Here is a 72,089-nt window from a genome sequence, read left to right as displayed (position 1 = left end):
GAAGCACACAATATTTCTTAGTTATGGCGTTCAGTTCTTTGCGAGTATGTTATCACTCTTTAGATGGAAAAGAAAGAAACGAACAAGCCTAATAATGTTGTCCACCGGTAAAAATTGTTGCCTAATATGGACAGAAGACGCACGTGGCCCAGTCGTCTCATCGATCAACCCTCTACAAGAACATTTTATGACTTGCGTGCTATAAGTTTTCTGCATCGCCTTCCTGCTTGTACTGCGGGGTAACAGCACACGCCTTTGCACTGGTCACAGGGCAAAGGTAGTGCCCCCTACGGATGGTAATACTATTTTCTTAGCCAAATACTACAAAGTTGATAAATTGAACTGTAAAATGATATTAATAGGAAACCTACACTAAGAACAGAAATGTGTGACAGTTTATGTATTCTATTGTATTCTAAAAGAAGCAAGGAACTGGGGCTATAGATATTGGCTGTATCTATTTGCAACTACAAATTTTGACAAATTTACAGTACCTTAAAACTCACATAATAATTTTAATAACATAGATGTTTTTCATTAACAGACGACGCTCTGAATAAGCAGCTACTGGGCTCAAAGTACAATGTGCGTAGGCCCTAAATAAAGAAGTGTTTATGACTGAAGACTGCATACATTTGTAACACACAGCCTGTAGGCAGCGTTTTGAATCCGTCTGCACTTGTTTTTCATATTACGTGTTGTTGTTGTTGTTGTGGTCTTCAGTCCTGAGACTGGTTTGATGCAGCTCTCCATGCTACTCTATCCTGTGCAAGCTTTTTCATCTCCCAGTACCTACTGCAACCTACATCCTTCTGAATCTGCTTAGTGTATTCATCTCTTGGTCTCCCCCTACGATTTTTACCCTCCTCGCTGCCCTCCAATACTAAATTGGTGATCCCTTGATGCCTCAGAACATATCCTACCAACCGATCCCTTCTTCTGGTCAAGTTGTGCCACAAACTTCTCTTCTCCCCAGTCCTATTCAATACTTCCTCATTAGTTATGTGATCTACCCATCTAATCTTCAGCATTCTTCTGTAGCACCACATTTCGAAAGCATCTATTCTCTTCTTGTCCAAACTATTTATCGTCCATGTTTCACTTCCATACATGGCTACACTCCATACGAATACTTTCAGAAATGACTTCCTGACATTTAAATCAATACTGGATGTTAACAAATTTCTCTTCTTCAGAAACGCTTTCTTTGCCATTGCCAGCCTACATTTTATATCCTCTCTACTTCGACCATCATCAGTTATTTTGCTCCCCAAACAGCAAAACTCCTTTACCACTTTAAGTGCCTCATTTCCTAATGTAATTCCCTCAGCATCACCCGACTTAATTAGACTACATTCCATTATCCTTGTTTTGCTTTTGTTGATGTTCAACTTATATCCTCCTTTCAAGACACTGTCCATTCCATTCAACTGCTCTTCCAAGTCCTTTGCTGTCTCTGACAGAATTACAATGTCATCGGCGAACCTCAAAGTTTTTATTTCTTCTCCATGAATTTTAATACCTACTCCGAATTTTTCTTTTGTTTCCTTTACTGCTTGCTCAATATATAGATTGAACAACATCGGGGACAGGCTACAACCCTGTCTTACTCCCTTCCCAACCACTGCTTCCCTTTCATGTCCCTCGACTCTTATAACTGCCATCTGGTTTCTGTACAAATTGTAAATAGCCTTTCGCTCCCTGTATTTTACCCCTGCCACCTTTAGAATTTGAAAGAGAGTATTCCAGTCAACATTGTCAAAAGCTTTCTCTAAGTCTACAAATGCTAGAAACGTAGGTTTGCCTTTCCTTAATCTTTCTTCTAAGATAAGTCGTAAGGTCAGTATTGCCTCACGTGTTCCAGTGTTTCTACGGAATCCAAACTGATCTTCCCCGAGGTTGGCTTCTACTAGTTTTTCCATTCGTCTGTAAAGAATTCGTGTTAGTATTTTGCAGCTGTGACTTATTAAGCTGATAGTTCGGTAATTTTCACATCTGTCAACACCTGCTTTCTTTGGAATTGGAATTATTATATTCTTCTTGAAGTCTGAGGGTATTTCGCCTGTTTCATACATCTTGCTCACCAGATGGTAGAGTTTTGTCAGGACTGGCTCTCCCACGGCCGTCAGTAGTTCCAATGGGATATTGTCTACTCCGGGGTTCTTCTTTCGACTCAGGTCTTTCAGTGCTCTGTCAAACTCTTCACGCAGTATCGTATCTCCCATTTCATCTTCATCTACATCCTCTTCCATTTCCATAATATTGTCCTCAAGTACATCGCCCTTGTATAGACCCTCTACATACTCCTTACACCTTTCTGCTTTCCCTTCTTTGCTTAGAACTGGGTTTCCATCTGAGCTCTTGATATTCATACAAGTCGTTCTCTTATCTCCAAAGGTCTCTTTAATTTTCCTGTAGGCAGTATCTATCTTACCCCTAGTGAGACAAGCCTCTACATCCTTACATTTGTCCTCTAGCCATCCCTGCTTAGCCATTTTGCACTTCCTGTCGATCTCATTTTTGAGACGCTTGTATTCCTTTTTGCCTGCTTTATTTACTGCATTTTTATATTTTCTCCTTTCATCGATTAAATTCAATATTTCTTCTGTTACGCAAGGATTTCTACTAGCCCTCATCTTTTTACCTACTTGATCCTCTGCTGCCTTCACTACTTCATCCCTCAAAGCTACCCATTCTTCTTCTACTGTATTTATTTCCCCCATTCCTGTCAATTGCTCCCTTATGCTCTCCCTGAATCTCTGTACAACCTCTGGTTCTTTTAGTTTATCCAGGTCCCATCTCCTTAAATTTTATGTGTATTTATGTGTATTTTATGTGTATTGCGTCTATTCCAGTTGACCGCGAGCGGCACCATCGATTGACGACTGACGTCATCTGTCGACGAGCACTCCTGCGAATAGGACAATAGCCGATGGCAGGAGGCAGCAGACACAGCTGTGTCGCTTCGTGCAGAGCTTTCATGTTTATGGGTTTCCTCGTTGCAGGAGCCTTTGCTGTACACATGCCATGGTTAAGTAAATGTTGTGTGTCTGTATTTATTGCTTCCTCGATAGCGGCAGGGAAATTCCTTATAATCTGTGAAACTACTCATCATGGTATACTTCTGTTTCACTTTCTAATTATATAAATAAGTGTATTGAAGGTTTCTCTAACAAAACTGGTCGATTAATGTCATAATGAAATCATTTTCCTTGTTAATGTTCTAGTTTCTCCATCATCTATCAGCCTTTCCTTCCATATCTGAATTACTGAATAGGCTGTGAAGTGAATAAAAAGGCTGTCTATAATGTAAGTTACGTAATTCTGGGGTAAAAGGAAAAAGTTTTAAATGCAATTTCGCACCTTCAGTACCCCTGTAACCTGCTTTATCTCATAAAACTGACCTAGATATTAATGTTAGAACATGAGTGACGTCAGTGGCTCATGTTAATCTTCCTCCCGAGCCTACATGTATATGTTCCCTTGACTCTCATACAGGCAGCAACAGCTGTGTTTGTGGTTGCGAAACCGCCGGGGTGGCCGAGCGGTTCGAGGCACTACAGTCCTGAACTGCGCGACCGCTACGGTCGCAGGTTCGAATCCTGCCTCTGGCATGAGTGTGTGTGATGTCCTTAGGTTAGTTAGGTTTAGGTAGTTCTAAGTTCTAGGGGACTGATGACCTCAGATGTAAAGTGCTGAGAGCCATTTGAACCATTTTCAACCATTCTTTGGTAAGCAATGCCTTCCAGTGAATTTGTTGGACTCCACCTGTGAAAGAAGATTCCCTTTCGTACCAGGCAGAACACCCAAATAGATATTTCTTCCCTGTCTCACTATCTATCCTTCAGTCGTTGCAGTGCGATGTCTTGTCCTTTTCTATAGCTATGTCTTGCTGAGTTACCGTTAAGCAGTTTTCAAAGACCCCATTCCTTATATAGTACAGGCTAAAATGGTGAGTTTAGATTATCTCTAACACTTTGTGTGTCCTCTCTTCTGGCGAATATGACAGTGCAATTGCAATAATACTTATTTCTAATGGCACATATATAATAGAGAAATCTAATTCCTGTAAATAGGTTACCCAATGGGTTAACATATTACAGGTGAGTCTGGCTGTGAGAAGGAATTCTAATATGTGAATAGCCTCATCTTTCATCCAAACAAGGAGTACCTGAGTTTTTGAAACTGCCAAACACGTCTGAGGACACGAACTTGGTCATGGGAGAATTGTTCAAAATGGCTCTGAGCACTATGGGACTTAACTACTGTGGTCATCAGTCCCCTAGAACTTAGAACTACTTAAACCTAACTAACCTAAGGACATTACACACATCCATGCCCGAGGCAGGATTCGAACCTGCGACCGTAGCAGACGCGCGGTTCCGTACTGCGCGCCTAGAATCGAGAATTGTTCTCACTTTTCATCAGTACTGTACCTCATAAAGTAAACATCAGCCTACAGGTCAGATGTGCTAATACTGGTGCATTTATTAGTGCCCCTGACTGTGCTTGAAACTCATTCTCAGCTAGTTCGTCCCAAATTCACGGCGTCTGTTTTCTTGTCAGTGCATAGAGTCTTAGCGCTGCTAACGAGTCTATCTTTATGAATTTCTTGCAAAAATTGACGACATCAAGGAACCCTGTAAAACCCTTCCGTGTCTGAGGCGTAGGAAACTGGGCAGCGGGTTGTAATTTCTCTGGGGTAGTTTTGTTAATTTCTGCAATTGCAAAGTATGTGTTGCAAAAGCTCTACTTCTATTGCGCCGAAAAATGACTTTTCCAGGTTGACAAGTACTCCATGATTTTTCAATGCACTGAGTAACACATTCAAGGGTCCTTCCAAGTTCCCTTAGGGATTAAGAGGCCATCGACGTAGCATGTGATATCTCCCATCTCACGTTACGACCTCGTCAAGAAGACCAACCAGTGTGTGGACGAATTATGCCTAAAATATTTTTACGCCAAAGGCTAACCGGCGAATTTGTAGCTGTGGAGTGAGATTATGACGCCATGTTCTTCAGGATAGGTGTAACTCACGTTGCCAGAAACTTTACTGAAGGTCTATTGACGAAAAAACCTTAATCTATGGAACGTCTGTAACAGTTCTTCCGGCGTTTTGGGGTCTGTCTATTTACAAAGTTATTATTGAATTGGTTTGTCTGGAATCCAGCACTAAGTTGACCAATCCATCTTCTCAACGACTCGTAACGGACTACTATACGTAGACACTGCATATTCAATGATCACTTCTCGTGACATTTCCGATATTTTCTGATGCCCTTTTGCTCAGTGAGCTAATAGGATAGCGTACAGAGTTACAAAGAATGTTTAATGTTCTTTGGCTCTCTTTAACACGTACTGAAAGTTGTCGGTTGCGCATGTCTTCGGCACGAACATATCGCGATTTTCATGCAGGATTGTGCGTAGTTTTTCTTCTGTCTTCTGCTCCTATGTTCATAATCCGACTTACTCGTTCCTGGATGGTAAGCTCAGTTTCTCTTTTCATTTATTGTTCCTCCGTCCTCGATTCGTCATCCTCTGATTTCTACCCATAACTATACTCAGACAGTCTTTTATGACAGTCAACACACTGATGCAAACAACCTTGCAGACTCTGTGACCGAATAGCTTGTTCCTCAAATTACAATTGTACCTTTCCTGCACTTTGCATGGTAACTTCGCCACAGCCCAGGTCAGGTAATTCAGCATAGTCACTCAAGGTGTCCATTACTTTTGTAAAATCAGCTGCCACTTTACAAACCACGAAGAAATTTCCTATCAACATGTGTCCTTCATACATTGATTCAAGCCTTACTTGCTTAAGCTCATCAGTGACTTTTTTTCCAGTGATAGAACCTCAAATTTTAACTTATCTCAGCGATAACGCGAGCCACCTATGATTTGTTTTACATATATTAAATGCCATTCCTGCAATTGCAAATATTGGGATGCCACCATCCAAAATTCTGTATAGTTCCACATAGTTCCACATTGCGTGTTGTCACCTTCAATATAGGATGTACGTCCCTTGTCGTATTTAATTCCGTCTCCTTGGGTAAGACTCCGACGTGTCATTGTACTGGATTTCGTCGAGGAGACTGCGTCTGGTTAATGATGTGGGTGTTGAATTTGCCTTCACCACGCTCTCCAGACGTCAGTTTCTAGGAGGGATCTAATCACATTGATGGTATTTTGGGTTCAGTCCTTGTAATTAGACGATGTTTTCTATGTTATGGTCCGACACACTACTTCCGTTTTTACCTTCAAAAAGTTCTCCACATTCATTATTCTCCAGTCTGCGCCATATGCTGTTTTACAGTGCTCTCCAAGGTTCTCTGATTATTCTAATCTCTATTGTTTCTTTTTCCACAATGCCCGTCTCCATTATTTTTCCCATGATTGTTCCCGTAACCTTCACTTATCTAATGGTTTCCATTTACTGAATATCTGTTTCTGTAATTATAAATATATTCCCTCCACTAACATTATCGTTTGCGAAAGTGTCCTTCATAATCGTGCCTCCATGTGCAGCTGTGCTGAGCGTTAAAGGCAAATTCAGGTTCACGTAGCATGTTACAGAAAGCATTTATGTCAACACTGCATCTGCCAGTTGAATTTGTTGGTAATGAAGCGGAAGTGTGGCATAGAAGTGCTTGATTACTCCCCTAGTTCGCATGGCATATCCAGAAACATATTTGTAGATCGTGAATTCTAAGAATTTTACTGGGCTCTTGAATCCTGATGCTACATAGTCTTACACTGCCCTGTGTCGTTGATTCCATGTATATATTTGAAACTGCTTCCTGACTATCCTTGTCAGTTAGTTTAATAGTTGTAAACGTTTCATTCACTACACTTTTTGCTTCGTCTGCTTTGTTTGCGGCCTGATTCACGTTTTCCTGAGATTCCTCTATAATTTGCTGGATGTTTTTGGTTTCTATCCTTATCTTTCGAATACAGTTCCTTAGACTGTCTTCCTTCTGTTTATTTTTATTTCTGACCTTTTCCACCATGTCTTTAATTTCTTCTCCACCACATTTTTATCCTTTTTCTCTGGTCTTTCAGCTGTTCTCTCTTTTGTTTTAAAAAGTCTTTTAAGTCGAACTGATAACCTCCTTCCTTCTACTCCTATCTGTTGAATGTGGCGAGTCAATGTCAATTGCACCAAGTTTCAGTTCCTGTTACTCCGTCGGATTACGTTTGATTATCGCTGCTTGGACGTATAACAGTACAGCATTTTTCGTAACCTCTTGCATATTCTTATCATATTGTACTCATCTGTTCTACGTATAACAATTCTCCTCCAAAGTTTCAATGCTGGCTTGCAAATGGGTGAATCCTCAGATGTGGGACAGAACCCACTAGAGCTTTATCAGAACCTACAGGAAAGAAAAATACAAATTGTTAAAAGGCGCCAGCTTGGACTATGCACGACAAATGCTCAAAATTTTGTTGCCTCTTCTTTTAGTCACCAACGTGTGTGTAAAATTTATACAACTGAAATCCTAAGTGCCCACAAATTACGATACCACTCTGATCTCTGAAGCTGAATACTTACCTCACAGCCGAAGATCAGTCTTATGCCTTGCCAAACAGCATGAACTGCGCAATTAACATACCTGTCTGCTTCCCAGAGACCCCTAAACTCAGTCCTGGCACAGAAACGCCAATTTTATTCAAAACTCTGCTATAAGGAATTTCCTTAACCGTAACTGCGGGCAGACCACTTCCTTAAGAAATTACCTATAAATACTTGTGCACACAGTTAAACGCCGGCCGGAGTGTCCGAGCGGGTCTAGGCGCTACAGTCAGGAACCGCGCGACCGCTACGGTTGCAGGTTCGAATCCTGCCTCGGGCATGGATGTGTGTGATGTTCTTAGGTTAGTTAAGTTTAAGTAGTTCTAAGTTCTAGGGGACAGATGACCTCAGAAGTTAAGTCCCATAGTGCTCAGAGCCATTTGAACCATTTGAACAGTTAAACGGATAACACGAAAATTCTGAGCTGATAGCGAATACCTTCCATGGTACAGCCCTAGGCTTAGCTCTTAATGTGGATAATTTACAAAACTAACATCTCACTGTGACAAACACCATGTGAGTGGAGTAACACGTTAGTACAGTTACTGAACTGATTGCGAATACCTTGCAGGATACACTGTAGTAACCTACAGAAACAGAAACTATGATTAAAACCAATATTCACCTTTATTCCTAATCACTTTTATGAGGTCAGCATATAAACGGATTATCAAAACCTGCGATAATTAACTAAAATGAAATCTATGTAGAGGTTAATTGGAAAGCAGTGTCACTACCCCATCAATTATTACTACAACACCTCCAAAGAATTTATTGTCTTCTGGTGTTCAGTGATAACTGACGACTATTCAATCACATTCTGGTTGATTGGAACAGTGACTGACATTAAAAATCCAGAAAACCACACAGTCATTACCAGAGCAAAGGAGATGAGAGATTACCTCCAACAGGAAATCCTGCCAAAAATAGATCTTCTTAGCCAGCCTCCAATGAAAACATAAAGCTCTCCTTGACTACCAAAAAATATTCATTTCAACACCGTGATCTTACGTCACACATATTTAAACAAACCACATATTCTCCCACCAATGCCCATAGCTCCGCAGATGGATTTAAGAAACTGAGAAGCTAGAGTTTGTTTGCTGTGTCAGTGGTAGATGTGTTCGGAGCTAGGTATGTGTAGGGGGTTCGAGGTGCGGGAGTATGAAAAGCAAAGATAAACTACCAAAGAAACGAGGACCTGGTGATGATCCAGAAACTTTAACTTACGCAAAGACTTCATTCCAGTTTCAGACCGCTTTTCGTAGCGAGTTCTTCTTCATGTATAGGGAGTAGTGCAGGTCGCTACGTTTGCTCAAGTACTGTTTCAGTGTTTTCAATGGTACTGTGTTGCCATCCAGCGCCTAATAATCACTTCACAGATGCGCTCTGTGACACATCATGAGTAACAGCTTATACCAAGAATGTGATCGACCCGTCTTGTACAGCAAGGACACTGACCAAGGTACTGTTACAGCGGCAGTTGCCAGTATGCTTTACTCTGTGAACAGCCATTATGAGGATGTACCTAATGTGGAAGTACTGGTTGAAAATAGGGAACGAGCCAGGGGGGTAGACAATCAGCCCGTTGTTGAGAGAGTGGTGGCTACGGAAAGTAGAATCACAAGAATCTTAGCGGAATATGTTTCCACTCAAAAGACCTCTACACAATCTGATGAGAAAATTTGATAATGCTGCTGTCAGTATATAACACTAAGCTTCTATTAATATAGTAATATGCCGATAGTGTTACCGCTGTGAAGGGATTTTTATTTTGTGACCGTGACGGTGTGTCATGATAGGGTTCCCCTTTACGTGAAAGGAAACGCCAGCCTAATTAGTCAAAGTTATACCCAGTACTATCACGGTTCAGAAAGAAAGTTAACTATTGGGCTTGACTTTACTTGACACTGAACTCCTGTTTTGCTGGTAAGATACAAGACAGTAGCACAATTTAGAAAATAATGTACCAGTGATTTGACATAAACTACAAATGAGTATTAAAAAGTTTAGGCAACAACTGACTCTTAAAACACTTCCTATCTGTACATTACAGTAGGAAGATAATGTTAATTATAGGAAAATGGTTCCTAATTTTTTGCGCACTACAGACTTGAAGAAGACATTCTTTTCCCAATTTAATTATACGAAATTATCGCTTTTTAAATAGCTACGAAGTAATGGTATCTACAGATTATTGTTTGCATTATCAAGGAACATTCACTTCCTTATATTATTTAGCACAAGTGGAAGGTGTAACACATGGATCTAGTATAGTTTGAATATTTCTAACTCCTTGCTTATTCTTAATTGCTGTTGTTGTAACATCACATTTGAATCTGGCTCAACTATTAGCATGAGGACCCAGAAAATAAACTGTCGGTAGACTCAGATAGGTGCTGAACACTTTAGTAACAAAACAGAATTGAGAACAGTGTTAACCACATAACACGTGAAATTGTAGACACTATTATTCTAAAAGAAGTCCTTGAACTCAATACTTAAAGTCTTGTCTTAGTAACTACACTTCGATGAAACTCTGACTATTCATTTATGCAAGCTAAGTGGAGTATTTCAACACGTTTGCTCACTATATAATCAAACAATCTCTAACTTCCGTTAAACAAGATAATTGCTTTTTAGTTCAGTAAAATAATATACTTGACTTTATCGTAGTACTTGGAACAGAACCCAGTCTAGGTAAATAACTACACAGTGTTATAATAACTAAATAACTAAAAACACAGTGGCTCAAACAGAGTTTACAAAACACAAAATTATTATTGAAAACGAAACCACAAAGCTAGTCCACTCCCTTACACAGTACTCAACTGGTAATTTGAAATGAGGACTGCAGTGGCGTCGATCTACTCTATTATTCAAAAAAGGACGTGACTGTATCTATGGCTCCTCCTGTGCAAAAAGCTCTGATAATTCTCTTCTTAGCGTCGGATTTTCATTGTACAGAGCTAACCAGAGAATGCCGTCAATAATAAGCCCCATTACTCCCGCATCCAAGACGGTATTACATAATCATGCTGTCCTTCTCACCCCTTTCAGTCCACAAGATCACTGCTTACCAGCCCCCGACTTACTCGTGCCACGCACGAGCCTTGCAGTTCGACCACCAGATCCACCTTTCCTTTCCCGCATTCCCAGTTCCGTTGCAGAGGGACTCCACTCCAAGTTTTACATGATTACAAACCTATTTTCCCCATGCATGAACCAATATTACAAGAGCAGTTTTAACTTTTACGTTTTTTACAGCACACTACCTTTGAATATATATTCATAAATCAATTACAATGACATAAATTATCAGAAATAATAAATAAAATATTTACACGGATGTCAAATCAAAGAGTATTGTTATTCAGAAGCCGCATTAAGTAAAGACAGACACAGAAGTTAGTTAAGTCCTTTATATGTAATATCGATAATTATGTTTTAAGCACAGCTGCTAATGAAAGAGATGTTCTAGTTGTTGCAAACACGATAAACTAAATTTCTGTGGCCCTTAGGATGGGGCAAATAAAAGTGACCCAGATAAGTGGATAAGATTCTAAGTGAATGTATGCATATAACCACAGCTCGTGACGCGCTCACCACATGTACGTTCGACACGTTATCCACACCGGGTCAGAGCGTAGTGCGGTCTGAGTCAATGTGAATGGAACAGTACGAAGTGGGCAATGGTGATTGCAGTAGAGCAGCGGGAAGCCGTTGTGGAAAGTTACCTGACAACAAGTTGTGGAAACGGTTTGGCCAGCTGTTTGCTGAGAAGTTTAATGGTGTCAAAAGGACAGCAAAGAATGCCATGCAACGATTCGTCGCAAAATGGCGTCTGACAGTATCTGTTTCGAACAAGTCAAAAAACATTCCCAAACGTGCGCACACACCATAAATTGAGGCTGCGTTCACCAGAAAATTCTTCAGAGTCCTACCAAATCAACTATTTTCCTTTTCCCTGCTTTGTTTCTTGGTACCTTGGAACTTTGTTTTCCGGCCACTTTTATTTGTCCCGCCCTGCAAGTACTGAAAGAGAAACAGTGTTAGTAAGATTATATCCAATGCCTGTTGGGAAATAAGTGTACTTGTCTCATACTGAAACAAAAGGCAGTTTTATTAAATTTCGTAACATTTTACGACTGCATTAGTTATGAAACAGGACACTTTGTACTTAATTTGATATGTAACATAACATTGGAGATGTAATAATTATAATTAACTAATGCATAAACTAAAACTTGTCTTGCTTTGAATAAAATTTGAAGTAGTAACATTTACGACGATTCAGTAGCGATGTAGATTATTCCTCACTTTAGGGTTCTAAGGTAAATATTAGTTCTGCCAGTAACATCAGGATCGAAGTGGAAGGAATGAAGGCAAAACATTTAATATAATCAGATTTATTTGGAAACCATAATTTTGTGGAATTCGCCTCTACTTACGTTGGGCGTTAGCAGAGTGTTATTCGAGGAGTCATTCTGTAATTTGTCGAACAGGAAATACTTTTTGAAATCGAACCATCTATTAAAGTGATTGGCGAGAAAATATTCTCCAAGAAAATAATTAGTGAAGGGGATTCAGGTACTGCTCGAAGTGAAACACATGGCCTGACTTTTAATTTACAGATTCTTCCCAAATATGTTTATCTCCCAGAGACTAGGTGTGAATTACATCCTTATCTTACGCCTGTTCTTTAATATTACAAATGCCTAATGCTCGGACGTATCAGGAGGCAAGACCGTAGTCTCGACACATGTAGTAAATGTGGCAGATCAACTGACTGTACAGCTACTAATTTAAAGTGCTTGTATTGTTTTGGAGGCCACCTGGCTACATGTGAGAACTGTCTTGTTTTATGCTGGTAGCACACGTAAAGAGAGTTTGTTACACTCAGAAACATTTCTTTCAAATAAGCTGAAATCAGATTCTGTGAAAATTATATGCCACTGTCACAGGAGAATTAGTGATTGACAGTAAATATTGGCATATATTCAATTCCCAAGTGTGAGTTAACATTTTTAGTATACAGGATTATGGTCCCTTCCATCCTTTTCATTGGCCTGTTCATGAGCAAACAGGTTTCTCTTCTACCATAGATCCCTCAACTCCTTACTCTGACATACATGCACACGAAGCGTTTACCAGTAAATCGACAGTTTAGAGGACGTGATGGATTCCAGAGGATTCTAGACCCAGGAAGGTTGATTGCTGTCTTTCGACTGGAGAGGATGTGTTGGATATCCTATGATGTTTAACCCCTGTGCCATCCCTCAGACACTGGAACAGTTAAAGGTAGTAATCAACCTACAGACTACACCTACACCTTAATATTGTGTGACACTCTCTATCAGGGTTGAGCTAGACATCAAATATTTCCTTATAGGAATTAAAAGCATTATTTCGAATCGTGGTTTCCAGGATCGCGCAGTGGAATGTTCTGTCAGCCATTCAGCCATAGCCAATACACAGAGCCTGCTAAGAGAACCTCAAACAAAGCTTGCATTTCCGAAACGTGGGCCACACTATATCGACATATCAACTTAGAAGATACTCTGGTATTAGGTAATATAAACCAGACGGGAAAGGAAGAGTTGCTATTCTGCTACGGAAAGAAGTTATGTTTTCTGAAATATGGATCAACTCCCTTATCACAGTGCTGACCACAGACGTACGAATTAAATGAAGTTCTGTATCGTTCACTATTTTATTGGGGTGTTGCTCACCGAGTAGCTAGATAAGCGATGCAGTCCCAGTTCTCTGTGGGGATTTCAACGCCCAAACCACGAGTTGAAGGAATTCGTACACAAAAACTTCGCGTACGTAATATAAGATAATCAGTTTCTAGTCCTAAATTATGGTTCTCTTACTCTAGTGTCTCTTCCGTGCAAAAGTGGCTCTGTTGTAGATCTCACATAACGCTCGCCAGTAATCTTCAGGGTTTCCACTTGATCGATACGGGATAACACATTAGAATCAATTCTTTCCGTGTTATTCTGACGATAGAAGTATCAGTAAGAGACGTGGCATTCTTTCCTAACTCTCACTGGAAATTTGAGAAAACATGCTGGCGGTCATACACAAAAGCAGTAGAGAATATGACTGCCAAAGTACCAGAAACGGGCACGCCGCACGTTACCTACTACACATTCTTAAAAATACTAAATGGGGTGGCAGATCTCTCTATTCCCAAAACGACATCCTAATCCGTTAGAGTTTAGAAACTTCGTGATGTGATGAAATACGAGGGTTATTCGGAAAGTAAGGAACGATCGGTCGCGAAATGGAAACCACAGTGAAAATCTGACGAAGTTTTTTACGGGTGTGTTGGCAGTGGCTCTAGTATGCCCGTCGATAGCGTTAAGTTGTTCTTTTTAGTTCTGACACATAGGGAGCACATTAGGATACCTAGAAAAATATTGTCTCCCGCCAATTACGAGGGCCTGGGAAAAAATTTCGCCTGAAGCTATGCAGCCAACAATACATAACTGTTGTGTGTTATCTTCTTCAAGACAATTCTCAGCCGCATTCTGCAGGGGCAATGAAGATGCTCCTGCATCGTTTTTCGTTGGAAATGTTTGATTACCCACAATACAGCCTGTAATTGTCTCCCTCTGATTTTCATCTCTGCTCATATGAACCGCTGGTTATGAAGACATTTTGGCACAGACAACGAGCTGTAGGCCAGCGTAGAGAATTGGCGGAAAGCACTGGCGGCTGCCTTCTATAACGAGGGTATTGGAAAGTTGGTACAACGCTACGACAAACGTCTAAATCTAATCGGTGACGATGGAGATAAGTAGCTGGAAGGTGTAGCTAATTGCTTCAAATAAAACAGTTTTAATTTTCACTGTGGCTTCCATTTTGCGACCTTTCGTTTGTTACTTTCCGAGTAGCCTTCGTACGAGAATTTCTCGAGTAATTGCCCAACTTCGGTTAGTACTTAAGTAGTACAATATATCATCATCTTGGTAAGATTATCTGCAATACCAGGAGATAGACGCTCAATCTTAGAGCCATTTTAAAAAGTGAAAATTTATAAGTGGATAAGTTATTGTGAGAAAGTGAATAGAGATACTAATATGTCAGATATATGGAGCACAATAAGGAAGCTCAGAAACTGTAACTGGAACCTCGACCAAAGCGAAATGAATGGCAGCTGGTTGGAAGATGTTCCTGTCAACTTGGCTACTCCTTATGTCTTCCGTCCTGCTACTTCCTCAGCAGCCATAGTACTCGACCATTTCCTGTACTGATGGTTTCAGTTAAGAGAGTTAAGGACAGTACGGATGTCATCGACGAATTATGCCCATAGAATCGATTATCTTCACTACGATACGTTCACGAACGTGCCAGGTTATGCACTGAATACACTTCTATGAATGTTCAACAACTTATAGGTAAAACGTCTCTCCAGGAAACAGATAGAAAACAATCCACAGCTGTCTGCAGCATCCGTTCTGCCCCTCTCTGAGTCCAGCATCAGAGTCCGACGCAAACCAACGGTAATTGGAACGGTTCTTCTGTTGAACTGCCCTTGCTTATGTGCGATGTAACAGCACACAGAAATCGCTTTAGCCCATAGCCAATGCATGCTGTGAAATGTCTAAAAGAGTCTGGATGGAAGAAAAGGAAATCGATTTGATCTGAGATGTAATTGATTTAATGTCAAATTGACACAAATTTGCATGTAAAAATATGGGTAATTTGAATAATAACGTACGCAAGAATGAAAAGAAACGGGGCATTTTGCTTCGGTGCTTTTCACATGTCCTGATCACATATATCATTTCATGTAGTCAAGAAAACAGAAAAAAACATTAACGCAATGAGATCTGGAACTCGGTGGGGCGCAGACGCATACACTCCCTTCATTACGCCCAACGTCTTTGTCCGCTTAGTTGACGATTTTGGATGTTCCTCACATCAAACTCTGCTAAACGAGCACTTCATAAACTGCACCTCGTATAAGTCAGATGCCTACGGACATGCCCTGGAGCAATGAGATCGACTTCGGCTAATACCTTACTAGTAGCAGCCGCTGAACCTCCTCTATACCTTCGACGTCAGTACCCGGCTGGAAATCTATTTGCCAAAGGAGTGAGCAGTGCAGTAGTAAATTAATCTGACTCCCACGATTAATGAAAGACGATCTTCCACTCATAGGGTCTGAATCGAAATACGGAAATCTTTGTCCTGTTCTGTGGACAGCAGGAGACTCAGCCTCTGCCATCGAGCATTGGACTGAAAAAGAGAGCAAATTAGACCCATTTGGAATTCCTTTCAGATAATTGTTGGAAAACTCGATATTCACTTTCAAGTTTTATGAAAAATTGGTTTGGCACGGTCATTTCAAGTTTAAGTGCTTACATTGATCTTTATTGCATCCACTGTGTTCATGTGTATACTCATAGCTCAAGATATCAAGAGACTTCAGCAGTAATTTGACCACTTAGTGAAATTAATATTCAAATACTAACTGTCTTTCGAGAACCATTGCTAAAGAAACGAAGGGGTGTGACAATTCACTTTCTACAATCCCCAGCTGGGGTGGCATTGGTTTACAATGATCAGAGTGACTAGGTGGCAAAGAAAGCCTGTATTTTTTGTCCTGTCATGTACATTAGTCTGCCAACTTCATATTTCATGCTATAGATGCGGAAACTGACCGAGGAAGCATGAGAAGACGACTGGCGCCTATAAATCTGCTACAGACATGGATACTACACTGCGGTCCTACTAGTAATATGAAGGTCCTCTCGTGTTTCAGTGATTTTAGGGGACCAGTAAGTTTAAAACTACCTATCTACAGATGCATAGTTACTATAGTTTAAGTTGTTACTACTTTTGTCCGATAGGCTCAACACATTCTGCGGCTATCAGAAGACAGGAGATATAAACCTCTTCCTGTTTTTCTGCAGTTTCTTGTAAGGACAACAAATCCGTTTATCCAAAAACATTATCAAATTTGAAGTGTCCCTTTCAAAAAGCGCTCCTGTATTATTGTGTCATGAAGATGCTTAAATATGTGGATAGTCCTTTTCATAGGAGATAGGAATGTGTGTATCTGAAATTTGGTGTTCTTTCTTTAACTGCATAAACCCTCTAACTTGCAGGTGTAACCTTCACAGTCTCTATTAAGTTCTCGTGTTTCTATTCTATTTTGTCTGTGGTGGAAGTGTCAACATTACTTAGCTATAGATATTGAACATATGTATGTAGCTGATGCATCGATTTTTCATAGCTTTAAGTAATGAACCTGTATGGAGATTATAAAACGATCTTTAAACCTTTTTGAACAGACTGTTTATGTAGTTATTTCTCTGTATATATGATTTTTTATTAGCTGTATGGTTCAACAAAACTAATCTCAAAGTTCGTCATTCCTTTCTCATGTGGCTGATCATCACATATTTTAACAAACTGTTCCTCCCTCCTTACAATAGTTCGTCATATTCGGTGTACTTGGTACACTACAGCTTCTTACATGTCCTGTGCAATATATGTATACATGCTGTCTGTAGTCATACTCACATCTATGACATAAATCTATGAGTGTATGACTCAATGTTAATCGACACTACTTTAAGAAAATTATAATTCACAATTTTTTCCTTCTCATTTATGACTCATGAGTTCTGTTCTAAGTACTGATTGGTTGGTTGATTTGGGGGAAGGAACCAAACAGGAAGATCATCGGTCCCATTGGATTAGGTAAGGATGGGAAAGGAATTCGACCGTATCCTTTAAAAGGAAGCTACCCGGCATTTGCCTGAAGCGATTTAGGGACATGGCGGAAAACCTAATTCAGGATGGCCGGACTCGAGATTGGAAAGTCGTCCTCTCGAAGGCGACTCTAGTGTGCTAACCACTGCACACCCTCACTCGGTTGTATGTAGCGTAATAAACCATAGTTAATGCTGTGATATTTTCCTTTACCTGTTATCCCACACCAATTAGTATTGTTTGCATATTCTATGATACAACTATAACACTGTTATGTGCTAGGATTTGATGATGATTACAAATCATATATGATTTCGTCTAAATTATATGTTCAGCATTTAATGATTTGGCTTTCTCTCTCCGGGAGCAGATCGTGAACAGATACAGTCATTTTTGTTTCAGTCCCAAGACAAAGATATCAGTAAATATTAAACTGAGAACTGCTTCAGTGTTCATATTTATATCTCCATTAGACGAGATATAGTGTCGAATGATGAACCTGTGCGTGATAAAGGTAAAAAATAGTGTGTCTATAATAAGCAGTTCACACGTTGTATATTAACCATTTGCATCATAACGATAGTACTGAGACTAATGTTTAGAAGTTCTTTACGCGTAATGAAGTTAGTATATGTACTAGGTTCAGTCTTCTGTATCAGGTGGATGGAACTTGGTTTCATAGCTGTATCTACGGTTATACAGGGTGTTACCAAAAGGTACGGCCAAACTTTCAGGAAACATTCCTCAGACACAAAGAAAGAAAATATGTTATGTGGACATGTGTCCGGAAACGCTTACTTTCAATGTTAGAGCTCATTTTATTACTTCTCTTCAAATCACATTAATCATGGAATGGAAACACACAGCAACAGAACGTACCAGCGTAACTTCAAACACTTTGTTACAGGAAATGTTCAAAATGTCCTCCGTTAGTGAGGATACATGCATCCACCCTCCGTCGCATGGAATCCCTCATGCGCTGATGCAGCCCTGGAGAATGGCGTATTGTATCATAGCCGTCCACAATACGAGCACGAAGAGTCTCTACATTTGGTATCGGGGTTGCGCAGACAAGAGCTTTCAAATGCCCCCATAAATGAAAGTCTAGAGGGTTATGGGCAGGATAGCGTGGAGGCCATGGAATTGGTCCGCCTCTACCAATCCATCGGTCACCGAATCTGTTGTTGAGAAGCGTAAGAACTCTTCGACTGAAATGTGCAGGAGCTCCATCGTGCATAACCACATGTTGTGTCGTACTTGTAAAGAAACATGTTCTAGCAGCACAGGTAGAGTATCCCGTATGAAATCATGGCGGTGAATCGAGGAAGTACAGTACATACTGACGAAACTAAAAAGAGCTCTAACATGGAAATTAAGCGTTTCCGTGCACATGTCCACATAACATATTTTCTTTATTTGTGTGTGAGGAATGTTTCCTGAAAGTTTGGCCGTACCTTTTTGTAACACCCTGTGTATGATAAAGTACGTTGTATTAACAAACGTATATTATCATATAATTCTACTGTCTATTGAGATCAAATTTTATAATGATTTGTACTGAATTTCTTACAATATTGCCTGGTTTTAAATTCGGTATTTTGAACCATACAAAGGCTTTACCTGGGAAATATCTGATGCCACGGTACATTTATGATTAATGTCACACGTTTCCTCTTAGTATGATACTCATCTTGTGTTGGTGATTGACTGTACTGTACATTTAATTGGAGATGAACTTACATCCTGTGTTCCTCATGTGTTTCGACAGTAGTTCACATATATCATTCAGCATCGTTAGGCTCCAGTTACTCAGTATGAATCTTGCTTGTGTAAATCTTTTATCATATTTGTGGCATATAATTTTCTGTTACAGTTCCAAATTACATACTTAGTTGCTGCATCGTGATGCACAAGATATTGAATAACAACATCATAAAAAATACTGTGATGGCTGGTCACTTAATATCAACCAAAAAAAGTTAAAAAAATACCATGTTGAACTCTAAACAATATTACCCACTCAAAAACGCCACACGTCTTGATTTTATTGAAAATTACTTCGAATAATTGTGTTTTAGCTTTGTCACTTTCGCAGATCATGTCCCACAGTGTGAAAGCAACTTTCTTCAAATATTTGCAACTTTGTTAACGAGTCTCGAATACTGTTTATACAATTCCACATAAACTACAGGATAATTGAATATGAAAATCTAGCTGCTTGTCGTACTGCAGATGCTGCTGACTAATGACGAAGTCCTGTCATGGCAACTTCTTCTTAAACCCAGTTACTCAGTAAATGAGTTTGCTGGATGTCCTGTATTGTTCATTTCCATTGGAATTCATTATTGAATAGAATATTTCACTGGGCAAGTAAGTAACATTCCCTTTAGCCCCTGTGTCATAATATGTTGCTTAATAACACAAGAGTCTCCTGTTGCTACTGTACCGCTTCATTAAGAAAGAAAGCGCACTAATGACTATATATTTGGGGTTGTTTTCCTAACCCATTTATCAGTATTCGGGTTGCCTGCACACCCTTCCCTGGTGCTGGCATTAAAGACATTCTACTTCCTCATAATATATTATTCCTCATATAATTCAACACAGTAGGCAAGTTAATTCCCACAATGATTTTTCGAGGCCTATGGCTGAATTAGCGACCGGGGGCACAGGGCAACAGCTAGGCGCAGGAGGTGGCGCACCGACCGCTGGCGCTCCTCACATTAATAAAAATAATGCATACACAAGACACCTTTATACGAAAATATTTCGTGTAACTGCTATGAACGGAGTTTTTCGAGTAATTCAGTAGTTCACTTACAAACAGTACATAAATAACTACACTGGAAGTACAATAGTACAACGAATAAATGAACAAAAAAACGATAGCTGCAAGCGGAATTAAATAACTCTAAACAAATTTATTATTTTTATCTGTCATAAGCACTAAGGCATTCAACAAGGCTACAGGCTTCAGCGTCACTGAAGAAACCACAATTCATGTGCACTTTCCTCCTGATACAGTTGCGTTTTAGTAACAGTTTCAAATAGAAGCAATGGGAAACTACAGATCTCTTTAAAACGATACTTTCAGATTAACAGTAACTATCTATAGTTCATCTGCGATGTCCTTGAACTATGAGAATGTCAAAGAACAACTGCTGTATCGCGCCCAGCCTTCGATTACTAGTCTAGTTATTTGAAGCTCTTTTGCCTCTCTTAGTTCATCTACAGGATATAAGATGACGTAGAACCGCTGTTTCAACGTGAGCGTGCGTCTGCTCATTAAGTTCTCCCTAATAACATTGTTTATGCGTCTCCACACGTCACTTTCATTGTTTGGGTCTTTCCCATTAATTTCATTTAGCTGAAAATAATTATTTTCTGTAAGTACAAAGCATTCAAAACTTGGAAAAACAAGTCGGAAAAGGTCTGTTAAAATATTTGCGTTTTCAAAAAACTACGATTGGTTCAAGAATGGTTCAAATGGCTCTGTGCACTATGGGACTTAACATCTGAGGTCATCAGTCCCGTAGACTTAGAACTAATTAAACCGAACTAACCTAAGGACATCACACACATCCATGCCCGAAGCAGGATTCGAAGCTGCGGCCGTAGCAGCAGCGCGGTTCCGGACTGAAGCGCCTAGAAGCGCTCGGCCACATCCGCCGGTCTACGTTTGGTTTAATTTAGTGGTTGCGCATTTTATTCAGGTGTCTTCCCTAAAAGCCATCAGCGGGTGTGTCGGCTGATAATTGCAATTTCGTATCTGCAACGTGCAGCTGGTGTCAGCCCAAACAAACACTGATCATCACATGTTTCATGGGACGCCCATCGTCGACAGAATGTGCTTATTTGTTTCCCGTTTTACTGTCATTGTTAACACATATCGGTGAAGTGAACATCGCACTAGACCAAATTGGGACTGCTCTGTTCAACGGCCACGTTGAATTCCACTTCAGAAATTATTTTGTTTCTAACGGGAAACACAATAACGCGTCGCATCAAAGAGGTGAAACTATGTGATCAAAAGTATCCGGACACCTTCCTGAAAATGACTTACAAGTTCGTGGGGCCCTCCATCGGTAGTGCTGGAATTCAGTATGGTGTGGCCGCACCCTTAGCCTTGATCACAGCTTCCACTGTACCAGAAATACGTTCAATCAGGTGCTGGAAGGTTTCTTGGAGAATGGCAGCCCATTCTTCACGGTGTGCTGCAATGAGGAGAGGTATCGGTGTCGATCGGTGAGGACTGGCACGAAGTCGGCGATCCAAGACATCCCAAAGGTGTTCTGTACCATTCAGGTCAGGCCTCCATGCAGGCTAGTCAATTACAGGGACGTTATTGCCATGTGACCACGCCGCCACAAGCCGTGCATTATGAACAGGCGATCGATCGTGATGAAAGATGCAGTCGCCATCCACGACCTGCTCTTCAACAGTGTGAAGCAAGTTGGCGCTTAAAATATATCAAAGTATGCCAATGCTGTGATAGTGGCACGCAAAACAACGAAGGGTGGAAGCCCACTCCATGAAAAACACAACCACAACATAACACCACCGCCTCCGAATTTTATTGTTGGCGCTACACACGCTGGCAGATGACGTTAACCCGGCATTCGCCATACCCACACCCTGCCATGGCACCCCCACATTGTGTACCGTGATTCGTCATTCCACCAACGTTTTTCCACTGTTCAATCCTCCAGCGTTTACGCTAGTTAATGCAAGCGAGGCGTCGTTAGGCATTTACCGGCGAAATTTGTGTCTTATCACCAGCCGCTCGACCAAGGAGTCCAAGTTTTCTCACGTTTTGAGTTTTCTCAAGTTTTGAAGATTGTTTTTTCGCTGGTATTGATTCCTTGAACTGGTTCAAATGGCTCTGAGCACTATGGGACTTAACATCTATGGGCATCAGTCCCCTAGAACTTAGAACTACTTAAACCTAACTAACCTAAGGACATCACACACAGCCATGCACTAGGCAGGATTCGAACCTGCGACCGTAGCAGTCGTGCGGTTCCGGGCTGAGCGCCTAGAACCGCTCGGCCACCGCGGCCGGCTCCTTGAACTGGAATGTTGGCTTGAAGAAGAAATGTCTTACTTATGCTAGATTAAATTATGGGATAAATTCCTAGTATATCAAGGTTTGCGAATATGACTCTGGAGGACACCATTGAATTTACATTACAAATAATTCATATTTTACGCTTTTGAGTCCAGAACACTTTAGCCTAGATTGATGAGACACATCAAAATATAACATCGTATGAGATTATGGAGCTAAAGAAAAGAAAGTTAGCCAGCCTCTTCATTGTGACATTATGCATCCCTAACAACTTTAGTAACTGCAAACCAAGACCTGTTTAGGCGTTGCTCCACACACCTGAGGTTACTACCAAGTTCCTCTCTCAAGAATCTGTTACTATCAAACTCTGCTACCTACGTTTTAGTTATTTAGTTAGTTTAATGTCCCATGGATCAATTGCATGATTAATCGTAAAGATATGAATCTAGTGAATTATTTAAAATTTTGTGGTGGTGAATTGTCTAGAATCCATTTATTAACATCCATAAAAACTTCACAAGCACCTGTTTCTGGATGTATAGTCGAGTTGCTAGTTATTGTAATGTTCATATCGTTTGGGAACTGAAAAAACATAGCTTCTACATCGGAAGAACGAATACTTAAATCTTTCGTTGTGGACTCAGATTTCTCCTTTTTTGTGATGATCTTTTCTCCCTAGGTAGGTGAGAGTGGACAAAATAATTTCACATACTGAGGAAAAAGTTGGTGATCGACATTTCATGAGGAGATCCTACTGCTACAAAAAGTGCCTCTGTTATTATGATTACCACTCCAATTCGTGTATAGTATCTCTCTCATATAATACAAAACGGGCTCCCCTTCTCTGAACATATCTCATGTCCTCCAACAATCTTTCCTGAAGCAGATCCCACACCCACACCAATACGCGAGAAGAATGCGGACTAGTGTAGCGTAAGCATCTCCTTACTAAACCTGTCGCATTTTCTAAGCGTTCTGCCAGTAAATCGCCCTCTCTGTATTGTTTTCCCTACAACATTATCTATGAGATCGTTTCAATTTAAGTTATTTATAATTGTGATCCCTAAGTATTTAATTGAAGTCACACGCTTCAGATTTGTGTGATTTATTGTGTAACCGAAATTTAGCGGATTTCTGTTAGTACTCATGTGGATGAGTTCCAATCTTTCACTATTTATACTCAGTTGCCAGCTTTTCGCTCTACAAATATCTTTTATATATCATTTTGCAACTGGTTCTGATCATCTGATGACTTTATAAGACGGTAAGTGACAGCATCATCTAGAAAGAGTCAAAGAGGGCAGCTCAGATTGTCTCCTAAATCGTTTATGTAGACCAGGAAAAGCAGAGGGCCTGTAACACTGCCCTGGACAACGCCAGATATCACTTCTTTTTTACTAAATGACTTTCCTTAAATTCTTATGAACTTTTACCTTCCCGAAAGGAAATCACTAAACCAGTCACGCAACTCAGACGATACCTCATAGGCATGTAATTTGATTCCATGTCCCATATGACGAACAGTGACAAAAGCCTTCCCGAAATCTAAAAATGTGGAATCAATTTGACATCCTCTGTCGGTAGTAGTCTCTATTTAGTGAGAGTAAAAAGCTACTTGTGTTTCACAAGCACTATGTTTTCTGATAAGGTTAATTTCCAATGGTTATTAATACAATCAAGAAAAAGTAAGACTCGTACGAGGGACTCGATTAGAACACCACATGTAACTAGTTCCTGATTGGATGAAGACTGATAACTTCACGCAAGACTCTTTCCTATTGACACCTCTTGATTCCTGGGAGACAGACATAAGATGAATCAGCCCACAGAGTTTACAGCGACATTATAACATACTGACTTACTTAAAAGGACGTAAACTAAGCAGTCAAATGGGTTTGGAATACATCATTTATTTTATTGTCAAGTGAAGTAATTGTGTTCTCAGTACATGTGTCAGTAGCCTTCTCATTATCAGAAACCTTTATAAATCCAAACTGTGACTTCAACCTTATGTTATTTGAAGTCATATAATTAAGAAGCCGCCTATGCATAAAGTTTTCTACAATTCTTAACAATGGTGGCAAAAGAGAAACTGACTGGAAGTTACATGGCTTTGTTTATCCCCCTGCTTGTGCAGTGGTTTTTCTTCAGCTTATTTCAGCCAATTAGGAAATGTTCCTCTGGTAAATGAGACTTTACAGATATAACATATCTGCATAGTTTAGTTTCACACTTTCTTTAGCATGAACAGGGACTGAGATTGTTTTGTGCCGATGCGAGCCGAATTGGTGAACGTCGCTCTCATCTTCTCGCTGTGATGCTTTCGGTTACACGGTTTGAGGTTGTAGTGGATGGGCACCACTGTTGTGGGCCGGCCGTGGGGATCCAACGGACGCACAGGGCGTCCGGGTCCTGCGATCGGTCCTCAGCGGTGTCCAGCCCTGTTACTGCTCGCACTGAGGTTGTCCCCTCACCTGTGGTCGAGTGGAGGTCACCCCGGGGCGTATCAGGCAGCGAAAGACTTCCCAGGCGGCCGCACTTAAGGCCTCCCCGGTTTGTCTGACAAACTGGTTCCAGGTGCTGTCTGTGGCTGACACTGTCGCTGAGCCAGATGCTGTCACCTGTATTGTTTCAGAGTAAACCTCTCAGCCTGCAAGATCAGGACTAACACAGAGGGTGGGATTACTGATAGTTGAGAGCTCCAACGTTAGGAGCGTTATGGAACCCCTTAGGGACATGGCTGCGAAGAAGGGAAAGAAAACCAATGTACATTCATTGTGCATACCGGATGGAGCCATTCCAGATGTGGAACGGGTTCTACCGGAGGCCGTGAAGAACACAGGTTGCAGCCAGCTATAGGTGGTTGCTCACGTCGGTGCAAAAGACGTGTGTCACTTCGGATCAGATGAGATTTTAATTGGTTTTGAGCGACTAACAGAAGTGGTAAAGGCTGCCAGCTTTGCTCGCGAGATGAAAGCAGAGCTGACCATTTGCAGCGTAGTCGAAGAGACCGATTAAACACCTCTGGTAAAGAGCCGAGTGGAGCGTCTGATCCAGAGGCTGCAGATTCCTCGACTTGTGCCAAAGAGTGGTTGGGTTTCAGGTTCAGCTGAATAGGTCTCGTGGCCACTAAAGGCAGGAGGCGGCTACACGGGTAGCAGGGGTTGTGTGACGTGGACTGGGCGGTTTTTTAGGTTACGGGGTCTTGGGAAAACGCAAGAAGGTCTTAGTCACGACACAAAATGGTTCCAATGGCTCTGAGCACTATGGGACTCAACATCTGAGGTCATCAGTCCCCTAGAACTTAGAACTACTTAAACCTAACTAACCTAAGGACATCACACACATCCATGCCCGAGGCATGATTCGAACCTGCGACCGTAGCAGTAGTGCGGTTCCCGACTAGAACGCCTAGAACCGCTCGGCCAACGCGGCCGGCCTACGACACAAACATGCCAAATTTAAACAGACGCAAAATCCCAAAGATTGGTGATCTTTTACTGAAGCTCGAAATTTAGAGCGGACTTCAGCGCGAGATGCTTATAACAGTTGCCACAAAGCTATTGTCTAGAAACCTGCAGGAAATCCAAAGATATTACGGTCGTATGTGAAGTATGTTAGCGGCAAGAAACAATCAATGCCTTCTCCGGGCGATAGCAATGGAAATACTATCAAAGACAGCAGAGTTACTGAACACAGCCCTCCGAAATGCCTTCACAAAAAAGACAATGTAAAAATTCCACAATTCAAATCAAGAACAGCTGCCAACATGAGTGACGTAGAAGTAAATATCCTCGGAGCAGTGAAGCAACTTAAATCTCTTAATAAAAGCAAGTCTTCTGGCCCAGACTGTATACCGATTAGGATCCTTTCAGAGTATGCTGATGCATTAGCTCAATACTTAAGAATCACCTACAACCGTTCGTTCGACGAAAGGTCCGTACCCAAATACTGGAAAGTAGCGCAAGTCACACCAGTATTCAAGAAAGGTAGTAGGAGTAACACCCTTAATTACAGGCCCAAGTCGTTAACGTCGATATGCGGCAGGATTTTGGAACATATATTGTGTTCGAATATTATGAACTACCTCGAATAAAACGGTCTACTAACACAAAGTCAACATGGGTTTAGAAAACATCGTTCTTGTGAAACACAGCTAGGACTTTATTCGCATTAAGTGTTGAGTGCTGTAGACAAGGGATTTCAGATCAACTCCGTATTTCTGGATTTTCGGAAAGCTTTTGACACGGTACCACACAAGCGGCCTGTAGTGAAATTGTGTGCTTCTGGATTATCGTCTCAGTTATGTGACTGGATTTGTAATTTCCTGTCAGAGAGGGTCATAGTTCGTAGCAATTGACGGAAAGTTATCGAGTACAACAGAAGAGATTTCTGGCGTTCTGCAAGATAGTGCTACAGGCCCTGTGCTGTTTCTTATCTACATGAACGATTTGGGAGACAACATGAGCAGCCGTTTTTGGTTGTTTTCAGGTGACAGTGTGGTTTATCGACTAATAAAGTCGCCGGCCGCGGTGGCCGTGCGGTTCTGGCGCTGCAGTCCGGAACCGCGGGACTGCTACGGTCGCAGGTTCGAATCCTGCCTCGGGCATGGGTGTGTGTGATGTCCTTAGGTTAGTTAGGTTTAAGTAGTTCTACGTTCTATGGGACTTATGACCTAAGATGTTGAGTCCCATAGTGCTCAGAGCCATTTGACTAATAAAGTCATCGGATGATCAAAACAAACTACAAAACGATTTATAAAAGATAACTGAATGTTGCGAAAATTGGCAGTTGACCCTAAATAATGAAAAGAAATTAGTTAAACTTCGGTTACACGATGTATCAGTCTAATCCAAAGGCCGTAAATTCAAATAAATACCTAGGAATTACAATTACTTTAAAATTAAATTAGAAAGAAGACATAGAAAAATTTGCTGTGAAGGCAAACCCAAGACGGCGTTTTATTGGCATGACACTTATAAAATGTAGCAGATCTACTAAGAGACTGCCTGCACTACGCTTGTTCATCTTCTTTTTGGAGTACTGCTGCGCGGTGTGGGATCCTTACCAGACAGGACTCACTAAGTACATCGAAAAAGTTCAAAGAAGTGCGGCACGTTTGTATTAGGGCGAAATATGTGAGAGAGTGTCACTGAAATAATACAGACTTTGGCTGGACATCATTAAAAGAAAGACGTTTTCGCTGCGACGGGATCTCCTCACGAAATCCCAATCACCAACTTTCTCCTCCAAATGCGAAAATATTTTGTTGACACCAACCTACATAGAGAGAAACGATCATCACAACAAAATAAGGGAAATCAGAGCTCGTACGGAAAGATATAGGCGTTCGTTCTTTTCGCGCGCTATGCAGGACTGGAGTAACAGAGAATTGTGAAGGTGGTTCGGTGAACCCTCTGCCTGACTCTCAGATGTGATTTGCAGAGTATTGATGTGGATGTAGATGTAGATGTAGAACTTAAGATTATGCTGTACCCAGAAGAACACCCTTTCGGTAACTTTGTTGATGTTTAACATAATCACTATAATTTCCTGAAGAATTTATGATAGACATTGCGTTTTCTCTTGTAGTGGGAGTCACATTCGCGTTACTGAAGTAATTTATAATGGCTGGTGTCGGGTATTTCAAGACGGTATAACAATTCTAAAAAACCCATGTTATTGACTTAAGTGAGTGTTTTTCGACACTACACACATGTGTTACAATGTTACTAATCATCTACTCTTAACGCCACATGCCCTTCTTATTCTCAAGTTTTAACTCTCTCCTCCTTCACACTATTCTGATGTCTTTAGTTTTTCTTGAAAGTGGCTACCCTTTTCTGATAACCCATTATCTTTGATATGTGCTGGCCGAAGTGGCCGATCGCTTCTAGGCGCTACAGTGTGGAACCGTGCGACCGCAACGGTCACAGATTCGAATTCTGCCTCGGGCATGGTTGTGTGTGATGTCCTTAGATTAGTTAGGTTTAAGTATTTCTAAGTTCTAGGGGACTGATGCCCTCAGCAGCTGAGTCCCATAGTGCTCAGAGCCATTTGAACCATTTGTGATATCTGGCGCACATCCTTCAATAATATTCAGAATGCCTTGTAATGACTGCAGTGTCAACATCAGAGCTCATCTTAAAGGTAGATCTTTGTCCGCGTCACCTAAGATGGAAATTTAATTGCTTATTGTTTCGCCATAACACCTCTAAAAATGGTTCAAATGGCTCTAAACACTAAGGAACTTAACATCTGAGGTCATCAGCCCTTAGACTTAGAACTGATTAAACCTAACTAACGTAAGGACAACACACACATCCATGCCCGTGGCAGGATTCGAACCTGTGACCGTAGCAGTAGCGTGGTTTCGTACTCATGCGCCTAGAACCGCTCGGCCACAACGGCCGGCGTATGCCAAGCCTAAAGTTGAAATAACAAGGCATAAATTTTTCTGTTGGACGGGGAGTCGAATACAGCACTTGTTAACTAAGCATAATCAATTGATTAGAATTCGTAATTTTTCACCAATAACGAGCTGACTGAAACTGAAACGACGAGACGAAAAAGTTTTCACCTACGGGGATTCGAACACAGTAGATATCTTCATTAACTTCTACTGACGAATGGACATTAAAAATCAGTTTACTTCACCAGTACCAAGATGTGCACTGACCCAATTAGAAATAATATGACGTAAAGATCTGTGCTAACTGGGAGTCGAAGCCTGGGCTTATCGTCGTCGTTTACTACACACAAAAAGACTTGACCATCAAATTGTTTTCACCAGTAACTAAGAGTGCTATGTTTTAACCACAAACTATGTGACGAAATGTTCTGTCTCTGACTAAGAATCGAAACGCTCGGCCACAGCGGCCGGCCATAACAGCTCTAGTGAAACATTTGTCAGGTCTCTTGTTTTGTTAACCAACAAATATTCATGGTGCCCTCAAATCAGTTTCATGACAATTAATGAATATATCAACGACAGTTTGGCAGAATTTATTGCTTTTGTCGGACGATGGGTTCTGACTGAGTATATTCTTCACCCCCGTTTGCACGATGACTGAACTGATTGCTTGTCTGTGCTTATTTTTATACAGTCAGTAGTACTGTTCCTGATGACAATTATTTGCAGTATCTTAATGCAAATCTTTTGTTACTATATCAGTTGTCTTCAGTGAGAAACTTAAAAGTGTTTGTCGTTGTCATTCTACGAAAACGTTTAGTACAAGTGATGTTAAAAGATCCACGCCAAATAATTAAATTATCGTGCCTAGTATGCGTCATTCATGGGGATATATCTGATCAAAAATACGCTTTCTGCTGCATTGGTTTAAATCAATATATCTGTCAGCTGTAAATCGCAGGACAAGATGGTACCAGAAGACAATTTCACTAGAACTACTTACTTCACGAAGTACTACTACGCGTTCACGTCTTTTCTGCATTGTGAGACCTACGAAATGTAAATCACATATTAACGATATAGGGTGTTGCTTCTTGTTAAAATAGTCCACCTCCGTAGCGTAGCGGTAGCGTTACAGCTTACCACGCAGGAGGCCAGTGTGTGATTCCCGGCAGGGGACTGAGTGTTGTGTGTCCTTCACAATGATTTTCATCATCATTGACTCGCAAGTCGCCGATGTGGCGTCACCTAAAAAGGACTCCCATACGGCGGCCGAACTCACCCGAATGGGGCCTCCCGGCCAACAATGCCATACGATAACTTCCATTCTCTTGTTAAGTCTAATGTAATCAAGGAAAAGTGGCAAAACTACATGAGATGTGACTGTCATTGCTTGTTTTATGCACGCATGCGCCGGGCCATCTCGCTCGGATTAGACCAACAGGCAGTGGGAGGAGGTGGAGTGCATCTGAGGCGCACACATGCCGCTCACTGATAAACCTCTTCGCCGCTCTGCTGCCCTCGTCCCTCTGCGTCCATATCAGCTTACGCAGTGCTACGCATGAGTTTGTATTCGCACGGATTTTCAGAGTTTCAAGCTGTTTTCCGAAAATAGTTCTAAATTTCCCTGCCAGCGATGTTTTAGCTCACCTGTGCCATCAGGGGTGGGCCTTGATATTTATTACACATCTTGTTTACTAGTTTGTTTGGTTTTTACTAGAACATTCCGTTTTGATTGGATAGCTTGTTCGGTTTTTTATATAATTTTCCTCGTGTTTTCCACATGTTTGTCACGTGACGAGGGAAATAAAAACACATTGTATGTGCTGTTTAACAGCTGCATTACATTCCATGGTTCATGCTCTCCTTGTTATAGCCCGCATCACACACTAGTATGTATTACTAAACCCCAAAAAGATTTTTATTAACCAACTATTTTAATTCGTGGCACTTTCAAGCGAACTCTTAAACTTTTTCTCTGATGTAATAACGAAAATTTATGTCACCGGTTCCACATTTTAACAGCAAACAGTTATTTATTTGACCATAACAAATCTCAGATCTCGGTCTATCTTCAGGTGACGATATCTATCAGTTATTTCACTGAACCCGGAGAAAACAGCTCCCGGATGTCGAAGAAACTTCGGACAAGGTCGATGGAAATTGCAACCAGCAAGAGGAAAATTATTTCACTTACAATTTTGCTGTATATGGGGTGCTATCCAGTCTCTTTGAACGATAACGGCTATCTAACGCATACAACGGAAGAGCTGCAGGACCTGCAACACGCAGTCGTGCATTATCCTGCTGAAATGTAGGGCTTCGCAAGGATCGAATGAAGGGTAGAGCCACGGGTCGTAACACATCTCAAATGTGACGTCCTCTGTTCACAGTGCCGTCAGTGTGAACAAGAGGTGACCGAGACGTGTAACCAATGGCACTCCATACCATCACGCCGGGTGATACACCAGTATGGCGATGATGAATACACGCTTCCAATGTGCGTTCACCGCGATGTCGCCAAACACGGATGTGACCATCATGATGCTGTAAACAGAACCTGGATTCATCCGAAAAAACGACGTTTTGCCATTCGTGCACCCAGGTTCATCGTTGAGTACACCGTCGCAGGCGCTCCTGTCTGTGATGGAGCGTCAAGGGTTACCGCAGCCATGGTCTCCAAGCTGATACTCCATGCTGCTGCAAACGTCGTCGAACTGTTCGTGCAGGTGGTTGTTGTCTTCCAAACGTCCCCATCTGTTGACTCAGGGATCGAGACGTGGCTGCACGATCCGTTACAGCCATGCGGATAAGCTGCCTGTCATCTCGACTGCTAGTGATACGAGGCCGTTGGGATCCAGCACGACGTTCCGTATTACCCACCGATTCCATATTCTGCTAACAGTCATTTGATCTCGACCAACGCGAGCAGCATCGTCGCGATACGATAAACCGCAATCGCGATAGGCCACAATTCTACCTTTATCAAAGTCAGAAACGCGATGGTACGCATTTCTCCTCCTTACACGATGCATCACAACAACGTTTCACCAGACAACGCCGGTCAGCTGCTGTTTCTGTATGAGAAATCGGTTGGAAATTTTCCTCATGTCAGCACGTTGTAGGTGTCGCCACCGGTGCCAACCTTGTGTGAATGCTCTGAGAAGCTTATCATTTGAATATCACAAGCATTTTCTTCCTGTCGGTTAAATTTCGCGTCTGTGGCACGTCATCTTAGTGGTGTAGCAATTTTAATGGTCAGTAGTGTATGTCCCACGATTATGGATTGCTCCTCGTACTGGCTTGTTGGCAGCAGTCGGCCAGTCGGAACAGGCCTAATTCGTTAGTGGTGCTTACGTTTAATAAATATTTAAAACGCGAGTCTTATTCCATTTACATATGCTACGTCTTGAGGCACGTTATTGCGGTGACAGTAGACCCTGAGTTAGTCATGGTTGTGGTAGATATTATCGTCACAATTAGTCTTTCCAAGAAATGCTATTCTCGGGGTTGTGACCTTGTTGGAGAAAGGATTAATCCGTGATATTCGTAAACGTCTTAATGTTATCAACAGCTGGATTAATTTTCGTCTTACACCATGGGAATAGCGAACAAAATAAAACAACCACAGAAATGATTCCAGGTTTCATCGTAGTGGAAGCTTTGCCGTCGGACTTGATGTGCAAAGACAGTGCGTGGTAAAAAGGAAAGCTCACAGAAGATCTGGTGGGATACCAATGGAATTTCTTACATTTACACACCACTGGCGGGTATGTAAATGATTAGAGTTACAATTCCAATGACAAACAGAAGGAGCTTACGGGCACTCAACAGCGAGGTTGTCCGCGAACGAATAGAACGCCCACCAGAATACATTACTGTTGTTCGTGGTTACTGTTATCACCACTCACTATGGGGTGTATAAGGGGCGTGAAGAGTGTCAAATGTTCAGTGATCAGTGTGAAGGACACGTAGATGCCGCATACTCGTATGATTCAGCGTCATTAGAACCAAACAGTTTGAAAGAGTCTCATTGTGTGTCTCCGTTTGGCCGGTTGTGTGGATGGTGTAACATCCTGATTTGTGGGGCATTTTGATGTGACAATCGCAAAGCATTGGATTTCATGGGAACATGAGGGTAAGAATACTGGCACTCAAGGTTTCAGTCGACCACATCTGACCACAACATGGGAGTAACGCCTTATTGAGCACCAAACACATTATAACCACCTCACATCTGCACCTACCATTCTGGAATATTCTATGTTATTTCCCACCGCTGGTCAGAGACTAGCTGCAGAATTACCATCGCATGTATAGGCTGCTGTTAACATTACAGCATAAGCGGTCGTCTTTGAAGCGGTGCTGTGACCGGGAAGCATGAACTGCTGATGAGCAGCCTCGCATTTTGTTCAGCGATGAACCGCTGTTCTGCACTACCGCTGATGACCACAATCGGTGAGTACAGCGGCTACCTAGGAAGGGCCCCATTTTTGAATTGTTTTGTAGACGAGCAGCAATGCTACGCCCGGCACCACAATGTCAGTAGCTATGGGAGATAACTTCAGGTAAGGGCTGGCAGTAATTGAGGGAACTCTGGCTCCAGAATGAAATGACATGGACATGCTGCGTCCCCAGGTGTTACCTCTCATGTGACATTATTGCGGTACCATTTTTCAGTAGCACAAAACTCGTCCACATATAACATGTGTCTCTACGAAATGTCTGCATGATGTTGAGGTATGTGTGGCACCAGCAAGGATCTTAACTCCGTGTTCCCACCTATCGCCATATGTGAGCACATGAATCTCTTATGAACATCATCGAACTGGATCGCTTTGGTCGCCCAGGTGCTGTGGTGTGGGGAGTTATAAGGTCGCAGGGATGTACTGACCTCCATATCTTTGAACACATTAAACTCATCACTCATGTTATTCTGACACCGCACACCTTCCCCACATCTCTTCAACGGTGCATTCGGCTCTAACTTCATTGTCATGAATGAGAAGGCGCGACCGCAACTAAGTGCGCAGTTTGAAGATCTCTTGGAACAGGATAATATTCGGTGAGTGGCCTACCATTACAAACTGTATATTTGTGTCATATTTTGGTGACTTCTTTGCATGCTGCAGGGCCTGTAGCCATAGACGCTAGAGATGGGCAAAACTGTTCTTTTCAGAGATTGGATCAGAACTGTTCACTCCCTGAAATGAATTAGCTCTTTTTCATGACTCACCACTCATTTACAATAGAAAATAAATGGAAGGCACATTGCCCTTTAAACTTGGTTTATTCCAGTACTATACCCGTATTTTGATATTATTTGATCCTATTTTGAAGTAACACACATAACGAGTAAGAATTTTGTATTGTTTATTGAAATTTCCACGATATGACAAAGTTTATGATTATTGATTTATTTTGCACTATCGTGGTTTTTTGGGTGATCGGAAAATGTTGTAACTTGAGATTTACATTAACAATATATTTGGCTATAATGCATTAAAATTTCATTAACCTCATACAAATACATCGCAAGCCATATATTTTTAATGTGAACGTTTCCTTCCGAAGACGCCTAAAATCGCAAAATCCGTACCAGAATAAGAAAAAAAAAATATAAATTTGACTGTAAAACGAAAGTGCTGCATATAGCCTTACGCAGAATAAAACAAGGAAAATATTGGTGTATCACATTTTGCGATACATTTATCGGTTCTCTCGTAATTACAGCGTAAATTCGAGTGTCCATAATAAAAATCCTATAGTAAGAGGAGTCATCAGGAACCTAATCTAATCAGTTTAAACACATAAAAATAAAATAAAAACAATTGATGTATACATAACATAATAATGTAATATACATAGCGGTATTACTACGAAGAACAATATCCAGTAGGGACGAACTCCGATGCAGAGGCGCTGAGTCGAGCAGGTCGAGCAGCGAGCTGTATTACTGCGTGAGCTGAGACCGCAGAGACCAGAGTGACACCTGAGTCGCTTTGCTCAAAGCTCTGGCTAGAGTCGAGAACGGTGGGGTGAGCGTTGAGCGAGCGAGTTCCGAGGGTGGGGGGAGCGGTGAACTCACCCGCTCCGAGACAAATCGTCCGTTCTCTTGCGAGCAGGTTGTTGCAAGTAGTTCCTATGTTATCCGCTAGGTGGCTCTCTGTCCTGTTGCTCGCATCAACTGCCCAGAGGGCAGGACGTGCGACTGAAACGATCGCCGACAGAGTGCGATGCGAAGTTAAGCTGCGCCAGACACTGGCTGCACGCGGCAGACGACGCACACAGACGGCACGGCATATGTGAAACACAAAATCCAATGGGGCACTGCACAATGCAGGCAGCCAAGGTAGAAGCAGGGCAGAGGCCGGCGCTGGCTGTGTTGTGTGGCGTGCTGTGTGCTCTGACCGGCAGAGACGCTGCTGATATGCTCCGTCTCTCTCTCTCTCTCTCTCTCTCTCTCTCTCTCTCTCTCTCTCTCTGGCGTGGGAAACGTTTGGAGCTACCGTTCTTTTTTTCTGAATCACTGATTGTTCACTCCTTTGAAAGATTCAACTCTATGAATTAGTTCAAGAGCGGATCCCCCATCTCTAATAGACGCCCAACTTTCTGTTGCCGTCTAGTATGATCTACAAAGTCACTCAAGTAACATACCCAATAGGTCAGACTAATATATTGTAACAAATTATAAGTATTATACAGTCTCACGGTCTTTGGTTTCTAGCACAAAGGTCAGAGTAAGACGACTGTGATGAATATCTGAATGACCTTGTGGTAACTCTACCAGCATTTTAAGGCATTGTGGACTCAGGGAAAAGCTCTTCAATTTAAATGTAGCCTTTGGGAAAGGGTGAGAGAAGAAGCTCTGGCACTTAAAAACTCGGGATATCTGATTAACGTATGATAACCTTCTCCTAAGACCACCTGGTCCTCTCAAATGATGGTTTGGTACAACGTTAACATCCTGACACCTTAAAAGTTTTCAACAAAAGCGGCCTTCTGTTGGATAAATTCACTGTTGCGCCGATGAAAGGTATGCTTTGTGATTATAAAATTATTTAGTTTTCCCCAACCAGCGCCGAACCTAACCAATACCACCTAATAACTAGAATGACAAAAAGGCAGAAGAGCTGATACTGCAATCTCTGTAGTACACAGCTGAGGCCATGGCCACATATTCATCGAGTCAGATATCTTAATCGCCACTCCAACAATTTGACCGCATTGTGAAAGGAACATTCCATGATTCTGACAGCACTGCAAGGTGCCGTAACAAGAACGCCTTTCTTACGACTGACACCGCAGAAAACTCCAAGCCGAATGGTTCAAAGTCACAACTGAGAAACTGTGGCGTGGTGAAAATCACTGATGAGCCTAGAAAACCAGGCCTCGTTTGGTCTTCTTCGCCAGTACGTATAATCATTGCTTCTAAGGGTCATCTACGAGTGTGATTCGGAAAGTAAGGCCTGGTTGGGTGCAAAACAGACAGCACAGTGAAAATATGATAAATATGTCATGCAGCCAACATAACAACTGTCATGCATTTCCTTCTTCATTACGGTTCTCAGCCACACTCTTCAGGGCTACGAAGATGTTCCTACTTCGTTTTCGATGGGAAGTGTTTTATCACCCACAATACGGTCCATAATTGGCTCCCCCTGAGTTTCATCTCTGTTCGCATGAGCCTCTGGCTATGAAGACAACATTTTGGCACAGACAACTGGCCAAAAACACCGGCAGCTGCTTTCTATGACAAAGGCATGCGAAAGTTCACACAGTGCTGTGACAAATAACGAAGTCGGAACGGCGACAATGTAGATGTCACGTGTGCTGGACTGCTGTTGAAACTGCTCGTCAATATTTTCTAAAGTTTTAGTCTTCAGTTACTTATTTTAAAGTTTATTTGTGTTAATATTTTCTGTAAAAGTAAGTTATTAGTGGATTTTCACTGATCTTCCTGTGTTAATGACTCGAGTGGTCTGTAACTTGTAAGTGTGCTTAGTTCGTTATTCCAAGCCTTATGACTTAGTAGTGTGTCTACATTTTGCAGCGGGCAGTTGCAGCTGTAGCGGTTATAAAGCTAAGTGCTGACAAATTTATTTGTGCACTGTTACACAGTTATTAAATTTAATAGCTTTCAGCGGTGTTTAAATGCTGTTTGTGGCGAAATAACGATGTAATAAACTTTTGGAAACGGTCGCTCGCTGTGTGTTTTTTAGAGTTTTCTGTGAGTTGAACTCGTTTAGTAAATTTTGTGCTTTAGTTTTCAGATGACGTTTCTTATGGTTTCTAGTGAAATATTTGAGTACAATTTTCATTCAGTGTTTTAACTTTGTTCTGTCTTCCAGTGGCCGCTACAATTTTTGGTTTTAGCTAATAATTTTTTGAATTTTTATTGGTATTGTTATTAGTTGTGCTTCAGTAGTATTAAACTGAACGCTGAATTGCATGCACGACGATCCGTCGTGAAACAAGAGCTCAGCGAAGACAACGTTTTATACCGGCTAGCATTTGCGGAGCTCCATCTAAGGGCGTCGTGGGTCAACGTCATTTTCACTGATGAGAAGGTGTTTTCCACCAGAAACGACGGTCCACGAATCGTTTACAGGCGACAAGGGGCTCGCCATCGAAGCGAATATGTTACCACAACAAGAAGAACCGGATTGCTATCCGTTACTTGCCGGGGTTAGATTTCTGCGAGAGGGGCGGGAATTCTTCACAGGGTAGATGGAAATCTGGACAGCGTGCAGTATGATCACATATCGGAAAATGTGATGATTCCGTCAGTGCGAATGCTGTACGCAAAAGGGGACGTCACATTGCAAGAGGAGCATTCTCCCATTCGCCAGTCTGCATTTGTTCTGCAGCGGCTCTCCACGATTGGCGTCAACGTCATAGACTGGCCACCACGGGCGGCTGATATGAACCCCATGGAAAACATGTGGGCTGAGGTCGCCAGAACATTAACAGAGAACTGGCCACGAAAGCAATCAACTACTGCGGACTCTCTTTGGGACTGCGTCCTGGAAGCCTGGGCGGAAGCTGCTTCTTCAGGCTGGTACGTCCGACTGCTTATACATTCTACCCCAAGACGCATGATAGAAGTACAAAATAATGAAGGATTCTGGATAAAATATTAGAGACCTTAAAATGTTTCGTTATGTCTTCTTTTTCGTCATTTTTCCTCATTTGGAGCTAGTGGAAGATCGCGTGGCAACAGAAAAGATACAATATGGGTTAGTTTTCCTTTGAGTTGCCTTTTTAATTCAAGTGGTTTTCTTTTGTATTATATTCTATTTTGATTTCATTTATACCCTGTCTAGATACTTACAAACTAATCAGCTTAGATGGACTCTGTCACAGTAGTTTTTGTTATTTCAAATACATCTCTCTCTTCCCCTCCATCCATGAATACACCCTCCGTTCTCCACACAATACGCAAACGATTTCATATTATGTTTACTCGTTGTTAATATCTCCTCATTTCTCTCTCACACTCTCTCTGACTGACACTATCGCCGCAAGTGCCCTTCTATTCCATTCCCCCAATACTTTATAAACAAATCTAGGCGTTCCCATTGACGCTACATTTGCTCTTTTAATTGCTGATTTCTCTACTCTCTATCATTCCTGTCTACACCTATGAAACCGTATTCTTTGATCTCCCCTTCCTTATAACCCATTCTTCGTACTGAAAGCAGTCCTTCCTTATCTCTCGGTCCTAAGATAAAACGAACTGTGGCACACACCTAAGTAAGCAATACTTTGCAAGCATTTCACGCTTATAATTTGCTCTTCTGCACTTCCATCCATTCCCAGATCCCGTCCTCCTTCCTGTTACCCGTCCCTTGACATCTGCATATACATCTAAATGAATATTCTGCAATTCATAATTTTGTACTTGGCAGGGGGTGTTGTGGTCTGGAGGATTTATCTTGTATTGATGTGTAAAACGAGTAGGTTCACATCTCACGTCAGGCTCAGATTATTAACACACACAAGTAACTCTCCTTCACCCCCAGTAACGCCAAGTGCACAACGCCAGTAAGCTCCGTAGTTCAACAGCCGCAGTAAAGATAACATCCCTTCGCAGCCGACTGCGGCAGAGCGGCATCCGTTTGAGCTGTGACAGATGGAGAAATCCCGAAAGGCAGAGACTCTGTCATCAGCAAGCCGTCGTAAACTAGAAAACGTATTTCATTTAATAAACCAATGGCCATTTAAGTTCACCAGGCCCTTACTTTATTTGAAACAGAGAGGTTGAAAATTGTGGTGCTGGACTGGGATTCGAATTCGATTTCACTGTGTTCCCCAAGATTGCAAACTCTTCTAGGCCTCCCCGAAAGGCACCTATCTGGTTTCGAATCCAGATCAGCACAAAACATGCATTATTTCGTTTCAAGCCCTAGCATGTGCACTCCGAACTACTAGTGAAAAATAGTGTAATTTTCAACGCCTCTTCGTGCGTTGTCAGCTGTAACGTGTTCGTTTCAACTCACAGCCACATGATGAGCTTTTTATTACAACATTACAAGATCAAACGTCTCCTTACATCTTTACAAGTTCAAACAATTCTCTCCATTCTACTGGCGAAAACGGATTTGGGTTTGACGTTGTGTTCGTTGTGATCACCAGCGACGATATGTTGTGGATTCAACTTCCAGCCAGCAGAATACGTTCCATCACATCACTGAAAGTACAAACATGCCACTCCTAGCTATTATTGGAAAGAATCTGATAGTGAAAGTGTCTTCACGACCACGTGTGCGGGGTTTGAATTCCATTCAGCACAGAACGTTTCGTCGCATGATGTCTAGTTAAACATGCGCACATCTCGCTACTGGTGAACCAACAATAGCTATTTATCGTCAGTTACTGGCTACAAAACGACAGCGCTAGATGCTGGGTTCGAATCCCAGTCAGGCAAAAACAATTCTATCGTCATTTAAGATTCCAACCTCTCGCTGTTAGTGAAAACGTTTGATATTTACTTTCTGATTTTACCTACTTCGTTAAAAATCCGATTAGGTGATGGGTTCGCATCCCTGTCACAAGCTTTATATGATGGCATTTCAGTTTTAAACATGGGCATACCTTGTTCCTTGTGAATGTCACCATATTAAACGTCGTTGGGGGTAGTTCCCAGAAAGGTAACTGTTATGACAGGTTTCCCAGTTCAGTACAAACATTTTCGTCATTTATTTTCAGGATCTGAATTCATAACTGATACTGGTGCAAACATCTATACTTCACGTCTTCTTATGCCTATTGATCGGGTCTCAATAAGGCACAAACAAAGCTTAGCTTGGTTAGCAATGGCTATAGGTGCTGGGTTTGAATCCAGGTCCAGTACGACGACGTTGGTCATGTAATTTAAAGTTCAGAGTTGTGTACACGTAGCTGTTGGTGTGTTACGAGAACAATGATATTACTGGTGATTCGCTGTTAATGTTAAGACTTCCGTAGAGTGCTTGTTGCTGTTAATCGCGTTTTTTTACTGGTTCGTCCAAATCCAGTTTCCACAGCCTCTCGCCGTTGAGCGACGTTCAGCACGTGGATGGAAAACCTTTTCGAGAGCGAAAAACTTAGTTCCAATTGCCTTACAGCTTCGTAAATCCATAAATTGTCTGCAGTATTTAATTTTTAGTAGGGATTACGGTACGATATATGTAAAATAATCCGTTTTCTCAGAACTTCTGGACTGCCACTTGTTGTAATGAAGGTTGGTTTATGAGTGTTATTGGGTGTCTCATCGCTAAGAACGTGTTTTCTAATATGTTTTGTATGACGATATTAGTTGACGCTTAGAATGACTGTCCTAAAGTCCTTTGGTCACTAGTAGTCTCTTGCGGTACCCATTGTGTAGTCAAACGACTGTACCCCACAGGTGTTTTGGTGTTTAGAGGACCTGCAACAAAGCTACGTTATGTTGGTTGTATTCGGAAATGATCCACTTTTTTTGCTGTCTAGTGTACATGTCCGAAATGGTTAAAAGAAGAACTTAAGATACTAACTGAAGATATTATCGGGACTAATGATTCAATTGTCGGTAATGTTATCTTCATCAAACTGGCTAGTTCGTAATTACATGGGAAAGTAGTTGAATCCTGTGGTGGAATAACGAAGTTTAAATACTGTGACGGGAATATTGTAAGGTGTCAGGCAAATCCAACACCTTCCATAAAAACCCTGACATGGTAAGCAAATCCAGTAGTATGTCACATAGCTCTGAATAAATCGTGACATTAAATTAACCAAAGTAATACAAGTAACGAGTGAGCAAATAGAATACCACAGACTAACACAAGAATGCCTAAATGCATGTCATACCTTCCCACCGTGAGACAGACGCAGTTCCGAGGGGAGAAACGAGAACAGAAGCCGAGAGTAGAGCCGTGTTAAGCTAGAAGGCCCTATGATAAGGGACGGACACCCACGTCACCAGCTAACAGCTAGGACCACCCCCCAGCTCATGTTCTCATGTTAAAAGCTAGAGCCCTCCAGAAGAACGGTATAGATCTTACTATAACACTAAAAGGACCACCCCAGCCGCAAGTTTTAGCGTGAGACTTTTTCGCGTCTCTGTTACGTCAGGACCACCCCCCAGCCCATGTTAAAAGATAGAGCCCTCCAGAACAATATACATCTTACGATAACACTAAAAGGACCACATGAGCTGCAAGTTTTAGCGTGAGACTTTTTCGCGTCTCTGTTACGTTGCAAACTTTAAAAACATTGCCCCACCACGAAAAGTATAACGTTTCTCATTGGATAGACAGAATTTTTGTAGGTGGAGTTTAAGGTTAACACTGAGACCCTGATTGGTCAGATGAAAATACAGCCAGATAGTTTTTTTAAACCAACTTCGGTAAACTGTTGTAAGGAGAAGTTAGGAGAGAGTTGCTTCCAAGACGGCGAGGTGAGCAGAGCTGTGCTGTCCGCCGCCCCCTGACGAACACCCACAAGGTAATGAACGCAAGCGATGCCGCATAACCGCACATAAAGCTTCACTCAGAACTACAGAAGTCTCATCTGTTACACCCCCTTTTTGCGTAATACTAGTGTCGATCATCAATTAAAGCTCATGGTGTTCACATTTGCCACTTGAAGTAATAATCTGAAACGCGATGATTTTTCTCTTATATAGTTATTGAGAAGCCACATCAGCCACTGTAATTTGCGACTAGTTAGATAAGTAATTAAAGATAATTGAGGGTTACTGTAGATCATTTTGATAGTTTTCTCTTTTGTGAAACTTAATTTAAACGTAGATTATAGATGTGATATGGCATAGGTCATCCTTCGATCCATTGTAGAGCTTGGAAACCCATTCAAGGGATATTCGTTGACATTTTTGTAGAACACAGTTGGTTTGTACCAACCTGTATTAAAACTATTCCTTTTATCAATAGTGCAATTTATATACAATGTTTTGTGAGTAGAATAAAATTTCCAATGGTAAACTTAACTGCTTTTTCGACGTTATTTTACCAGCTAACTAAAAATAGGAAAGCCTTGAACACCTTCCACTAAATTTAGTTAGTATTAAGAGTCTTTTATAGGGAGTGCAGTGGAGCTGACGCTGAAATCAGTAAGTATTTGGTTATATCATCGCTAGTCTCACTGAACTCTTCTGAACTCTACATTTCATGTGTGGTCTGGCGTCTCCTTATCAGCAACAGGTCCCAGGTTCAAACTAGTCAATTCCCTAAAAAACACGCTCAGAGCGTCGTTGCGCGAAAGTGGTAGGGAGACACGATATAGAACAAACAGACACCACGCAGAATGTTAGAACTGCCCTAAATTCCTTTGGTCTCTAGTAGTCTCTTGCGGTACCCATTGTGTATAGTCAAACGGCTGTACCCCACAGGTGTTTTGGTGTTTAGAGGACCTGCAACAAAGCTACGTTATGTTGGTTGTATTCGGAAATGACCCACTTCTTTGCTGTCTAGTGCACATGTTCGAAATGGTTAAAAGAAGAAGTTAAGATACTAACTGAAGATATTATTGGGACCAATCATTCGATTGTCAGTAATGTTATCTTCATCAAACTGGTGAGTTCGTAATTACGTGGGAAAGTACTTGAATCCTCTGGTGGAATGACGAAGTTTAAATACTGTGATGGGAATATTGAAGATGTTTCAGTTCCTCATGCAGGTCTTGGCACCAGCATTATTCGAATATTTGAACTTCCATTAGAAGTGACGTATGACAAGATTAATACTGCTATATCCCCTCATGCTAAAGCATTCAGTAATATTGCCGAATGATGGTCCAACGCGTCTAAGTTTCCTGTACCGAACGGGTGGCGATAACTGAAAGTTCAATTACCGACGCGTATTCCGTCATATATTACCGTTTGCGGATATCCTGCTACAGAGATTTAGGACGAACAGACTAGAGCGTGTTCCACTTCCAACTCAACTGACACGTGCGTGTCGAAATCGTGTACAGGCGAGTGGCGCAGCTGCCCAGCGGCGAGACCGCCGAATTCCTCCGGCCACCCCCTCCCCCAACCCTCGCCATCAATATGTCAATATTGGCAAGACTCAACCACGGAAACCGTCGAAACATCAGAATAGCACCCACCGAAGTTATAGAATACAACGATCACCTATCGTAGACATTGAGGAACAGGTTTACAGAACGCAACAAGCAGACTCACCATCAGTCGATGCCTGAAGCACCGCTTGACAGCCAGAAGTTTCTTTAGATAACGAGCAAAGCCGAGCTCTACGAAGACAAATAAAAATCGAGGCTTGCGCACCAAGGTACACAGCAGATTGCACGAGTCCTACACGATAAGGTGAAGGTGACAGGAGGCAAACTCATCCAAAAAGCGTCTGCGAGCGGGTCCCGGAACCTGCCGACATTTAGTGTCCATTAGGAATGAAAGTCTGAATTCTGATGAAACTGTAAAACCGCTAACGGAAACTGACAACCAAAACGGTCAATTTTCATTCTCTTGAAGAGTCAGCAATCATATCGGCAAAGCCCCTCCCAGCTACCTTTGCAGACAATGCGTAATCCAATATTGAAGAAGAATCAATGAACACATCTTAAATCGAGACAGCCACAGCTATGATCTCAAAAGGTACTTTTAGTTCAGTAAGATGCCAGTTTGGTAGACACTGCCACAACAAAAGGACACACGGCTAATCCAGTGCCGGACGAAGAATGTTTTTAGCTCAGCCTTCAAGTGACTTCTGTGTATGTTCTTTCAGAAATGTCTTCACAGTGTTTTTCGAAGTAATTTTTTGTTTGTTTTAGAGATGAGTTTTATGATTGATATCAAAATGTTGTGGAAGCTGAGCTCCTGTGTAGCAAACACAATTCCACTTCAGGTTTTTAAGCCCGCAACTTTGAATATTAATAAATTACATAGCATTAGTAAGTTACAACTTTGAAAAGTCTTTCTGTATGCAGTCGATGTAACTGTCGTATTTTTACAAGAAGTAACGGACATCAGGCTTGATAGCATAGAAGGTTATAATGTTATCACTAAACGGGGAACGGGTTGCAAAATGGGTACTGCTTTTCCTGCTATGAAAGGCATCAACCTAAAACATGGTGAAAAACTACGGAATATCAGGGGAATTGCAGGCATCTTTCATAAAACCAGGCTAATTAATGTCTGTACCACATCAGGCTGAAACAAAAGGTGCCAAAAAAAGGTTCAAACAGACTCTTCTGCACTACGATATAACTGCGCAGAATAGGGAGAGTGAGATTTCTTACGGATGCTGTGGATCTCCTCAACATTCAAATACACGTTTTATTCAAACCGGGAACCAGTTTCAACTCACCACCAGGCTGTATTTCAAATTTTTACTAAGAAACTGTCGTGCTTTTCTTTGCACTTCCTGGTTAGCATCAGGATATGGTGCTCAGTTGTTAAATCCACTCAAAATGTTTCTGTGCTCTTCTCTTCTGTCGTGAAGAGGTAGTGTGCAGTAAGTCTATTAAACCAGTTAACAACGTATTTTTCCGCCTTCGAGAATAATATCTCATCACGGATTACGAAGTCGGCGAGTGTCATTTAGTTGGGCGAGGTTTTGCTGCTGAATGCCAACCATTTTCAGACATGCATCCACATGTCACTGACTGTAGCAGGCAAACCTGTGTTCTTCAGTATCTACAAAATAGCATGTTGTGTACAACGTTGAATCTGCTGGATGAATGTTATAGAGAATGGAGTTAGTAGCAATTCTCCTGATAACGTGAAGCATCATGTAGCTTTCGTTGTTAACGGTAGATGCGACAGTGGAAGTTCCCTCAAATTGCTTTCCAATTATGATATGTCTAAATTATTTCTCTTCTTATTTTTCGTCAACTAATCGTATAGTTCCCTTACTTTTGTCATGTCTTCTTCGTATCTAGATGACGGTATTCTAGCAAGAACCATTCCTGATATGCTTCACATTAGTAGGTAACTGAGATCGGTCGGTGCTTTTTCATTAGGCAGATATGAGGTTAATTATTATTAGATTGCTTGCATTATTATAATGTTCTGCAGACGTATAACTCTTGCGATTTTTTTACCAGCATCTAGAAACAAGGTCCCTCTCTTCCTGCTGTGAGCTCACTCTCTTCCTGCCTGAGCCAGGAGCCCTGTTGTTGGTGCCTCTTTCAAGGTAGATCCTCCACCATCTCGTTGCAGTGGTATGTAGTACGCCATACCGTCTGCCAGCTTCTCTTATGGAACATACTCCTTCTTCAATGAGACCGTCGACTCTATCTCGAATAGACCTCTCCCAGTGAGCCATTACGGCAGACAGCCTGATGTGCATTTCTGATTGCAGCTCTTATACTGATGCCAGGAGCGGAGGTAAACATATTTACGTCAAACGGAGCGGCAGAGGCAGAGGCATGCGGCGCAGCCGTGCTGGCTCGTCCCGGGCTGTTGGCCCACCAACGCCACCGCCAGCTCGCTCACTTCCGTCTCGCCTCGGCCAGCCTGGCTGGCACGTAGCTGGGAGCCGCGGCTAGTAAAGACCCGGGCCGCGAGGCCAAGATCACTCCTTGAAGGATCAAAAGTAACATCTAACCTACACAAGTCTGTAGTATAAACTAACGCAGCTACAGCTATTAAGCTATAACATGTGTAGGCACACCTACAGTTGACGATTCATTCAAATATTTGACGAACAATACGTTCAAAAATACATTCATTTTAAACATAGTTACCACAAAATATTTCATCTACCAGCAATAGCATGACGCAGGAAACTATTCTTTCTTGTAAGCGCTCTGCATTAGATGTAGCCTTAAGAAACGTGTATTCAACCACGACAACTAAGCGGAACGTAAAAGTTAACAGGTTTGGCGACAGCTTCTCCAAATAATAATATATACGTAGTATATAATGCACATTGTGTGTACTTATAACATGTACTCAGTGTCTCTGAAACAATACTTTCTGCACGACGCAAATTAATTTCTGCTTCTCTAGTAGTCTCTAGCGGTACCCATTGTGTATCTTACAACGACTGTACTGTGGAAGGTTGCGACGATGTGCAACACAGATATGCTATGTTGGTTGCATACATTCCGGTGCAGCCTACACGTTAGAATTCATGAGTGAACCATCTCAATGATACACGACTACTAGAGAACATTGCTCTTTACGGCAGTCAATCCACTTGTAAATTAACACCATGATATCGCAGATATTAGGCAACACGTTACTAGGGATGAGAAAGGCCTTAAGGTTTGCAACTAGATATGCTACTCCTAGCTACTAATGAATAAGAATTTCATTATTAACGTGTCTTCATAGCCATGTATGCGGCGTTCGACTCTCACTTGCGTAGACGTTTTCGTCGCCTTATTTCTAGTTAAACGTGCGCACATCACGCTAATGGTGGACCGACATTGGACATTTTTCGTCTGTTCCTGGTTAGACAACGGCGGCGGTAGGCGCCGGGTTCAAATCCCGGTCAGGCAACACAACTTCAGTCGTCATTTAAGGTTCCAACCTCACTACTGGTGACAAACTATGATATCTACATTCTGGTTTTACGTACTTATTCAACAATCGGATTAGGAGCTGGGTTCACATCCTTGTCACCGGCATTACATGACGGCATTTCAATTTTAAACATGTGCATCCTTTGTTCCTTGACCATACAACAGTATACAACGTCTTTCGAGGTTAATTACCAAGACGGTAATTGTCATGTTAGGGTACCTGGTTTCGTCCAAACATTATTGACATTTAGGTTCAAGTTGAGAATTGATAACTGATACTGGTGTAAACGTCAATATTTGGCGTCTCTTTCTGCCTTGTGAACGAGTCTCGATAAGTCACAAAGCTGTGCTTGGCCTTACCTTCTGGGTTGCATCCGGATCCAGAACGAAGACGTTGGTCATGTCATTTAAAGTACAACTTTGTGTACAAGTAACTGTTGATGAGTAATGTGAACAATGATCTTACTTGTGATTCGCTGTTAATGTTGGGATTTACGTAGAGTGCTTGCCGCCGTTAATCACGTTTTCTTTTAACTGCTTAGTATTACATAAAGTTGTTGCGAAACCACTACCCGTTGAACGTTGAACGACTTTCAGCATGTGCTCGGTAAATCTTTTAGACAGCAAAGAACTTGTTTCCAATTGCGATACAACTTTGCAAATCCATATACTGTCTCAAGTATTCAATTGTGCCTAAGGATTATTGAACGATTTATTTGGAAAAATTAGTTTCCCGTTACGTTTGAAATGTCACTTACTGTAATTAAGTTTAGTTTACAAACGTAAAGACAGTCTGATTCCTTCTGCACTATCGTGGTGTTACTTACATCTGAATGGACGGTCATAGATACCGGTGTTCTCTAGTAGTCTCTAGCGGTACCCATTGTGTATCTTACAACGACTGTACTGTGGAGGGTTGCGACGATGTGCAACTCAGATATGCTATGTTGGTTGCATACATTCCGGTGCAGCCTACACGTTAGAATTCATGAGTGAACCACTTTCTTTGTTGTCGAGTGTACATTGTCGCCACACTGCTCCTTTTATGAAAGCTGAACATTTTCCGCGACCACCTTGCGTTATGTCAATGAATTCCTTTGGGAAGAAAGATATCTCAGAATGTATATTTTGGGGTTTTCAGTTTGTGTATGTGTGATAAAAGCTGTAGTTACAGTATTTTCCGTTCTTTCGAACGATATCCTAGTTTTCTAATTTTGTGTGCTGTTGAACGTTTTGTGTTTATCGCCGACATACGTTACTGTCACCCTTTCGTTTGGAAAATCTTTCTTCATTAGTTTGTGAAACACACAATAGTTCTTAGTTATGGCGTTCAGTTCTTTGCGATTATCTTATCATTCTTTAAGATGGGAAAGAAAGAGAACGAACAAGCCTAATAATTTTGCCCACGGGGAAAAATTATTGCCTATTATGGACAGAAGACCTACATGGCCGAGTCATCTCTTCGATCAACCCTCTACATTTCGAAGAAGGTCCCTTCCTTTTACTCAGACTGTTTACCAGAAACAAAGTTTTGCTTCAAGTAACATTTGTAATTTTCCTTTTCTGTTGAGACGCATTTTTGTTTTCTACTTAGAGGCGTATATACTATGCAACCTTGTATTTCATTTTGCTTTTATCTCCTTCCTTGTATGCTTCAGTTCGACGCAGTTCCACTTATTTAATGACAAGAATTCTGAACAAATTTGATGGTATCACCATGGAAACACGCCCTCTACAGTCGAACAAAGCTGTGGAGATGAGAATTTATTTTCACTGGTCATTCCATGGTCTACAACAATTTTCGAATACTGCTCGTAGCGTCACCAGTTGGTGACTGTGTTGTGAAGGAAGTAGGTGAAAGTATTACTCGCAGACAACCGGTTCAGCCGAGGCGAGGGCCTCCATCTCGTTTAGTAATGTAATTCATCACTGATCGGGACATTTGCGTACTGACCGCTTAAACTCTGATACTTCACTCTCTTAGAAAATGTAATGTAGTATATGCATTCTTTGTAACTGTGCTCTGTCGTTCACACATGATGACACAAATACAGTACTTTGTTCAAAATCTGTATCGCGTATGTCCCTGTGACTTTCTCTGCTGAATCGGAAATTTAGTTCGATGAAACAAAAGAGATGAACTTTTCGGAGAGCGAGTATCTCTACATATTCTTCACGGCATCACAGAAACGGCTGCACGAATACTCATTTACGTGCTTAATCAATGGAATACCTAATGTCAGTATTTCTCATTTTTTGGTGTAATTATTCTGATCTGTGTTAGTATCACGTACCTCATCCTGTAATTTGCACAGCGTCAACTTACTCAGATTTATACAAAAATGTTCCGTGTTCCGTCACACTCTCTCTCTCTACGGTCACTGTCTTCCCGCTTCAAATTATCAGAACATTTTATGACTTGCGTGCGAGAAGTTTCCTGCAACACCTTCCTGCTTGTACCGCGAGGTAACAGCACAGACCTTTGCACTGGTCGCAGGGGGAAGGTAGTGCCCGCTAAGGATGGTAATACTATTTTCTTAGCTGATTAATAGAAAGTTGATATACTTAACTGTAAAATGATATTAATAGGATACCTACAATAATAATAGAAATGTGTGATAGCTTATGTCTTGTACTGTAAAAGAAGCAAGGAACTCGGGCTCTAGATATTGGCAGTATATGTATTTGCAAACTACAAATTTTGACAAATTTGAAGTACCTTATAACTCACCTAATAAATTTAATAACATAGACGTTTTTCATTAACAGACGACGCTCTGAATATGCAGCCCCTGGGCTCAAAGTACATTGTGCGTAGTCTCTAAATAAAGAAGTGTTTATGACCGAAGACTGCATACATTTATAACACACAGCCTGTAGGCAGCGTTTTGCATCCGTCTGCACTTGTTCTCTATATTATGTGTGCTGTGTCTATTCTAGTTCACCACGCGCGGCACCATCGATCGACGACTGACGGTTGCCGTGGAAGTGACGTCATCTGTCGACGACCACTCCCGGGAATAGGACAGCAGCCGATGGCAGGAGGTAGCGGACACAGCTGTCTTGCTTCGTGCACAGCTCTTCTTGTTTACGGGTTCCCTCGTTGAGAGACACTTTGCTGTACACGGTAGAGTTAAGTAAATATTCTGTGTCTGCATTTATTGCTTCCTCGTTTGCACTTAGAGCATCAAATTATAACTACAAAAATAATTTTCCTCAAATATTTAAAAAAAATGGTTTCAGATGAGAAAATTTGCAGATATTTGCTCAAGAAGTCATAACACACTGAGCTGCGCTCTGGATGGGGCAGCAAGTATTACTGTGACGTATAACTTGACATTTAAATTGTACATCTGAAGTTGGTGTTAAGAGGACGTGTGAGCTTTTGGCAAAGCGGACATTCCTTGACCATGGGTGATTGATGTACATCGAACGACATTGGAAAAAATAAAAAAAACATTATACTACACTTGTCGATATCGTCAACAATAGTAAAAGTTATCTTCTACCATTACGGAAGTTACAGAACGCGGGAGTCGTAACCATGGTTTTCACTGTTTGTGTGACAGCCATTTTTTCTGTTTTATTTTACATCCAAAGATAATCGAGTAGATGAAGGCACTGGTGAACCGGGGAAACATCAAATGTTAATATTTTATGCTGCCTCAAATGCTAGATTTCTTCATCTTGCGGAAACAAGTGTGCCTGAAGCCTTTAGTTGAATATCATTAGTATGAGAGTTCTGGTCATACATACAATTAGTGAAATGTCTTAAACATTGCACTCAACCTCCCACAGATCCTTCTGGTGTCGGAAATGAAAACTGCAGACAGAAAGTGCAAGTTTCAAATTCCTCATTTGAAAATGTATTCACGAATGAGGAGACTACCGTTCCATGGTTTGACCGCCGCAAAGACTCACGCATTAGTGATATCGACAATAGCGCCCCTCCTATTGAAAAACGATGAAAGAGATCAGGGAGTCAGGTCCAGAGGGAATACAAGCTACATTTTACATTGAATATGCCACTGGATTAGCTCCTCTCGTAGTTCAAACTAACAGATAATCGCTTTGGCAGTGAAAAGTGATATGTGACAGAAGAGCACAAGTCGTTCCTGTTTAAAAAAAAAATGTTACAAATTGGATGCATAGAATCATAGACAGGTATCGCAAACGTCAATCTTTTGCATGATCCAACAGCGTTTTGTCAGCTTAAAAATCATTACTCTTCTGGAAGAAAGCAAGGACCGTTCAAGCATCAGCACGGAATCAGAAAACAAGAACAATCGTGTCAAACAAAGCATCATTTATTCATTCACAACATCTTACGAGCAATAGATACAGCTGAACAGGAAGACTGTATCTTTCTAGATTTTGTAAACTATACCACTTTATCGACTATTACTGAAGATACATCCCGATGGAGTAATGTGATTGCTTGTAGGAAATGTAATATGACTCCTAATTTTATCAGTATTGTCAATATGTGCCAAGATTTATAGGGTAGGATCTGCAGCACTGTAAGATTAGTCGCAGATAACGCTGTTGTGTGCCGTAGTTGGACCATCGCAAGAAATTGCGGAAAGATTTGGATAACATTTCATCTTGGTGTAACGAACGTCAGTTCTTCTTAAATGACTGTATATTTGAGGTAAAGATTATAACAAAGAGAAAGAGCCATGTAGTATTTCATTACAAGATCACTGGCTTACGTGTCAAGCGTGACACATCGTGCACGTATGCGAAGGCGAAAGTCATTAATGAACGAAAATAAAAAACTTAGTATTAGACGGAAAGATTATGGGGAAGGAAATTGTGTACAAGACTCTAGTTCGATCAACTGTAGAATATGATTTCAGTGTTTGGAGTCCCTGTCAAGCATGAGTGGCAGCAGATATCTCGGAATTCAGAGATGCACTGCTAGTATCGTTGTAGCGCGTACCAAAGCGTAACAAAAATGCTCACAGAACTAAAAAGGGAAGTTGGAAGAAAGACGACACATTTCTCGAGAAAACCTGTTTGGTACATTTAACGAAACTGTATTCTAAGAGTGTGTGACCATTATGGTATCAACAACATGTACGTCGCGTAGGGGTCATAAAAAGAGTGTAAGACAGGTTTGGGTGCATGCAGAGGAATTTAGGTTATTTTGCCCTCTCTCAATACGCGAATGCAGTACGAAAATATTAATGTGGCACACCTTCCGCCTTGCACTGTACAGCGGCTAGAGGAGTGTTTATGTACATGTAGCACGACAAGCATACTTCTTCTAGAACTTTGTTTCCCAAAAGAGCGAACCACAACTTTCGCTTTTTTTTATCGTAACGTGAAACATAACAATGATGTTCTTCTATAGGAAATAGAGTATACGCTTTTTTTTATCGTAACGTGAAACATAACAATGATGTTCTTCTATAGGAAATAGAGTATAACCACTTCATTCATTTATTATTACACTTCAATACTAGGAATTTCCATGTCCCTGTCCTTATACCCCTACATTCCCTTAAACTGCTGTGGCACATCAGTTAATATCAAGTTAACGTTTGTTGACCTTTGTTGTTCCCAGTCACTGTCTACTTCAGATATCCTTCTAAGGGTGTCTGCCACTAAATTAGCCGTTTCGGGAACACTGACGACGACGAAATTAAATGCAAGTTTACGCGCTGCCAGTCTTGCAATGCATTCATGTGCAGTGCATTGATGTGCCCAAGACCCAGATGAATGTCTGATTGTTTGTCTAAACGGAAATGAGTGTGTGTTAAGTAATATCGAATATTTTCTAGTCCAAAGAGGACTGCTAATGCTTCTACTTCATATACGGAATATTTCTTTTCAAGATCAATAAGGGCCCTCGACGCAGAAGCTGTTGGTCGACGTTTCTCATCACTAACTTGCAGAAGCACTGCTCCAGTACTACCCACCGGACACAAGTTTGCTAAATAATTATTTTTAAATCAGGGAGCATCATAATTTGAGCCGTACTCAGTGCTTCTTTGATGTCATCGAACGATGCGCTTTGCGCTTCCCTCCATTCAAATTTATGTCCATTCTTTCGGAGATCTTTCAGTGGTGGAACTATATTAGCACAATCCAAAATGCCGGCCAGTGTGGCCGTGCGGTTAAAGGCGCTTCAGTCTGGAACCGCGTGACCGCTACGATCGCAGGTTCGAATCCTGCCTCGGGCATGGATGTGTGTGATGTCCTTAGGTTAGTTAGGTTTAATTAGTTCTAAGTTCTAGGCGACTGATGACCTCAGAAGTTAAGTCGCATAGTGCTCAGAGCCATTTGAACCACAATCCAAAATAAATTTTGTTAAAAATGCGCAAGTCCCAAACGTGCTACTCCTTTGCAGTCTCAAGAGATTTAAAGTGTTACATAGTCTTTATTCTTTCAGGGTCTATGATTACCCCATCGGGAGTGATTATCTGACCCAGCAATTGTACGGTGGAACAGGCTACTTGCAGTTTATCCGGATCTACAGTTACGCCAACTTGTAGTAAAGGCGGAAATACTTCTTTCACATCTGAAATACGTGTCTTCGTATCCATTCTGTAGCTTGCGAAATCGTCTAAGAGGGTACGTCCCAAATTAAATTTTATATCATGGAATGTAAGATCCATCAACTGAGAAAGAACTGCACCTCCATTGGACAATCGAAATGGCACTAGATTAAATTCATAGACGTTCCACTCTGTAGCGAATACAGCAAGATGTTTGGATTTCTCAAATGGTTCAAATGGCTTTGAGCACTATGGGACTTAACTTCTGAGGTGATCAGTCCTCTAGAACTTAGAACTACCTCAACGTAACTAACCTAAGGACATCGCACACATCCATGCCCGAGGAAGGATTCGAACCTGCGACCGTAGCAGTCGCCCGTTTCCAGACTGTAACACCTAGAACCGCTCGCCCACACCGGCAGGCTTGGATTTCTCATTTAACGGAATTTGATTATACGTTGATTGAGGTCTAATGTTGTAAAATATTTGCCATCAGCTGTGGCCGAGTGGTTCTAGGCGCTTTAATCCGGAACGGCGCTGCTGCTACGGTCGCACGTTCGAATCCTGCCTCAGGCATGGATGTGTGCGCTGTCCTTTGGTTAGTTAGGTTTAAGTAGTTCTAAGTCTAGGGGACTGATGGCCTCAGATGTTAAGTCCCATAGTGCATAGAGCCACTTGAACCATTTTTTGTCAAATATTTAGCGTGTTTGAACCAGTCGAAGGTAATGTAAATCTGAAAGTGCAAGTGAGGGGACAATATCTTTCTGTTTAATGCTCTATAATTACTACTGGCCTGCTTTCACAATTAGGTTTGGATGCTGCGTAATGTGGCTTCAAAAATCTCAATTTCTCTTTTTCTAACTTTCCAGATTAACTGTTTTAATATTTTCATACGGGGCGGGGTCTGTAGATAAGGTGATTACCGCTAAGGAATTTTGTCGTTGTCTTCAGTGGTGAACTGAAGCAAGTATATAACACCTGGTTTCGTTGTGGGTACGTCAGGAATATTTTGGCGTACTCATGTTCGCATAATGGTACATTTGAAATCCATCTGAAAGTGCTCAGATGGATCCGGTTTCTGTTGAGTTACACTGTCTAACTCTTCCTAATGTTTCCTTCCGTTATTCTATTCTCCAACTCCTTCTTCTTGTTATATTAAGAAAAGGTTAACTTTAATGTGGCGTAAAGCGAAACCAGGATCTTTTAGTTGCCCAAATATGAATCAAACCGACTTTACCCATGAAATCAGATCCTAAAATACATGGAAAAGTAAGAGCTTTTATGGGTCTCACCTTACTGTTCCGCCTTACTGCCCTATCCAACCCTTTCCTGGTATGTATTCAGCTACTTCCATGCAAGTTTTGTTAGCTCCGTATACTTTCCAGTTTGCTACTAACGGCAGGCCACTTTCACTGTGTACTATTGGTCTTAAACCATTGTTTATCTACAGGTGTTATCGTACTTCCTGTATAAAGCAGTGCAAAAATAAGTTCTTCATTAATATCGCAACATAAAAAAGGCAGATTCCACCGTTATCTGGTAGTAATTCCCCATATATTTATAACCTGAGGGGAAACATTATATAATCTTATGAGCGGCCCTTTTTAAATACCGTCAATTAGTTTTGCCTCACATCTTACTGCGTCTGCATGTACGTTGCACATGTCCTCTTTATCCATACCCAACACTGCACATTCTGTTTAAACTCATTAGTATAATTACGTAATTCTTGTTGCTTAACACTACACTCCTGGAAATTGAAATAAGAACATCGTGAATTCATTGTCCCAGGAAGGGGAAACTTTATTGACACATTCCTGGGGTCAGATACATCACATGATCACACTGACAGAACCACAGGCACATAGACACAGGAAACAGAGCATGCACAATGTCGGCACTAGTACAGTGTATATCCACCTTTCGCAGCAATGCAGGCTGCTATTCTCCCATGGAGACGATCGTAGAGATGCTGGATGTAGTCCTGTGGAACGGCTTGCCATGCCATTCCCACCTGGCGCCTCAGTTGGACCAGCGTTCGTGCTGGACGTGCAGACCGCGTGAGACGACGCTTCATCCAGTCCCAAACATGCTCAATGGGGGACAGATCCGGAGATCTTGCTGGCCAGGGTAGTTGACTTACACCTTCTAGAGCACGTTGGGTGGCACGGGATACATGCGGACGTGCATTGTCCTGTTGGAACAGCAAGTTCCCTTGCCGATCTAGGAATGGTAGAACGATGGGTTCGATGACGGTTTGGATGTACCGTGCACTATTCAGTGTCCCCTCGACGATCACCTGTGGTGTACGGCCAGTGTAGGAGATCGCTCACCACACCTTGACGCCGGGTGTTGGCCCTGTGTGCCTCGGTCGTATGCAGTCCTGATTGTGGCGCTCACCTGCACGGCGCCAAACACGCATACGACCATCATTGGCACCAAGGCAGAAGCGACTCTCATCGCTGAAGACGACACGTCTCCATTCGTCCCTCCATTCACGCCTGTCGCGACACCACTGGAGGCGGGCTGCACGATGTTGGGGCGTGAGCGGAAGACGGCCTAACGGTGTGCGGGACCGTAGCCCAGCTTCATGGAGACGGTTGCGAATGGTCCTCGCCGATACCCCAGGAGCAACAGTGTCCCTAATTTGCTGGGAAGTGGCGGTGCGGTCCCCTACGGCACTGCGTAGGATCCTACAGTCTTGGCGTGCATCCGTGCGTCGCTGCGGTCCGGTCCCAGGTCGACGGGCACGTGCACCTTCCGCCGACCACTGGCGACAACATCGATGTACTGTGGAGACCTCACGCCCCACGTGTTGAGCAATTCGGCGGTACGTCCACCCGGCCTCCCGCATGCCCACTATACGCCCTCGCTCAAAGTCCGTCAACTGCACATACGGTTCACGTCCACACTGTCGCGGTATCCTACCAGTGTTAAAGACTGCCATGGAGCTCCGTATGCCTCGGCAAACTGGCTGACACTGACGGCGGCGGTGCACAAATGCTGCGCAGCTAGCGCCATTCGACGGCCAACACCGCGGTTCCTGGTGTGTCCGCTGTGCCGTGCGTGTGATCATTGCTTGTACAGCCCTCTCGCAGTGTCCGGAGCAAGTATGGTGGGTCTGACACACCGGTGTCAATGTGTTCTTTTTTCCATTTCCAGGAGTGTATTACACCTCGGCGCTATATGGCCTTCTTGTCCACAATGAAAACGTATCGCGGTGTTAGGAATTCTATGTTACTTCTTGCTTTGTCGCTTCTCATCAAATTATGATGTGCGTTTGTCTTAGTAGGTCGTTAACTTACTGAAATGTCCTAGGTGTTGTACAAAAAACCAGTCTTCTATCTGGCGGTATAATCCCTTCTGGTATGTGTTTTATTATGTCTCTATGTTTCTATGTCGCATTATCCTCTCGATAATATCCCTTCGCAGCTCATCAGTACTCCGATTGTGATCTAACACTTCCAATAACCATTTTCCCAAGGCTCCTCTCAGGTTAATGGCCAATATTTGTAACAGTTCCACTTGAGATAGGCCCGTCACCCTTCCCTCCTCTTGGACATCTAACAATTTTAAAATTCAAATATCCAAGTTACCTAGTTGTGCGATAAGTCTTTACACCGTAGGATTTATTCTTGTGAAAGGTAAGGTAACCTTTCAAAAATAGTCAAAAGCTCCCCTTGATTTCTTGGTAACCTTGAGCAGTCTCATTCTCTGTTGCAATCGGCCGGTAACATCGTCTACCACTCCAGTCAAATCAGCCAAACTGTCCTTATAATGTTTGAAACGCGCTATCTATCGCCTAAGTCGATCAGCGGTAGTTCTCGATTCACGAAACAGCTCTTTCTGGATTTCAAACTCGCGAAGCACCGCGTTCACTGATTCAATGCGCTGACGTACCTCGCTGTGGGGAACTTTAATAACGATCAGCTTTTTCCATAATTAGTCTTAATTGCTGTATGAATTCATAGACTGTTTCTTGTGAATTCACACCGCTTCTAGTTTTGTACAAGAGCTGATATCTCCCTACGCGTGTGGGGCCTCTCACTGTCGCCATAGTCAAACTGAAACAGAACAGTAAGCCGAGTAATAACTTGTTAGCCTGCTCTAACACACCAAATCTTTTGGCACTGCTACCATTTGGTACAAAGATGGCAGTGGAGTGAGGAATGGGTCTCAAAAGGCAGACCACCACTTTAAAACATTTATTAAAACTAAGCATTAATAGCACCTCTCTAGGTTTTTAAATCCAAGCGGACCAATTAATGAAAATTCCCTTCAAAGTAAAATCACTTCCAATAAGTAGAATTTATAACCAAATTTTAAAAAGTCAGAAAAACAATTTTATCCAAAACTACTTGTAAAAGTTATAAATTATTATCCCACTCTGGTAAAGCTACTATTTTCTTTTTTGAATCTGAGGCTCATCATACAAACAAACTCCATGAACAGTAAATAAGTATTAAACAATAAACTTTAAGACACCATTTACGCATTTGAAGCAAGCAAATATTCATGACTTACGACAGAATCAAATCCAATGACAGTAGTGTAAACTGTTATAAAATGCTAGACTTTGCCCTAGAAAGGTAATTTCCTGTGACCGAACCTCTGTCAGCACAATCAAGCGGTCCCAATCCTCTACAGTCCTGGTATTGTTAACAGCCATGGCACCCCAGTCGATGCTAAACTAACATCGGATGTTCTCAAGCCAAACATTTACTGTACCTCCATCCAACACCTTATATATCAGATATTCCTTTACACAATCTTAACGAACAATAATTAACACTTGGAAAACAAAAGTATCACAACTGATAGCCACCACGAGCCCCGAGTTACACGGTAATTAGAATGACAGTATTAACAAGAATTCACTTCTAATACACTAGTAACTTATACCACCTAATGACTGACGTTTATCAACACAGCGGAAGTATTAGATGTAAGAGTATTAAAGTTGACCTACCAAATCAATCCCATCCTGGCTACGCGTATGGGATCGTATTACTCCTGTAAGGAAGATCAATAATTTTCTAGCTTCTCCGTCTTCATTCTCAACTATAAGACATCTCCGCATTCAGAGTAAGCCATGAGTCCAGGTAAGCACTAGGTATTCCAAAACCCAAAGCAGTGTTATTCGCCATATAATTACTTTAGAGCCAGAACTACTTGTATACGCCTACCGGGACGCCACTGTGTTGCTACACCGGCCTCAGACTTAGCACTGGCTGCACGCACCTTCCCTTCTTTACGACTCCTGATGTCGCTACCAGGGCGGGTCAAGGAGGGGATAATTGGAGAATGTGCCACTCATCGGCACAGCATGATACGCGTCTCAATGAATTCTCTCCGTGATCGAACGGTCCACGGGTGTACTGCCAGTCCATAGTGTCCAACGGGCACAATATTTTGGAGATCAGGCGTGTTGCTATCGTCAGGTGCGCTGACGAACTGAGCTCCTGAAGGCGGGCGGCCGTCTTAAATCCCCTCTCTTCGCGAGGTGTTCTCTCCGCGGTCTGTGCCCGCGCGTCAGCAGTCGGTGAGACGCTGGCGTCGGTGTCGTACTGGCGTCGGTGAAATCGCCTCGTCCGCCCTAGTCGCCTGTTCCTTTCCTTTGCTGAGAGTCTTTTTAATTAGACTCACTGTTGGTTCCCATGCCCTGCTGAGTTTGTAGCCGCAATCTCGGTTGATGACTCCGTCCCTGGTACGAATTTCGATAGCCTTTCTAACGACACTGTCCCAGTATTTAAATATCTGTGCCAAGACCATGGTATGTTGGTAGTCCATCCGTGATTTTCGGACAAACAGTGCTCTCCGACCGCCGACTTGTTGGAGTACCCAAGTCGAGTGTGCCTGTGATGTTCTCGACAATGGTCTTCGATGGTGCGCACTGTCTGTCGAATATAAGTCTTCACACATTGACACAAAATCTAGTATATGCCGGCCCTCCGCAAAAAGAGATCGTCTTTGACACTTCCCAATAATGCTCGAGTTTTATTTGGTGGGCAAAAGACAGTTCCTACTCGGTGTTTCCTCAATATTCGTCCTATTTTCCCTGACAGTGCGCCAGTATACGGTATATAGGCAGCGCCTATCTCTTTCTTCGTGGTTTCTTCGATCTCCACACGCTGTACTGTGGAGGTGGGTCGGAGAGCGAGTCTGATCTGCCATTCCGAGTATCCGTTTTTCCAGAATACAGTTTTGAGGTATTACAGATCTTGGGGACTCTCTGCGTCAGAAATAGTGCACGCCCTGTGCACCAGTGCTTTTAGTACCCCATTCCTCTGCGCAGGGTGGTGGCAGCTATCCGCTTCCAAATACAGGTCTTGTGCGTTTTCTTCCCGTATACCGAATTGCCCAAGGTGCCATCTGTCTCACCGACCGCTGACGTACGGGCGCGGACCGCGAAGAGAACACCTCGAGAGGGGAGGGGATTTTAGATGGCCACCCGCTCTCAGGAGCTCAGCTCGTCAGCGCGACATGTCTGATCGCCGAAATATTGTGCCTGTTGAACACTATGCACTGGCAGCACACCTGTGGACTGTTTGAGCAAGAAATATGCCTGGAGAAAGTGAAGAATCATATCTCCGTGATGTTCAGGTACTCCTAGGGCCAGAAAGTTACCCAAGGTTCTCTGCTATAGAACGTGTGCTGGATCAGTTCTGACGTCAAAGCAGCCACAGTGCCAGCATCAAGGACAGCAAGAGCCAGCTACAACAGCTGTGGGCCACTTTGTCTGAGGAAAGCTCGCTGCAAGATACGCACCTGGAGTAAATAAAGAAATTTACAATGTTACTAAAAGGAAGGAATTCATTTTGCATGCACTCGATTAACTTTGTTATCAATGGAAAATGTGTCCTTTGACATAATGTCATAAACATTGAGTTCCATTTAGAAATTTAAAACAGTTTTTATGATGACACGTTCAATGATAAATCTTGCTTTTCAGTTGAGTATAATCTAGTTTACACCTGTACACTACGTAGTACATTAGTGACATGTTAAAATTATGCCTGATAATATGCAAGTTAATAAGGAAACTCACAGGTAAAATCTCGTAAGATTTCTACATCAATTTAAAACTACAGCGAATTTTAAGTCTCATTGGACTCGAAGCAGAAAATTTCTCGTGTCCCGCTAAAATCTTATTTTTGATTCAGTTTGAACGTACTGTTAACATATTGATCAAATATGCACGAGTTACTTCTGAGATGAATGCTTCACTACGACCTCTGGGGAACATGTTCCTAGCGCTGCATGCGATGATCGCAGAAACTACTTTGTAATATAAAATGTAGTGGTGGTTCTCAATTGAGAGTCGTTCTTAGACGCCAACACGAACTTAGAGGGCAGAGAAGAGAAAGAGCTGTCTGAAAAGTCATCTGCGCGTGAGTGATCTTTGTACAGCATAGGTTACATGATAGCAGCAACATTTATAGCATTCCAGAGTCTTTCACTGGGTAGATATTTCTTTATTGCCTTTATGTTGTATTGTAAATTGTCTTGTTCTTATTATAATCTAAAAGAAGGCAGCACTGTAATCTCAGTACCTTTCGTAAAGAACAGTGATGCTGTTTTCTGTTATTTCTCCATTGAATATAGGGTAATATTTATCGCGTAAATGAGGGACAGTCAGTCTTTTATTCCTATGGGCCTTTTTTTCATCGCTGTCGGTAATAAAATTTTCTAAGCCCCTACAGGTTCCACAATAATGGTGTTCTATAACATAGGGAAGTAATTTTACATTAGAAAATTTTTGTGTAACAGTTACAGAAAGTTCATGCACATAATTATAATTACTTACCACATACTTTATGTCAGAATTTTATGGAAAAATAATGAAAACGTATAAAGACAAGTCGTTATTTGAAGCTGTAACTAAGAAATTCGGAAATTATTCGGCAGGTTTACTTGAAACTTTCACACAAACTCTAATGACCATCCAGACGGATATAAGCTATAAAATTTTTCAGTATGTGTAATACACAAAAGTAAATAAAATATAAATAATATAAATATATATATATGAAATGTATGAAGGTGGAATGTAGATACAGAAAATCTCGACAAATTTTGTACCAGCTCAGTTCAAATTCCTAGACTACACTCTAATGAACATTTGGACACACATAGGATGTATTTGTTTTAACGTATGTAACATATAAAGTTGAAACGATGTTTCAACAAATCTTGAAAACTTCTTGAAAAATTTACTTTAAATTTTGCACTAAACTCTAATAAACTTTTGGACAGAAATAAATTACATAATTTTAAAATATATAGTGTTTAAGTATATATATATAAGCGATGTACAATAGGAAAAGTTGTTTGCAAAGATTAAGAAAAGTTTTTCACCGTCTTGCATTACGTCATACTTTTACGCAGTACTCGAATAAGCATTCTGATATATATATATATATATATATATATATATATATATATATATATATATGTCAGCTGCATCATGCTCTGTTATGAAAATATGTGGTTCCGTTTTCTCTCTCGTACTCAGTTTCAAGTACTATAGCAGGGCATTCAAACTATTAGACAGACTGTTTCTCCAATAAATATTGTTTCTCATTATATATATTTTAACCAACAATTATATACACAGCAATGTGCTGTTTTTTCCTAACAGTCGATTTTCATAGAACACTGGAAAGTTGTATTTGTGGCTTATCGCCCTATGATTAGAAGCTATTATGGAATCTGTTTACGGTGTAACAATAAACGTGGCTTAAGGTGAGGAAGAGTAAGGGAAGAGGAGATGGACAGAGATGGGGAAGGGGAATAAACATAAAGAGGGGGAGGGAGAAGATGGACAGAGTAACGAGTGGGGAGGAGATGGACTGAGCAAAAGGTGAGGAAGAGATGGACAGAGGGGGAGGAGAAAAAGGAAAAAGAGATGTAGAGGAGGAGATGGACAGAGTCTTGGGGGAGGTCATTACTACGTATATTCAATTCCCATATATATTAGCAACTGTGAAGCATAACCATTATCGCCAGTGTAACTATAAACTGTACTGGTAATTGACAGTGAATCTCACAGATGTACCAAATTCTATAATTACTCTCTAGTGTTTCTAATTATACAATTAGAGATATTAATAAAACAACTTTCACTGTAATATTTTCAGCCCAATAATAGTTTGGCACATACGCGCTATTAACGACTCAGTACATTATTAAGTGATAATCGTAATAATTTTTGTTTTAAAAATAGAGCATCACACTGTACATCATTGTGCTGCACCAGTACATGGTGAATTTTAATGTAATTGTAATTGATGTGGGAGGACAGTCGAATCTAAGTACATTCTGGGAATAGAATGTAGCAGCATCTGACACAGTACGCCACAGACTTTTAAACTACACATAGACGACGGAAAGTAGAATCCGGTCGAGATCTTCAATTTTGGTAAACTAAATTATCAGCGCTTTTCATTTTAAATGTGTGTTTTCTCCTGGAAGAGTAAGAGTTATCTGAAGGCAGGAAACCTCAATCGGCCTTTTGTTTTCATTGCCTGGCTCTCGCATGTTGTTAGGCGGCAGGTGACAGCACATTCATAACGGCATAACTCGGGATACAGAGTGGTCAAGGAGATGTGACTGGCAGTAGGAGACTAAGGCAAGAATTCTGCAGCCCCCGCTACTGTTAGTGGGATCTATCATTTGTCTCTGTGTCTCGAGAGCCTACAAGTTACAAGCGTAACTTTTAGAGGAATAAATTCTCAGCTGTATATCGCAGTCTTCATAAATATGTAAAGAATCCTGCTTGCCTATCAGTGTAACAGACCTTGACGAGTTCACCACTTGGTGCAGCCAGTGGTTCCTTCGTATCTACCCCTCCACAACCAAGGCAATCGTCACAGGCCGCAACATGCTCTCCTTCCATCTCCATGATCTCTATGTAACCACTTATGGTCATGTCTTCCAGCTCACTCCCACCCTGAGATACCTTGTCCTCAACCTCAACCGTGACCTTACCTGGACCCCTCATCTCCTGACCATCCAGCAGAAAGCCGATTCCCCCCCCCCCCCCAGCCTTTCTGGCAGGACATGAGGATTACACCCTTCCACCATCCTCCACACCTATAATTCCCTCATATGTCCTATCCTCAGACATTCGAGCGTTGCATGGATCTCCGCCCCCTCCCCCTCCCCCAATTTTATGAGGCCTTCCAAATCTTGGAATGCCACGTGCTCCATCTTGTCTTCCGTATCCAACTTCTGACCCTCACACGACTCATGTATGACCTCATCCCCTTCCCTACCTCCTCCTTCTCCTCCAACATGTCCACATCCTTTACACTGTCCACAGGCTTGATCCCCTACCACCCACCCCCTGGTATCCTCCTTCCTCTCGGCCCCCAGCCCGTTGCTGCGCCTCTATCACTTTATCCCTCACTCTCTCCACCTCCAAACTCTCCACGTCCATCATGACAATTTCCAGCACCTCCCACTCCCGGATGATGAACTTCACCGTTAGCCCTACCCTTCCTACCAACTGTAGCCTGGCCTTGTCGGCCGCCTTCCCAGGGCGCCCAATTTTCCTCTCCCCTCCCTCCCCCAGAGTGAGTTTTCCTCCTTCCCCCCCTCCTGAATCTCGGCACCCCCTCTTCAGCAGTCTCCCTCCCCCATCCTTCCCTCCCTGGCCCCCTTTGGCGCTCGCCCCACCTGTCTCCCCCTCTCAACCCCCCTCTAGCACCGCCAATCCTCCTTTCTACCCTTCTCCCTCGTCTCCGTACCCCTGGCAGATCCTTTCACTTTGTTCATCATTGTCACTGTTCTACATCAGTGTTGTGTTTGGTGCTGTTCTCGAGTGACATCAAGAGCTCTGATGTTAACTGTGTGCTGGACTTGTGCATAGTGGTGTTGTCAGTGTTGGTTATGTACTCTCTCGCCCATAGCAACTCTTATGCTCCGGCCGTATTTCGCCTTGTGTTTCTTTTAGTCGTCACACTTTGTGGATTTTTGTGTATGCTTCTCAGATTTTTGACACAATTTTTATGGTCACCCCCTTTTTAAGCTATCTTCCATTATGTTTCCCCTTTTATATATCTGTTTCGCCATATTTCCCCCTCTATGTTGTTTTCAATGTCTCGCTGTTCTGTACTGTCTCCCCTATATGGGGGACTGAAATTCAATGAAGGAAAAAAAACTGTCAGTGGAAAGGGGATAAAGCTTACAGTACAGAAATTCTTAGGTTTATCAGGAGTGTCCAGTCTAATTATATGTAAAAGACGTTATCCCACCCATAATTATTAAGATACCAGTATCTGTGTTTTAATGTTGTCCTACCTTCTGGATATTCTTTTGTAACAGGAATTGTTTTTAAAGTGAAATACACACATGTTCCTGGAACATGGTCACCTCGGAGGTTAGTGGATATTTTTGAAGTGAAGCAGTTCTATAGGATCTCATACGTTTGTGAGGAAATCTGTATATAGTATTGAAAGTATAGAGCAGAGCTACAAACTGACTGAAAAATTACCTGTGTGTGAAAGATCTTTGTATAGCGGACATCACATTTCATAAAAAACACTCTAGTTACTTTCCCAAACGTAACGTGGCGAAGTTGGTCCATATTTCGATTATTTTGTGTTGAAAAATTCGCCTACTTCTTATCAGCCGAAAAGAACGCAACGCGTTTGTCTCAGTATCTTTCATAAAGTATCTTTCATAACGATGATCTTTCACTTTGACTTGTTCCATCGAATATACCTTCAATTTAATGATCAATTCAATACTACGTAACAACTCTATGGCTACAGAGGCAATTAACAACATTATTCAGCACACAGAGATCTCGTTAAAGTTAATGCAAACTATTCTGCGAGTTCACAGTAAATCTATCAGATTTTTCCATTCCAGGTTGTATCTATAGCATTCGTAATAGTACAATTGCAGATATGAATACTAGCAACTTTCATTCTTTTTATGGCACTCAATTATTTTCACTGTTCGACACTAGAGGTTTTGGGGAATTGATGGAGTACGTAATTACTGCAATTGACTCAAAAATACTGACTTAAAATATCTGTAAGTTTATTAAATGCAAATGACTTAAACCAAAATTTTAGACAGTTAATTCCTCACATTTAGAATAACTAACGATACCAGAGTTTCACAGCAATATTTTCAACGAGAGAACATTTTTTCGTGTAGAAGCGAGAGAGTCCTATGTATTATTAACTGACAATGGTAACCGTTTTCATTTTCGAAAATAGACCGTCACGCTGAACAGTATTCTCTTGTACGACCACTTGAAAGATTCTAACAGAATTATTGATGTCTCATACTTCCACATACACTCTGGAAGCCAGTTTACAGCGGATGGCTCAAGATACATTGTACCATTGTTCATTCGCCTATTGAGAAAGGAGAAATAATGACTGTCTGTATGCCTTTATACACATCCAAACCCTCTTGTCTTATTCTCATGATACCCATGCGGGATACACGTTGATTGCAATATAATGATCTCACAGTTCTTTAACGCAAATTCAGATTCTCTAAATTTGCCCACTTCCATTTCTATTTAACATTCGCCGTACAGTGAAACATACTGGGGTTCTATTAGTTAAATGTTCCTCGAACTACTCAGATAACTGAAAAGAAATATCGTATCATCGTATTTTGGTTAGTAATCAATCTTTTTAAGTATATTTCCAGAGTGCATATATTCAACCTAACATTATACAGAGCAAGCCACGTCCTGTTGAATTCGTAACGCACCATGAATGTAAGATTTTGTTGAAGTAAATGACGTGAATGTGTGTGTATGCCTGTGTGTGTGTGTGTGTGTGTGTGTGTGTGTGTATGAGAGAGAGAGAGAGAGAGAGAGTGAGTGAGTGTGTGTCTTCACGTACAAGTGTATTACTCTGGGAATGGTCGATCAGTCGGATTTTCACGTGCATTGCCTGTCTGCCATTGAAGTAAATGACGTGAATGTGTGTGTATGCCTGTGTGTGCGTGTGTGTGTGTGTGTGTGTGTGTGTGTGTGTGTGGTGTATGTGTGTGTGTGTGTGTGAGAGAGAGAGAGAGTAAGAGAGAGAGAGTGAGTGAGTGAGTGTCTTCACGTACAAGTGTATTACGCTGGGAATGGTCGAACAGTCGGATTTTCAAGTGCATTGCCTGTCTGTCAGTTGTTTGAGCTCGCGAAGGTGGCTGCACAGCTCTGTGCAGCGTTACTAGGGAAACAAAAGAGCCAAGGAGGTGTCTGGGAGCAGGCACCCAATGTGACATCTCTTCAACTGCGCTGCTCCACTGATCATACTAGCGTTGTTCGAAACATACCTTCACCCTCAGTATAGCAGGAGCCAGAGATATTTTTCCATTCTCATGGAAAACGTTAAAGGTGCTTGCAACTACATCAAAAACTTTTCTCTGACTCGAAGACCTTTTTTCTTGTTTTCTTGTTTCATTTTAACATTATGTTGATTGTTTCTCAGCTACACATGAGAATCTTCGTATATACGTACACAAAGAATTAGGTTACCTGTTAACGGAAGGTAGAGAAAGCTTAATGAAGTGAATTTCACTGACATATCGGAAGTATCCAAACTTTATTACTGTCCGTATTTGTGAAGCATTTTGCAGTCAGGTATCACGCATACCGCTGAATGCACCAGAAAAATTATATCATTGTTCAGAGTATACGACTCCATGAACACTGAATGGGTGAAAAACAACCGCACGATGCTAGTAGACCTTTAAGTTAATTACTTCGTTGATACAGCGCTATTCAGTGATAAACTTTTCTCAGTCCACTTTTTGTTCAACAGTGAGTATTTTGAGCAAACTGATGGTGTTGACATGGGTAGTCCTCTCTCCCCTCTGGTCTGAAACTTATTTATCGAAGGGTTTGAAGAGAGGGCGCTTAATGTGGAAGAAATTAAACCAAAATCCTTCTGACGATATGTGAATGATACTCTGTAGTGTGTCCTCACGCTGAAGATGAACTGTCAAGCATTTTGGAATATTTGAATGTTATCCACGAGAATATCAAATTTACGATGGGAGTGGAGAGGGGCGGCTGTTTGCGATTTCTGGACGTCTTAATCAGTCGAAAAGTGGATGGATCAATGTGGCATTCCGTTTACCGTAAGTTCAAACATTCAGACCTGTATTTTTAGGCGTCGAGCTGCCACCAGCCATCAAAGCTATGGGCGTTCTTCGAAAGTTAGTGCACAGGGTACATGTTGTGTATGAAGAACAAGTCCGTGCCGACAATAATCTTCAATGAATAGTGTTCAGAAATGTGCTGAAAGTTCATTGGATGTAAGATAATTCGTCATCTTAAATGCCAACCTCCATATTTTACGATGAATTTGACTGTAATGAAGAAAACTAAAATTTTCATGTGTTTCAGAAGAGAAGGAATCTTGTCCGGAAAAGAAATGCATGTAGACACATGAATAATGCTGATGCTGCCTTGTTGTAAAGTACAGATGTGTTATTCTTGTTGTGTTCTAACGCCCCATGTTGACCAACCCAGTGGTAATGTGTACACATTTTATGATTTAACTTTATGAGTAAAATTACGTATAATATCTGCGCTGCTAACTTCACACTTCATCTAAGAGTTACTGTATGGCGAGCAGCTGCAATATCATACACATCTCTTTCCAGTCTCCTCGGGTTTGCAACCCGACCCTAAAATCAAAATGTTGATGTTGGAATCCGGCAGTAGCCCGAAGACACTACCAAGAATTATTAATCTCGGAAAACCCACAAAGACGTTTGTGTCTATAAAGATGTGGACTCTGCGTCCTACATAGTTAATCATCTGAGAGTGAATACGTAACATGCAAATGAAAGAACGCGTGGTGCGTCCATAATGTCAGGCTTATTATTCACCCAAACGACTCAAAGACTAGGCACCAAGCATAGACGCGACAATCGGGTAGTCAATACGCTTTCTATGAGGAAACAAACGCAAGTGACTGAGAAAAGCTACAGAAATTAACACAAAGTTGACGGTAACTCGATTAGAGTAACTCAGTTCCCTGAACGCCAGAAGCAGAGGCTCAAAAAGAGCACAACGTTGTTACACATTGACTGTAATAGCTCAGAAAAGCTCATATTCAAGTCGATTTTCCTAGTTATGTATTTTGTGCTGGAACGTGATGCTTTATGGAAGTTTATGTGGCTGTGATTTCATTGTCGATGAATGGTTCTTTGTGGTGGCAATGGGCTTGCTCGACTGTCTCTGCAGTTAGAATTAGCTGGGCTAATAGACGGTGTGTGTCTCATGTGCACACCAAATTAAACATTTGCTCTCCTCTGGCGAGAGCCAAAACTCCGATTTTCGGCTTCGTCTCAGAGTATGCACGTGATGGTTGCGCAGCTGTATTACATGGATGGTAAAAAACAGAAACTATAACGAAGTGTATGCAAACAGTTGTAGTTAGATTGGTAGCAATAGAATCTGGTTAGCTGTTTGAAGTACTATATTTAGGATTACGAATATTTTTATGATGATATTTATTAGGTGTCAATCATCAGAAAATCGGTAATTCATTTTTAAGATTCTCTTAATTACATAAATCAGAACTCAAAATTATTTTCGGCTTCTACATTTCTCTCCCTCTTCTTCTTTTTCCTTTTTAGCCCCTTATTGATTCCTTATTTTCTTTAGATGCAACTTACAGAAACAATAGCTCTATAAGAGTGTCAAGGCCTTACCAACTACAAATAAAAATCTGATATCACAGCCACTTTTATACTAAAGTTAAATACAACTGCGAAAATTATTTTCGCTTCTCAGACGTTAGGTACTAGCTTATTTAAAATCCCACAGCTACCACTGAAGGAAGATCACTCCTCATAAAGTTGAATAAAAGTCCAGAAAACACTGTTCTGTTCAATTAGTGGTTAAGTCTCTCCAGAATGCCATCAGTTACAGAGTCGTAGAAAACAACTTGGAATTCGTCTAAACCACACTCAGACTTCCACCAAAAAGAGGAAGGATATTGCATAAAATATCACCAATGCTAATGAGACCTCACTTCGTACTCAGAGCACCTACTCACAGCAACAATCATGAACCGACACCATTAAATTTAACCGCCAATTCGATATTGCCTGATCTAATCACAGTCATGTGCGTTCCCCATTCAAACGTCAGATCATGAATAAAATTGACCCAAGATCTATATTATTTACACGTGGACTGCTAAAATTATCTATGCGTCTTTAAACGTTATGGGCAAGATCATAAACCACTGAAAACCTCCTCACTATAATCAGTTATATTTAGGTCAGATGTTTAACTCACCGCCTGCTGCACGTGTTCTGTAGCATCTTCTTTTAAACAAGCAAACAAGATGCTACCCACGGACAATAACATCAACATAGTTCATCATCTGAGAGTGAATACGTAACTTGCAAATAAAAGAACACACGATGCTTCCATAATGTAAGGCTTATTATTCACTAAAGCGACTCAAAGCCCAGGCACCAAGTATAAATGTAGAACCCTTTATTTCACCATTAAATAACTTAAACAACAACGCTGTTCATTCTTTATGATAATATGTGCATTTTTGATCGAAGCAGTCCGTCTCTTCTATGACTACCAGCTGCCTTTCATTCTCTGCTCTTTGGGCCACTCTGGCTACTTGCCAAGGAGAAGGCAACTTCAACCCCTGACAGCCGCGCCGCTTACTTATTGTACATCTATAACAATGGTTTACTTATAAACAGCAATACGAAATGATCATACAGCACAGAAACACACTCTGTAAAAAATTAATCAAAATTATGATACCTAATACGGGAAGAGGAACAGAGAAACCGTGGCGGGCCGATAAAAAAAAATTCAGTGCACTACAACCACCAGGCACACTTCGTTTTGTCTGCGTCCTACGAAATCAGTAACTAATAAGATCAGTAAGTAAGGAAGAAATATACAATAACTAATTCTCTCGTTTTCAGACTAAAGACAACGCGTTAGATATAGCAGCAGGTATCAGAGCAGCAGCGATGCATAAGAAGTGGCGCTTCGGGTGCTGTGAACGTACCCGAAGTTCTCCATGCGCTTTTAATGTCCTCGTCAGACTCGACCCAGATTTATCGTTCTCACTTTTTAAACGTTGCTCACTTTCTTGAGAGATATTTTATTTGATTTAATAATTAATATGTACAGTAATTCTAATTTCTTTTTTACATTGTTCTCTCTAAATTTAATACTGCTTGTGTTCGAAAGTTTAGTTTTGTTAAACAATATAGTTAGTTAAATGTCGATCATGTAATCGTTAAAAATTATTAATAAAAGCGTCTTCACGGTGGAGTAGACTTCTTGTGCAAAAACTGCTTTTGTATGCGAAGTTAGCGTAGGCATGTTAGAGAGAAAAAGAACAATCTTATGCTGGTGCTTTGAGATTCAATAACTTATAAAAACTTATAAAAACATTACAGACAAAAATTATATTTTTTAACTGTTAAACGTATCCTGTGGATGATCCAGTATTAGACGTTGATAAATATAAATTTTGACTTCAGGAATGATCTGTGGAAGTCTTAGTAACTGCATGCCCATCAGACCGACAAATTATTTTAGTCTTTTGAATTCGGTAGTCACCTGTCCTGTTGAACAACTGAGACGTATTGTAAGTACACATTATAACAACAGAGGAGATTTCACAGTTTTACGTTCATATAAAGTCTTAAAATTACTGAAAACTAACAGCTAAACTTACTTCTGATTTCAATGAGTAACAAGAATCAACGATTTATTAAAATTGTAGAGTCGTTTTCACACAGAGTGTGAGTAAATTAAGTGACACATCATCCTGATTCAGTATTAAACGATTTCCCTAAGTCACACCAGGGATATTATTTTAATAAGTTCTTAGCACGTTCGTCTCCAACCTCTCCAGTTTGATCGAGTTGAGCCAGTGCTCAATCGCCACTGACTTTGGTGTCGACGAGATCTTCCTTCCTTCATCTATGCGTTCTGTGCTTACTTTAGTCCCACAATATGCAAGTGCACCTTAAAAACCTCATGCTGAAGAACTTTTAGTTACCGAACGACTGCATTAGTTTATCACCGCTAAGGTCTTTCTTCAGCATATAGGAAACTGAAAGGAAATCACTTATGCTCATCAACTGATCAATCGGATTGGCAGGAAGCAAGATGGTGAAGCGATTAATTAATTAAATTATTTATTTACTTTCACCTTTGTTAAAGCTGGCAAAATTAAGTTCTTCTGTTCCTATTCTTAACCGACGAGAAATCATTAGTGAATAAACATTAAAATTTTCTTAGTACATGTATATGGGATAAATGTAATGACATTTCACAGAACAGTATGGTAGCAAGAATTGAAGGAATCACCTGTGTTGAGAGGTTAGAAGAACAGCGAGAAGTAATAGAACAGGGTTAGCACATGAGGTGGAAGAAAGAAAACATAAAAGGTAATAGATGTGAACTGTATGGATATTTCCCAATGAGATAGAGGTATTTGTTCCCTTATGGACACAAGAAAAACGGCTGATGTGTGCTGAGAGCGAAACTACGCGTATCATGGGAGCTACAGCTTTAATCACTTGTTGAATACAAAACGGTTTTTGGTAGGACACAGGTTACGAGACTGTATTTTTCACAGTCGTATGGCTGAGATGGAGAAGAAGATGGGAAAAATTTACTATTATGCAAAGGTAGAGCCCAGACTATAGATATATACGATTTGGAAGGTCATATATGCAGCAATGACAGCTATTTGATATGTGAGGAAAAGCATTCAAGAAATTAGGCAGTGGACGTGTATACCAGAGAAGAGGGTGTTCAGATCTCCGTCCATCCATCCGTAT

This window comes from Schistocerca serialis, chromosome 3, assembly GCF_023864345.2.
Source record: "Schistocerca serialis cubense isolate TAMUIC-IGC-003099 chromosome 3, iqSchSeri2.2, whole genome shotgun sequence".
Taxonomy (NCBI): domain Eukaryota; kingdom Metazoa; phylum Arthropoda; class Insecta; order Orthoptera; family Acrididae; genus Schistocerca; species Schistocerca serialis.
Note: the sequence above shows the minus strand (reverse complement) of the source record.